Source organism: Artibeus jamaicensis, unplaced genomic scaffold (assembly GCF_021234435.1).
Source record: "Artibeus jamaicensis isolate MK-2021 breed Jamaican fruit bat unplaced genomic scaffold, CSHL_Jam_final contig_233, whole genome shotgun sequence".
NCBI lineage: Eukaryota > Metazoa > Chordata > Mammalia > Chiroptera > Phyllostomidae > Artibeus > Artibeus jamaicensis.
Genome location: NW_026521486.1, coordinates 54,734,673 through 54,803,830, shown reverse-complemented (window position 1 = coordinate 54,803,830; position 69,158 = coordinate 54,734,673). Strand labels below are relative to the sequence as shown.

Below are 69,158 nucleotides of genomic sequence, written 5' to 3'. Positions count from 1 at the left end.
ATCCTACCTAAGTGCTAAAAGGCATTTTCTGGCAACTGGGATGCTAGATGATGGGCAGCAACAGCAGCTCAGTCTCAAAATTCTTCCTATGCTATCTCTTGCATCAATGGCATCAAGATACAGGTTCTTTCTGCTTCTTTGTTATGCCATCTACAGTTTTGGCTGTAACCTAAATCCAATTATCTTTATTGTTGGTATCTTTACTGTTACTATGACTGCCAGTGGCAATGGGAAATCTGTGCTTCCTCATTCACAACTTACAGGAGAAGAGAAGTGCCTGCCGTTCGTTCAGGGCATCAGAGACTGAGGCAGTTTCTGTCCCACAGCCCTTACCAAGACTCTCCTTAAATTTCATTAACCCAAATTAACTTCAGTTTGTTTATCCCTGAACCCATCACTGACAAGGGGGTAAATTACCCTGAATTGTTTAGATTAAGCATGGAACAGAATGAAAATATTGGGGAGTAAGTCACAGTGCATACTGCCCCGGAAAATTAAAAACTTGAATTCTATGCTATTAAGAGAGTTGAATCTATGTCAAAAATACACTTTCCTAGCCCTGGCTGGTGTAGCTCAGTGGATTGAGCACGGGCCTGCGAACCAGACAATCGCGGTTCGATTCCCAGTCAGGGCACATGCCTGGGTTGCAGACCAGTTCCTTGCAGGCCAATTCCCAGCAGGGGATGCATGAAAGGCAACCATACATTGATGTTTCTCTCCCTCTCTCCTTCCCTTCCCCTCTAAAGATAAATAAATAAAATCTTAAAAAAAAATACACTTTCCTATTTGAAGGCACAAAAATTTGCTGTGGAAGACTATAGCTAGTTAATACGTTGAGATGTTTACACATTTTCATTGCTTCTTAGTTTCCTATTTCCTCTTCCCCCTCTTAAGTAGGGAGCCAATTTGATACTTCTCTACCTCGGGTGAGATATTTGACAGAATGGAACAAGTACATTCCCTGCACTTTCTCTAGCTTTAGTTTCCTTGACCCTAATATCTTTAAAGAAATCACAGAATTTGGGGGAGTAAAAGAGAATTTGACTTGTGGGTACACATAATGTCTCAGAGAAGCAGAGCCCTTTTTCCCCTGAGACGAGGAGATTCGCTTGGCTGGTGAGAGAAGAGGGTGAAGTTTAGAGCTTCCAGAGCAGGAGGAAACAGGGGTCACTTTCTGGAAGTTTGCTGGGAAGGTGGCTGAACTCCAGAGAGTCTAGCTGCATCATGTTCAGACAGATGACTCAGGGTGACCTCACAGAAAAACCATCTGTCCCACCACGGCAGGAATGCAATAGAGATATAAAAGGCGTGCAGGCCAGGACAGCAGACATTTAAGAGATAACCTACACAGATAGAAAAAAATATTTTGCTCTGAGGCTATCCTGCCACCACATCCTTTTTTTTAAAAAATTTATTTATTTTTTTGAATTGATTATGCTGTTACAGTTGTTCTATTCCCCCCTTCATTCCCCTCCACCCTGCCCCCCCAACCCCACCATTACCCCCCTTTAATTTATGTCCATGTGTCTCAAGTCCTTTAGGTTCTATATTTCCCATACTATTCTCGCCCCCCCCCATCTATTTTCTATCTACTGTCTATGCTACTTGTTTTCTGTACCTTCTCCCCCCATCTCCTCCTCCCACTCCCCTGTTGCTAACCCTCCTTGAGATCTTCATTTCTATGCTTCCACTCCTGCTCTAGCTGTCCTTTTAGTTTGCTTTCGTTTTAGGTGTGGTTGTTAATAACTGTGAGCTTGTTGTCCTTTCACTGTTCATGTTTCTTTAACTTCTTTTTCTTAGATAAGTCCCTTTAACATTTCATATAATAAGGGCTTGGTGATGATGAACTCCTTGAATTTGGTCTTATCTGAGAAGCACCTTATCTGTCCTTCCATTCTAAATGAAAGTTTTGCTGGATAGAGCAATCTTGGTTGTAGGTCTTTGGATTTCATGACTTGGAATACCTCTTTCCAGCCCCTTCTTGCCTGGAAGGTCTCTTTTGAGAAATCCGCTGACAGCCTGATGGGGACTCCTTTGTAGGTGATTGTCCCCTTAGCTCTTGCTGCTTCCAGGATTCTTTCCTTCATTTTAATTTTGGCTAATGTAATTATGATATGCCTTGGTGTGTTTCTTCTTGAGTCCAATTTTTTTGGTACTCTCTGGGCTTCTTGGATTTCTTGGAAGTCTATTTCTTTTGCCAGATTGGGGAAATTTTCTTTTATTATTTGTTCAAATAGTTTTTCCACTGGTGGTTGTGTCTTTCCCCCTTCTGGTACCCCTATAATTCGGATATTGGAGCGTTTAAAGATGTCCTGGAGGTTCCTAAGCTTCTCCTCATTTTTCTGAATTCTTATTTCTTCATTCCTTTCTGTTTGTTCATTTTTTTCTTCCTTCTGGTCCACTTCATTGATTTGAGTCCCAGTTTCCTTTTCATCTCTATGGGTTTCCTGTGGAATTCCATTCATTTCCCTTAATTTAGCCTTCATATGTTTCTCTAATTTGTGGCTATAATCCACCAGATCTGTGAGGAAGGTGATGACCAGTGTTTTAAACTGTGCGTCTGAGAGTTTTGCTATTTCTTCGTCATTTAGATTTATCTCTGGGGCTTTGAGTTCTGCCTGCGACATTTTTGGTCTGTTCTGTCCCTTTAAGTGGGAAAAGCGGCGCCTTGGAGTCCTAGGTCGCTGGGTTGTGACGCTGTATGTGGGGGCGTGGTCAGAGCGGGGAAATGGCCCGCCGCCTGCCGCCGCCGCCGCCACCCGCGCTGCGCCGGTCCAACCGCTCACTCCCTCACTCGCACGCAACCAGGCAACCACAGTCAACACGCTGCCACCGCCTCCCCACTGTGTCTTCTGTAGTCGCTCACCCGGTGGGCTGCTCGGTCGCTCACTAGGTCCAATCCTGGGTTTGGAACCCGCGCGACTGGATTCACGCGTCTGGATTCGCGCGCCCGGGTCGATGGAGCCCTCCTTTGTAAGTCCTCACCCAACGCCGGTTTCGCCCCTTACCGGTCGGGCTGAAGAATTTGTTGTTAGCGGACTTCCAAAAAGTTCAGTTTTCCGTGTTCTGGTTGTGTTTTCTGATGCTAATATTTAGTTGTCCCTAAACTTGGTTGTGTGAGGAGGCACGGCATATCCAGCTAAACCTCCATCTTGGCGGAAGTCCACATCCTTAATAGTTGAGATAGTTTTAGATTTTTGAGATCCATATCTTCTCTATTATTGCATTTTAGTACATTTAATATTAAGATCATAATTTGTCTTGTATACATATCTTTTATGTTTTCCTAAAATTTTAATTGCCTTTACCTTTCTTAATCTCTTATCCATCCTCCTAATGAAATTATTTCCACATTTTTTAAAGCAGAGAAGTAATGTGATCTGATTTCTATTTTATTTTTTAATTATATGTTATTGATTATGCTGATTTAAATCAGGAATACTTGTCCTGATTCTTCCTCCCCCCCCCCCCATCCAGCAACCCGACTCCCTCAGGCAATCCCCATACCATTATTCATGTCCAGGGGTCATGCATTTAAGTTCTTTTGAGGCAGGAGATAGTCAGGAAGGAGGAAACTCTGGAGATAGCCCAGGGCTAGGATAAAGGACATGGACACAAGACAGATACCCTGTTCTAAGATGGGTTGTTCTCACTTTCTGGAAAAGCACTGAATCATGGCGAATCATGAATGCACCTGCACAGAAAATGCTAATGAGCCCTGCTTAATTATAATAGCATTATAGTAAGTTAACATTGTTTGACCCTCTTCCCTGGTTGCCAGTCAAGGAAAATCATGGGAGGCCACATGTTCAGTAGCTTTAAAGTAATATAATAACTTGTACATGTGCAATAAAAGCCCACCAAAACTAGCCAGGAAATATCCATGCTATAAGAATAGAACCCCTGCAGCCCATGAGGTCAGTCTCTGCTTGGAATTGGCCTGTTCCCATGTTTCTTGGAGTGTACTATCGTTTAATAAATCTACTCTCTCTCTTTCTGCTATAAACTCTTTGTTTGGTTCGATTCTTTGTCTATGATCATCAAGAACCTGATTGCCTGTGCCCACCTGTGACAATTTCTTTAATCCTGTAGTTGTCAGACTTACATTCAACTCAATTGCCCAGTTGTCAGACTTCCATTCAACTCAATTTCTAATGGCTCTGAGTGATGGTTGTTTTATGTTTTAGTTGTAATTTTGATGTGGTTGTCCAAGGAGACAAGCCATGTCTGACTATGCAGCCATCTTGACTGGAAGTCTGATTTCAATTTTTATTTTTATTGTTTTTTAAGTTATATATATATTTTTTAATTTTAGTTACTTGAGGGAGGAAGAAAGAAAGGGAGAGAAGCATCAATGTGTGATTGATTCTCACGTGGCCCACACTAGGGACCTGGCCTGCAACCCAGGCATGTGCCCTGACTGGGACTCAAACCACCAACCCTTTGGTTCACAGCCCATGCTCAATCCACTGAGCTACACCTTCAAGGACTGATTTCGAATTTTAAAAGATCACTCTGTGGAGACCAAAATGAAGAGCATTGATGAAAGCAAAGAGACTCACAAGGAAATCATTGCATAATCCAGGCAAGAAATGATGGTACCTTAAGTGGTGGGAGTAGGGATGATGAGACTGAATGAAATCAGTGTATAAATTGGAGATAGAAGCATTGGAGAATTTTAATCAGTTAGTCTGTAAAAAGAATTTACTGTGCTATTACTAGGTGCCAGACATAGTTCTAGATACTGGAGTTACAGTAGTGGACAAGAAGTTTATATTCTGATGGGTAAAGGAGTTGGGAAATAGACATAAAGGAATGAATGAAATAATTTTGTATACTGATTAATGCCATGGAGAAGAAAAATGCAATAATGAAATAGATGACCGGGGAGGCTGCTTACTTTTTTAAAAAAGTCATTAAAGTGAAATATACATAAAACAAAACATACCTTATTAACTGTAAAGTTTGATGAGTTTTGACATATGGATACATCTATCCAATCACTACCAATGAAGACATAGATCATTTCTCTCATCCCAGAAAGTCCCCTTGTACCCTTTTGTAGTTCATTCTTCTTCTCTTCACCCTGGCTCCAGACGTCCCCTGATGTGCTTATTGTCCTATAGATTTGTTTGGAGGCTACTTAATTTAAAGATCACTTTTGCTGATTTTGGGGAATGAGTTGGGATGAACTGGATCGGAGAAGTACTAGAAAAGCAAGTCTAGAGATGATGAGAAGAATGTAACAATAAAGTAATAGAAATAATAATTGTTAGCACTTATTGGACATTTACTCAGTCCTAAGCACTGTACTTAGTATTTTCCATGTCAAGCCTGTCTAGGGCCTCTCTTCCAGTACTTTCCCTGTGAAGACAGAGGAGCCTCTGTCCTCCAGGGGCCTCCTTTTCTCCTGTGGGACGTGTCTCCCTTTCCCCTGAGCCTCAGCAAACTTTCTGATTGCCAATGAACTTCAAACCAAAGTGAGGGAAGTGGGGAGGAGACAGCACCATCCAGAGTGGTGAGACTGGTCACTGAACTATTGCCTGGCCGGACTGTTTGAGACATTCTTGAACAATAGATTAATCAATGGGGGCTGAGAGTGGGTGGGATCTTTAAGATAATGACATATTCCATTTAAACTATGTAATAAAAGCATTTCCTAGAAAGGGAAATAGATAGGTACATGGACGCTATTTTATTTTTTATTTATTTAAAAAATATTTTATTTATTTATTTTTAGAGAGAGGGGAAGGGAAGGAGAAAGAGTAGGAGAGAAACATCAGTGGGTGGTTGCCTCTCATGTGTCCCCTATTGGGGACCTGGTCTGCAACCCAGGCATGTGCCCTGACTGGGAATCGAACCAGCGACCATTTTGCTTCACAGGCCTGTGCTCAATCCACTGAGCTACACCAGCCAGGGCTATTTTTTATTTTTTAAAGGATTTTATTTATTGATTTTTAGAAAGAAGGGGAGAAAGGGAAAAAGAGAGGGAGAGAAACATCAATGTGTGGTTGCCTCTCCCACACTCCCAAGCAGGGACCTGGCCTGCAACCCAGGCATGTGTCCTGACTAGGAACTGAACCAGTGAGCTTTTGCTCAATTCACTAAGCCACATTTGAGCAATTCACAGGCTATTGCTCAATTCACTAAGCCACATGAGCCAGGGCTATATTAGTATATTTTTTAATAAATGAAGAAGGTAGCATTTCATGCTCATCAAAGTTGTGGGCCTCTCGAAGTCTGAGGCTCTTTAAATTCTTGAAAGCAGAGATTGTTTTCTATAGAATCCAACTTTGTAGCAGTCGCATGCCTTTCCAGCCCAGATGTCTGCTCAAGCAAGAGTAGAGTTTTCTTCTCTTTTGCTATTAACAGCATTTAGAGCAGGCCTCTTTGATCAGTGTCTTCATCTTTGACTTATGACACTTTTTGGTGGCTTAGTTGGCGATCTTTGTGTTAGAATATTGATAGGTTCTGCTGGATCCTTGTTCCTGGTGAATAGTGTCTTTCTGCCTGTTTGGTTCTCGCAGATGGCCCCTCTTGCAAGCCTGAGGGAATGGATGGTTTCTTATCCTTCCATTTCCAAGCCCTCCAATCTTTCACTGTCCTCATAGGGCAGAAGTTTGTCTGAGACCCATGGGCCACTCACCACAATCTGTGTCTATTCATTTGATTGTGTCCATCTGTTTACACCCTTCCTCCTCCAGCTTTGGCATAGTTTGGGACAAAATAATTTCAAAATGATTTCCTGTGCTTTGCAATCTTTCTTCTCTAAAAAAAATTTCTTCCTCTTTTCCTCCCCAGCCAGCTTCAGATGGTTGTCCTTCAACTCCCCAATGCCCTGCCCTGTAATTGTCCACAGCCTCTTCATCAGGGCTTTTCATGACCTCTGGGCTCAGACCTGGAACCAGGAGCCCAAAAGAGCCTCCCTTCTCAAGCTTAATGGCTTCAGTACTTTCTAAATTTCTCATATTGGCTTCTGTTCTCCTTTACATGAAGAGAGGTTTGCCAATCACAGTGACGTGTCCAAGCGTACATACAGGTCTTGCTGCTCAGCAGGAAAATGTTCCAGATATCAGAGCTGGATTCTCTCTCTCTCTCTCCCCACCTACTCATCCTTCCCTTCTATGGTATATTTCCTCCCCCCACTATTCCCCTCCCTCCTTCCTTCCTGACTGGTTAATGGATACATTTGGAAATAACTGCCCATGCTCTGCAGCCTCTGGATTATACACAACAGATTCTTATTGTAGGATACAATTTCAGCTACATGTCACAGGCATCAAAATTAACAGTAGATTACACAAGACAGATGTTTCTTTGTGGAGAAACCTAGAATGGTATAATCTCTCCCTTCTATTAATTTGTAACAGACTAATATAGAAAAATTGTCATTTCTAATAGGCCCATCCTTCCTTGTCCCATTCCATTTACAGTAATGTAAATACTGATGTTATTAGACTTATAGCTGTCATTTTGCTACTTATTTTCTTTAGGGTCTTATGTCATTTTTGTTCTCATTTACTTCCATCTTTTGTGTTAAAAATTTTAGAGTACCATTTCAATTTCTCTCCTGATTTTTTAAAACTTCTCAAAAATGTTATTTTCTACATAGTTGCCCTAGAGCAGCAGTTCCCAACCAGGTGCCATATCACACCCCCACTCCCACCAGGGGACACTTGGAAATGTCTGGAGACATTTTCACTTTGTGACAGCCTGGGTGGATGGCATTCAGAATTCAGCTAGGTCTCAAATCAGCTTTGGTTTTCGCTTCTAGCTTGGCTCCTGTGCAGGTAAGCGGTGCCCAGTCAGGGGCTATGTATGGAGAGCTTATTCCAGCACTTGGATGGCTCTCTCATTCCCAGGACCTCACTGGTAAGTTTGTAATTGGTCTGCTGCTGGCCCCAACCAGGGCCACCACTCAGACTAAAGGAGTAGTGGGTTTTCCCTGTTAGTGTCCTAGCAAGTTTGCTGCTTTTACTGATAATGCTGCGATGTTTTCACCTTCTGCCTGAAGTCCAGTGTACCTCCTCTGGTGCAAGGCTGCTGATTTCCTGGCCAGCTCTGCCATTCTTGCCTACTGAGCTCAAGAGGAGATGGGGGAATGGCTGCAGGCAAGCAGATCACAGATTCCTGCTGAAGAGCTAGAGGTCTTTTATGAGTAAATGATTCTCAATTTATTATTTACCTTTGGTTGACTTCCAGAGACCTTAAACCATGGTTTTAAACAGTTCTGTCCATTTTTATACTTGTTTTTGGAGGAGAGGATTTGCCAGCCTCTTTACTCCACAGTTGGAAGTCCTCCTGCTACTTTGGAGTTAAAGTTAGGACCATAAAACTGGGCAACTTTAAGACAGTCATTTTTGCCTCTGAAAGGATAAACAGCAGCAGCCTTGAAGAAATCTGGGTCCATGTTTGCCTGTTAACCAAAGAAAACTAAAGGTAGAAGTTATTTGAAAACTGTTGGCCCTCTTGTACCCACAGTCAAGCAAGTATTTTTGCCCTTTAGTTAGTTCACAACAACTGATTCTGAGACCCAAACAGAGCTCTGGCCCATGAGGGACAAGCCCCTCAAAGCCAGGCAGCTTAATCCCAAGAAACTAGCTTCCTAAGGCCTTACACTGTGGTATTTGTTCTCCTCGGCACGTTAGTCTCTCCCATTCTTTCACCTCTCGTACTGCGCATGTGAGCACACTCATGCGTGCAGAGAGCACACGCCTGCAAGTGTACATAGATAGAGTAGCAGTTAACTCTCTAGAGCAATTTAACCCTGGTTTCAGTGAGACCAGTGACCTATATCTGAGGTGCCCCAATGTAGGCCCTGGATGAGGCAGCTGAATACTTTCTTCTAATGTCAAAAATATGAGGCCACACCTTCTTTATTCATTCAATTAATTTGTGTAGGTACCTCCTATGAAACCCAGCACTGTGCTGGGGGCTGGTGATATGGTGGTGAACATGCCACAGTTCCCACCCTGGAGGAACGTTCAGTACCAGGAGCAGACACAAATGAGTAAGCATCTATAATAAAGTGTGATGAGCATAATGGAAAGAGAGGTCTCCACAGGAGTTCCAGCAGTTCCACAGGAACTGCTGATGGAAACTCATATAAAGCAGAGGAATGTTGTCTCAAGACTTGGGAGGTCAAAGGCGATTTCTTGGAAGAAGTAGTGTCTTAACTAAGACTAAGGAATGAGGGAGAGTTGAGCAAGCAGCTAGTTTACATTGTGTATTATTCAAAAATGTTCAAAGCAACACAAGTTCACCTCAACCTCCCACCCTCTCATTTTACTTCTAGAGCACTCTGTCTAGTTTGCATCCTGGCCTCATTCTTCCTATGTGATTTGGTTTGTCATCTTCCAGGAATTCCAGCTTATTTTAATAGTCATTTGAGCCAGATAGATTTAGAAAGATAAGTATGCAGCAATAAAATTAATCCTTGACCTGAGGTTTGAAAAACAAAGTCGTATTTCCTGGTAGCTTCTGAGTCTGATATGACAGGACAGCTCTAGAAGAGAGTATGACCCCACTGGGAGTTGAATCAGATAACTCAGCAATTCTAGTCTTGGTCTACTATTGAGTAACTGGGTGGTGCTGGGCAATTTTCTTAACACTATATGTGAGTTCTCTTATTTATTTATCTTTGTATTAAAAAGAGAGCATTAAGTCTCTAGTTGCTCTCCTCTAATATGGCATGAGTCAAGTGATTTTGCAAAGCTAAATAGAAACAATCTAGAATGGGTGGTCTCATGGAGAGCAAACTGAGGTCTCTAATAGAATGAGAAAGGTTCAGCTCCAGCTGGAAAGCTCATTTGGTTAGAGCATCCTCCCAATACGTCAAGGTTGCAGATTTGAACCCTGGTCAAGGCACATATAAGAATCAACCAATGAATACATGATGTTCCTCTCTCTAAAATCAATAAATATAAAACGTAAAAAGAAAAAGATTCTACCTGCAGTGCCAGGGTAGAGTTCAGGAATAGAACTAGAGGGCTCACAATCTACCACAGCAGCTCTCTCAGGCTTACCCTGCCCTTCTCTCAAAGCTCCCTTTCCTACCTGTGGTTAAAGAAAGTTTCCATCGTGTTCTTATAGATTGTACCTATTTATAAATGTTATTGACTGAAGCACATTGATCTATCTCTATGGACAGTCAGCAAGGGGCACACATTGACTGTTTCATATCCCCGCATTTCCTACTCTGCCAAGTTACATTACATTCCTCAATCTCACTATCTTTCCTGGAAGAACCCCTGGTACTAAGTCAAAACCTGTAAGTTTTTTTAGTAGGTGAGGTTGACCTACTCTTGGGCCCTGTACAGGAGTCTAGGTGCTATGGAATTTAAACCAACCACACTGATGACCACAAATTCCAATACAGGGTGCGGCAAAAGTAGGTTAACATTTGTTCATATGGAAAATAATACAATAATTAATAAATAATTATGCAAGAATAAACTCTGTAAACTCAAAACTGTAAACCTACTTTTGCCCCACCCTGTATAATAACAATTCCTGATAAATCCCATAACAAATATGATTCAGAAGACTTGGCCAGATATGAAGTTCTTAAGAACACTTAAAGAGTCAACTCAACATTTCAGGTTTCTGATTTTCCAGTTTTAAAATAAATGACTTCCCTTTTAACACTATAGCTGGGAGTGGAAAATGGTAGACAACATTTTCATTCAATGTAAGCCCAAGGTTCTTGCTGGGGCAGCCCAAGGGTCTGAGACATCCACAGCCAGTAGTGTGTTGGGGAGGGCACAGAGGATATCAGCTTGGTTTTCATAGCATTTGCAGAAAATTAAATGTAAAGGACTGAGCTGTCATAAGTGACAAAGGTGTAAGGGAAATGTTTACAGAGCCGCTCTAACCTGCAAATGAAAGGTAGCGTCTTTTTGATTCTCCAGTAAAAGAGGAGGATACCTTGAAGCAAGTGTTAGGTCACTAGCTCTTTCAAAGTAGGAGTTTCCCTCTGTCCTGGGTTTGAAAGCCTGCAAATGAGATAGGAGAAAAAAGTAAAATAATACTAGCAGCCAACATTTATTGAGCCCTTTCTATGTACCAAGCCCTGGATTAAGCATTTACACACATGTATTTATATACATGAATGCCTTTAAAATTTATAAAGTGCTCTTTCTCTTGTTTTATAAAAGAGGAAATAGACTCAGAGAGAGTCAATAACTTGTTCAAGGTCACACAGCCAATAGCCCTGCTCTGTGCCAAATTTGCCTGAAGCAGGTCATGCAATTTTTGACTTCAAATGGCATTCTGTGCTTTGATCATGAACAAATTAATATCAGGGGGCCACTGCCCTCGGTCTAGGAGGGCTGTTCCCTCCACATTGGACACTCCCCTGCATGTGCCACCACTCACACCATTTCATGAGAGCTCATGATTACTCCTCAGATTGTCACCCAGATACCACTGTGTGTGATGGGAAGATGAGGATAATTACACCTTGCCTTTCAGAGTCATTCTGAGGATTGAGAGATGATGTCAGTGAAGAGCTTTCCGCAGAGTAGGACATCATGATAAGCTTAGGGCAAGTGGCAGCTTTAAACCTGATTAGTCCTATTACTGAATCACTGTGTCCTCCACTATTTATACTTCTATCTCTACTTCTTTTCTCTAAGCCAATTCCCCATCAAAATTGTAATCCCATATATTTTTTTAAATTGGTACTTGGATTATACTTTTAAAGCTCCAGGTAATTTTATTTACTCGATTACTACATGTGCACATTGTCTAACCACCGCACTGCTGTTATTCCAGTTAAACAAGGGTGGTTTGCACATCCATGAACATGATTTGATCTTCCTGGCCCTTGTATTTGTTTTTTTTTTAAAGGTTGCAAATGAGACCCTGGGGCACTGGAGTCCTATTTCCATCACAGGGAAATGAAATCGACCTCACCTTTCAGTCTCCATTCTATCCTAGACATTTCTAGAAGGGGAAAGAAAAACCTGGAATACCCTCCCCATTTTCTCCCCACAAGCAATTCCTACCAGTTATTCAAGGCTGTCTCTACATATCATCCATCTCCTCCAGGAAGCCTTTCCTGAATCCCTCCCATAGGAGGTGACTGTCCTCTCAACTCCCACAACCTTCGTGCTTACCATCCTTTAATGTCTTAGTGCCCAATGATCTTTATCTCCATCGACTGTGCTCCTTGAAGGCAGGGACACTGTTTTCGTTTCTGTACCCCACCCATCTTACCATGCCCTGCTCACAGGAAGTGTTCAGTGTTTGTGGGACGAACGTCACATAGCTATTTGTTTCCTACAGGAAAGGTCCATTTGTCAGACATATTTGCCCCTTACAGCAATGTTGTTTATGCTGTTCCTGTGTGGATGTCAAAGGGAGTGCTGTATTGTACATTTAGTGAACCTCACCAGCTAGGTGAGATCCTGGGGTCTCGTCCTGTTTTCCTAGTTTGCCTTGGGTTTGCTCATGTCTTAAAACAAATGAACAAATAAGCAAAACACACACATGTACAAGCACATGAGTGTGCCCTTTTATTGTTTTTTTTATAATTCTTTTAATTTATTTTTTATTGATTATGCCATTACAGTTGTTCTATTCCCCCCTTCATTCCCCTCCACCCTATCCCCCCGTCCCCACCATTACCCCCCCTTTAGTTTATGACCATGTGTCTCAAGTCCTTTAGATTCTATATTTCCCATACTATTCTTGCCCCCCCATCTATTTTCTATCTACTATCTATGCTACTTATTTTCTGTACCTTCTCCCCCCTTCTCCTCCTCCCACTCCCCTGTTGCTAACCCTCCTTGAGATCTTCATTTCTATGTTTCCACTCCTGATCTAGCTGTCCTTTTAGTTTGCTTTCCTTTTAGGTGTGGTTGTTAATAACTGTGAGTTTGCTGTCCTTTCACTGTTCATGTTTTTTTTTTTTTTAAACTTATTTTCCTTAGATAAGTTCCTTTAACGTTTCATATAATAAGGGCTTGGTGATGACCAACTCCTTGAATTTGATCTTATCTGAGAAGCACTTTATCTGCCCTCCCATTCTAAATGAAAGTTTTGCTAGATAGAGCAATCTTGGTTGTAGGTCTTTGGATTTCATGACTTGGAATACCTCTTTCCAGCCCCTTCTTGCCTGTAAGGTCTCTTTTGAGAAATCCCCTGACAGTCTGATGGGAACTCCTTTGTAGGTAACTACCTTTTTTTCTCTTGCTGCTTCTAGGATTCTCTCCTTCATTTTAATCTTGGCTAATGTAATTATGATGTGCCTTGGTGTGTTTCTTCTTGGGACCAACTTTTTTGGGACTCTCTGAGCTTCCTGGATTTCCTGGAAGTCTATTTCCTTTGCCAGATTGGGGAAATTCTCCTTTATTATTTGTTCAAATAAGTTTTCCACTGGTGGCTGTTCCTTTCCCCCTTCTGGTACCCCTATAATTCAGATGTTGGAGCATTTAAAGATGTCCTGGAAGTTCCTAAGACTTTCCTCATTTTTTTGAATTCTTGCTTCTTTACTCTTTTCTGTTTGGCCATTATTTGCTTTCTTCTGGTCCACTCCATTGATTTGAGTCCCAGTTTCCTTTTCATCGCTATTGGTTTCCTGTGCAATTCCATTCATTTCAATTAGTTTCGCCTTCATATGTTTCTCTAATTTGTGGCTATAATCAACCAGATCTGTGAGCATCCTGATCACCAGTGTTTTGCACTGTGCGTCTGAGAGTTTTGCTATTTCTTCATCACTTAGATTTATAGGCTCCGGGGCTTTGAGATCTTCTTGAGCCATTTTTGTTCTGTTCGCACCCTCCCTTTAAGTATGAGGAGCGGAGCCTTGGACTTCCAGGTCGCTGGGTTGTGACGTTGTATGTGGGGGCGTGGTCAGAGTGGGGAAATGGTGACCCCTCTGCTGCCGCTCGCTGCTGGGGCCTGCTGGGTCCCATCTAATCGCCCACTCCCTTGTTTGTCTATCTGTGCACGAAGGGTTGACAGTCAACCCGCAGCCCTGCTCCCTCGCTGTTTCCCTGCGGTCGTTCACTGGGTCGCTCACTAGGTCCATCCCTGCGGCTGGGTTCCGCATGCCTGAGTCCGTCTGACTGAGTTTTCCTGTGCAACCCCGCTCCGCCAGCTGCTGGTTTTGCCCTTCTTACAGGTCAGGCTGAAGAATTTGTTGTTATCAGACTTCCAAAAAGTTCAATTTTCTGTGTTCTGGCTGTGTTTTCTGTTGCTAATTTTAGTTGTCTCTAAACTTGGTTGTGTGAGAAAGCATGGCATTTCCACCTATGCGTCCATCTTGGCAGAAGTCCCCTATTGTTTTTTATTATATAAGCAAAATATGCTCATTGTAAAAGACATCAGAACACATAAATAACAAAAAGGAGGAAATAATAATAAGCATAATTCTACCAACTCAAAGAGAAACCTTTATATTAATATTTTTCTGACCATACACACAGACTTTTCTTCATGCATGTATATATTTTTTAAATGGGTCACAGTGTTTATATCATACTGTTTTCTCTTTGTATATATTTAAGTACTAAATATCTTTTATGTCATATTTAGATCACATAGATCACATAGGTTTTATTGTATTGATATGCCACATTTTATTCATTCTTGGATGGTTGCATTCTTTCCAAATTTTTTCAATTATTCACAGCAATGCAAGGTGGTTAACTGCTTAAGCTTTTTAAAAAATATTTTTTATTGATTATGCTATTACAGTTTTCCCAATTTTTTTCTCCCTTATCCACCCTCTACCCTGCCCCCACAACACTCCAGCATCCCCCCCTTAGTTCATGTCCATGGGTTGTACATATAAGTTCTCTGAGTCCTGTTTCTTATACCATTTTTTTATCTCTCTCCATCTATTTTATGCCTACTAATTATGCTTCGTCTTCCCTGTCCCTTTCCCCCTATTCTTCCCTTCACCTTCCTCACTGAAATCCCTCCATGTGATCTCCATTTCTCTGATTCTGTTCCTGTTCTAGTTGTTTGCTTAGTTTTTGTTTTCATTGTTTTTCTTTTCTTTTAGGTTCATTTGTTGATAGCTGTGAGTCTGTTGTCATTTTACTGTTCATATTTTTTATCTTCTTTTTCTTAGATAAGTCCCTTTAACATTTCATATAATTATGGGTTGGTGATGAACTCCTCTAACTTGACCTTCTCTGGGAAGCACTTTATCTGCCCTCCCATTCTAAGTGATAGCTTTGATGGATAGAGCAATCTTGGATGTAAGTCCTTGCCTTTTATGACTTTGAATACTTCTTGCCAGCCCCTTCTTGCCTGCAAGGTTTCTTTTGAGAAATCAGCTGATAGCCTAATGGGCACTCCTTTGTAGGTGCTGTCTCCTTTTCCCTTGCTTCTTTTAGAATTTTCTCTTTATATTTAATCTTGGGTAACTTAATGATGACATGCCTTGGCGTGTTCCTCTTTGGGCCCAACTTGTTTGGGACTCTCTGGGCTTCCTGGACTTCCTGGAAGTCTATTTCCATAACCAGATTAGGGAAGTTTTCCTTCATTATTTGTTCAAATAAGTTTTCAATTTCTTGTTGTTGCTCTTCTCCTTCTGGCATCCCTATAATTCAGACATTGGAGTGTTTCAGGTTGTCCCAGAGGTTTGTAAGACTCTCTTCACTTTCTTGAATTCTCATTTCTTCATTCTGTTCCCCTTGGATGTTTAATTTTTCCTTTTGTTCCAAACCGGTTTTTTGTTGTTTTTTTTTTGGGTGGGGGGGTTGAGTCCTGGTTTCCTTCCTATCACAGTTGGTTCCCTGAGTATTTTGCTTTATTTCTTTTTGGGTACCTTTCATTTGTTTTTTCATCTTTTGACCCAACTCAATCAGATCTGTGAGTATTTTGAATACCAGGGCTTTACCTTTTCTATCAGATAGATTGTCTATGTCCTCATTGTTTAATTCTGTTTCTGAGGTTATGCTCTGTTCTTTCAGAGCATATTTGGGCCATATTTCTTTGTTTTGGCACACCGGTCTGGTTGTTCTGATTGATTTTTTCTTTAATTCCTTCATTGTCAGAGTTTCATGCAGTTTGCTTTTCTGGAGTTTCTGATTATTTATTGATTTTAGATTGGTTGTTATCCTCCTTTTGGTTGTGTGAGGAAGCAAAGGGTTTCTACCTACACCTCCATCTTGGCTGGAACTCCTAACTGCTTAAGTTGTTATTATTACCTTATGAAAAAAATTGAGAATAATAATGCTAGTCCAGTGGGTATGCATAATTTATGTGGGTTTTTAATACTTTTTATAAGCTACCAAATTCCCTTTATTCCCCACTGTCAGTGTGTGAGTCTTGTTAACCGTGGACACTTGCATTAAAACAAAACCAAGAAGTTCTAACTGGTGTGGCTCAGTGGGTTGGGTGTTGTCCTGCAAACTGAAGGGTCATAAGTTCAATTCCCATTCAGGGCACATGCCTGGGTTGCAGACCAGGTCCCCAATTGGTATTTCTTTCCCTCTCTTTCTCCCTCCCATCCCCTATCTCTAAAAATAAATAGATAAAACCTTTTAAAAAGACAAGCAAACAAAACACTTGATCATTGCAAGGTCATTTTTGTTTTACTTGGCATTTATTTAACCACAGAAAGGTTAAAGTCTTTGCATATGTTTATTGATGCTTTTTCTTTTTGTAAAGTTAAGTACTCTCATCTTTTGCTTATTTTTTACTCATTAATTCGAATGCTTTGTTTCACATGGGAGTTAGATCAGTACCCAGTTACCCTAAACTTTCTAATATAGTTTGTAAATTAGCAATGTTTTCTTCTTCTTTCTTTCTTTTTTTAAAAAATATTTTATTGATTTATTTTTTTAGAGAGAGAGGAAGGGAAGGAGAATGAGTGGGAGAGAAACATTAATGTGTGGTTGCCTCTCATGTGTCCCCTACTGGGGACCTGGCCTGCAACCCAGGCATGTGCCCTGACTGAGAGTTGAACCAGTGACCTTTTGGTTCACAGGCCAGCACTCAATCCACTGAGCTACACCAGCTGGAGCCAGGTCGTTTTTTTAGGAACCTCCTAAGCCTGTGACCCAGTTCCTTCTCCCTGTGGTTGCCGGATCAGAGGGCATTATTCATGTCCAGGCTCCCTTTCAATGTCCAGACTTCTCCCAAATTGAGGTCAGCCTTGGCAGTTTTACAGCAAACCCAGCTAAGTTTACAAAGGAATTGAATATCTCACTCTCTCCTATGACCTCTCCTGGAGAGATATTGATATTATCTTTTCTATGTGTACCAATTTGGGCGAGAGAGGCCATATTTGGGCTAAGGCACAGGAGTATGGGGATGACCAAATTGGAGGCAGCTGAATACTTATGCCCTCCATGCCACGGCGGTCCCTGACCAGAATCCTGATTGGGATGACCAAACTAAGTCCCCTGACCACTGTAAACGAGATCACATGCTCTCCTGTCTCATAGAGGGAATGAAGTAGGCCAGTATGAAGCCTGCTGACTACTACAAAGTTAAGGAAGTCACTCAAGGGACAGATGAGAATGCTGCTATTTTCCTCTTTAGGCTCTGGAAGGCCTTTCACCTCTACAGTAATGGAGACCCGGATTCTAGGGAGAGCCAGTCAATCTTAGCAATGTACTTCATCTCCCAGTCAGCCCTGGACATTTGGAGCAAACTCCAAAAGCTAGAAAAGAGCCCTCACACCCCACAATCAAAGCTAGTTTATCTGGCTTTCAAAGTCTTTAAGAATCATGATAAGACCCTGGCTAGTGTAGCTCAGTGGATTGAGCATGGGCCTGCAAACCAGAGAATTGCGGTTCAATTCCCAGTCAGGGCACGTGCCTGGGTTGCAGGCCAGTTCCCAGCAGAGGACACACCAGAGGCAACCATACATTGATATTTCTCTCCCTCTCTCCTTCCCTTCCCCTCTAAAGATAAATAAATAAAATCTTTAAAAAAAATCATGATAAGGATAAACGAAAGAAGAAATAGGAGCAGGATCAACAACAATCCCAGGAGCAAAAAGAGATTTTCCAAACGGTAGCCTCAGCATTTGAGGGGGCTGTACAGGGAGGGAGTCACCCAAGGCCCCTGTCACGGCAGCAAGGATAGCCATCAGTGGCATAGGGCCCCCGAACCTGTTTCAACTGTGAATAAAAGGGTCACTGGAGCAATGTCCTAAGAAAAAGTGGCAGCCGTGCCCATGTTGCAAAAAGTCGAGGCACTAGAAGAAGGACTGCCCCCTCCTCAAGGGAGGAGATGGAACTCCCCTTCCAGAACTGGCAGGTACTCCTAGGGGTACCTCGGACAGCCCGTGGACCTCCTTGGCCTCCTCCAGGCATTGGACTGACAGGGCCCGAGTTGGACCAGGCTCCACTACCATCAAATTGGCCCCGAGCCTCGGATAACTTGTTCCAGGTAAACTGCTTAGCTTAATCAGATTAATTTCTTAATCCATTCCGGAGCCACCTACTCTGCTTTTCCTGAGTTTTGGGGCCCTTTGTCTCCCTCTCCTATCTCCATCGTAGGGGTGGAGGGAAGGCTTCAGGCTGCCCTGCAAACCCCCAGCCTCCTCCCCCATCTGGGAGATAGGTCTTCGCCCACTCATTCTCAGTAGTTGCTAATTGTCCCACCCCTCTCTTCGGAAGAAATTTAATGACTAAACTAGATGTTCAGATCCTTCTGCACCCTCAGGCTCCTTTCCTAGGACTGTTGGGGACTTCCTCAACCCCAGCTTCCCTCCCCACCTCCATTCCTTCTGAGGTTGAAAACAGAGCCCCACCTCAGGTCTGGACCACCACTCCTGGGAGGGCACATCACACACAGCTCATCACTATCCTCATGAAAGATTCCCTACATTTCCCTTGCCACTCACAATACTCAATTAAGCTAGAGGCCTGCAAGGGACTCAAACCCTTTATTACCAGGTTTCTCAAATCAGGCTTACTAAGACCCACTGACCTGAGTAAGAGCTCTCCACAGGAGAAACTGCCCAAGGATTCCACTCTTTCCTCTTACACGTGCCAGCCAATTTAGGATACCAAGCGCCAACTCACCAAAGCCCAGCCAGCAGACACATGAGCCCCAGAAAGTAGCTGACATCATCTGGTATTACTGAGTAAGTCCCCTTTTACAACTCCAAGCCAGTCCCACTAAGAGGTCTCCTGTGTCCTTGCTGGGAGCCCTAGTTTTACTCCTAATTATTTTTCCTTCAGGAAACACTCTCTTGCAACAACACCCTTAGTCCTGGACTACCTATAGTCCAGGAAGCCCTTAGTTTTTTAAACAGTATGGTTACTCAGCCCCACAAGAACTGCTGAATCTGTGCCAACCCCTCCTCTAAAGTGGGACTAGTAGTGATTCCTATCCTTCCTTCAGAATGGAGCCAATTAGAGACCTGCCTGGTCCCCTCGTATTTCAGTCCACCTAAATGGGCTGTTAATGAAAAGGTCAAGCCCACTGTAGACCACATACTTCTCATTTACCTACACTAACAGACCCATTATAATATCCAAGGACCAATATTCTCCTCCACAGATCTCTTTAGCCAAGCACCCCTTTGCTTAATAGCTGAAACTGGACCTGGACCATCAGTAGGATCTTTTTCTAACATATATGAAAGCTACAGTCACTCCTTTACATGGATCTCCTTAGATACTACTTCCTCAACTAGCCCTAACTACTACTCTGCCTCTCCCTTTTACAGAATCTATACCCCCAAACCCACCAGTATAATTACCATATGGAGATAAGCCAGTTATTTGGGGACTTCTATTTGCCCAGGGTCCCCAAAACAACTGCCCCTACAAATACCATAACTGCTGGTTCCAGCCACATAACAAAGGATGAACCGATAACTGTAAAAAGTTGTTCAATCCCCCAAATTATGATATTGGCTGGGACTCCACTAGTCTTTCCTTCAACCGGGCCTTCAACTTCCCTTCTGTCCCAGCTCATGCTGAATGCCTCCTCCACTGGCAGGAATGGCTCTGGCCACCACCTATGAGGGCACTGAGGCATCCAGGAAAGGATTATCCAAGCCTTACTTCAATATCACAATTGGTACTTGCCTAAACTCAAAAAATCGCACCTATTTCTTCTGCAGGGACAAGGCCCATCTCTGTGTAGATGCTAATTAGACAGGCACTTGTACTTTTGCTTATTATTCCCAAACTCACCATTGTTAATGACAGCATACCTCTCCCCTTATGCTTCCAACCCACAAGAGTCAAAAGGGGTACTTAGTTGTAATCATCATAATGGTCATTCTAGCTGCACTAGGAACTGGCACCAGAGGACTTTTAAACTCCATTTTTATAGCTCAATGACTATCCTTAGAAGTAACTCAATAGAGAATTGACATAGTCAACCAAATTAATACCCTACAAGAACAAGTCACTTCCCTAGCAGGAGTAGTCCTACAGAATAGGCGAGCTCAAGACTTCCTAACAGCTAACCAGGGAGGGACCTGTGCTATGCTTAATGATGATTGTCTTTTTTTGTTAAACAATCTGGAAAAATACAAAATAATCTAAGAAATATCATTGACAAAGCTAATACATTCTATAAAAAAAAGGGGCCATGGGAAAATTTGACTGGTAGGATTTTAAAACAAATATCTGGTCCTGGTTTTCTTGGATGATTCCTTTCCTAGGTCTTTTTGTGGCTCTTCTCTTCATTGTTGCTATCGGGTGATGTCTCTTAAGATATCTTATATCCAAACTCTAGAAGACTCCTTTCACAAACGACCCCCAGCTACAGCTCTCACCTTTTAGGCTGTCTGGTTCCACCCTCTACTCCTTAATGACCAATACCTACATAGAGGGGCAACTCCATGTAGGAGGTTGTAACACCGGTGTTACAGAAGAGGAGAACTTCATCCCTACTCCCCCAGACCAGAACCAGAACCAGAACCAGAACCAGACCAGGTCATTAAGAATATATCCATTTTAAAACCGGGGGTGGGTTTGGGTAGGAGGAATGAAAAGACAAAACCAGCCTCATTTGCTATTGTGGCACCATTTGCCTAGCAGGCCCACGACCTTGTTAAATGAGACTGCCATTTTATTCTTCTGAGCTTGTCCCAGGACTGGAAATTACTGGAAGAAAGAACAGAACTAACCACTCCCTACAGCCACAGGCAGAAGATAACAGTGGAATTAACTGCTGCCTGTTACAATGCTCAGGGGCCACACAAAAGCAACCTCCCACCCTTCTTAAATCCAATTATAATCCAAGAAAAGATCAAAGTGCCACCCCTCAGGCTAGTATATCTCTCCACACCATGCCCCTCTCCTTTCTTGGAGAGTGAATAAAAACTTCATTCTCTACCCAAAAAAAAGAATGGAAGAAATGGTTGGCTAACTCTTAAGTCTGTAAATCTTTTGTGAGTAATAAAGGGCACAAATTTTTATTTAAGTCCATGCAGACAGGATTTATTTAATCAGGAAATGCTTACATAGCACCTATTAGTTACCAGACACTGGTTCATATACATTACAAATACCACTTCATTTAATCTTTCTTAACAATACTTTGCTGTTGTGAACATACCCATTCTACAGAGGAGGAACTGAGTGAGAAGTGAACTGAGGCTGGAACCCCAGAGCCACGTGCTAAACCACTGTGGAAGGCTTCAGACCATCTCTTGGCTTCAGACAGGATTGCAAGTGCAGAGTGACTAGACTAAAGACGCTGAAGTCCAACAACAACAAACAGCTCTGGCACAAAACATTTTCTTACCTGTTTGCCTTAATTTTTCCTTCATCAAATTGTTTTAAGAGAAGAAGTTATAGCTTTCTTGACTCAAATTAGTTTGAAGCGTGCACAATTAAATTTTCTTATTAGGATAATAAACCTGGAAGAAATAAACCATCTGGGGTCACCAAGCCACTGCACTTGCCCAGTTTTATACTGATGTCACACTGAGGATGACAAGGTCACCCTTTGTTATGTCAGCCAAAGTAAGGTCTGGAAGCATTTACTATACTTGACATTTTTTTGCTGGTAGCATGTATATAGTAAGAATTAAATTTGGTAAATTCTTGATTTGCTTATAGTGTGTTTCATTATGAATGTGTGTTACTGGCCTTGGCAAAGTTTCTTCTCTTTCTAGAATTTGTGGAGCTGCAAAAATTAAGTTTCATAACCGCAATGTTGGTTTGTTAATAAGAAATGAAGGAGGGGGACTTCTCCAGGCAATTAAAATTCTGTGTTGCTTTATCTCTATTAGAGTAAGTCTAACCTGGAACAGAATTAAAGAAACAGAAACTGAGTTTTTGTCTATGTTCTTAGCACCTAAGACATTAATTACTTGGCACATGGAAGGCATGAGCTCGTGCTTGTTCCATTCAACTGATTTTGGGGTGCAGCCAAAATGATTAGGTTAAATGCCAAGCTGGGAGGAAATACAGAATCCTAACAGCTGAACAAAAATCTTTTTAATTTTATTTATTTTTAGAGAGAGGGGAAGAGTGGAAGAAAGAGAGGGAGAGAAACAACTCACACACCCCGAAATGGGGGACCTGGCCCACAACCCATGGCTGTGCACTGACTGGGAATTGAGCCAGCGGCCTTTTGGTTTGCAGGCCGGCGCTCAATTCACTGAACAGCTGTAATCTTAATAGCAATTATCTTTGGGTAGTATGATTCTTGTGCCTTTTATTTCCTGCTTTATATTTTGATATGTCCCCCAAACCACAGCTTTATTCTTTGCAACAGATGATGGCTTATAAAAATAAAAGAACCCTTCTCTCTCATTCTTTTTTAATTCTGTTTTTTTACTTTTACAAAATTGTCATTTAAAAACTGTATGGGCACACTGACAATACATTTGTAGTTGCTATGAAAACCAATAGGACGCCCTTCCCTCTCTCCTTCCATTTCCCAGTCCACTGAGGACACCACTTTGGATTCATTTGGTGATTATTTTGGTATTTACCTCCCTGAGTATAAATAAAACACTTAACGTTGTTTGAGTTTGATTTGGGTACTTTTTGTTTATTCTCACTATAGGGGTGAGGGTGAGACTTTAACCTGTTTTGCCGCCACTCCCATCCCACCCCAAGTATATTCAAATTATTTAAATTTTTGCCACCCCTCTTCCAGCTTAATTATGAAGACAGTCAGCCAGATTGATGCTCAATGCTTATATTTTACTATGTAAATAATTACTTTGGGTTCCCTGCAGAACATGTTATTTTCTCTAGAGTTAATTATTATTATTTTTTAACTGCTCAGTTTTTCGTGTTCTTAACACTAAATTGACTATCCCCTCCTCTCTCCCCAGTTTTACAAATCACCTCTCAACATGTGTAAACACCTTAGGTATTCTATAATTTCATCTTCTAGAATAGTGACTTTCATCCTTTTTCATCTTGTGGTACACAAAAGCTAATTACTAAAATTCTGCAGCATGCCCAAAAGTAAAATAAAGTTTTTGCTGATCTGACAAAAGATAGGTATAATTTTGATTCATTCACACAGAACAGCTACTGTTGTGTTGGCTGTTGCCATTTTTTTTTTTACAAACTAAGGGAAAAGAGGTCAGTGCCCCTGACTAAGTAGGGGTCATCATCCTAGAGATTCCTTTTGTCTTTTCCCTGTGTTGGATCCACTGTTGCCTGAGTCCTCATGTCTTCCTCTTTTTTTTTTTGTTAATTCACTCATTTTGGAATAGCTTCCTAACAAAGGGTGCATGGGAGACAATATTTTTGAGATTTCCACATCTGAAAATGTCTTTATTTTATGTTCATATTTAATTGATATTGACTGAAGGTAGAACCCAAGGATGGAAAATCCTTTCATTTTGAAATTGTAAGGCAGAGCTCCTTCCTCTTCTAGCTTCTCTCATTGCTGTCAAGAAATCTGATCCATTCTGACTCTTGACCATTTGCAAGAATCATGTCTTCCTCTCTGAAAGTCTGCAGAACCTTCTCTTTGTCCCTGCTATTCTCTACTTTCACTCTGATGTGCCCCAGTACCACAGTGAGGGTCTGCTTTCACCCATTGTGCTGGTGCTCCATGAGGCCATCAATCTGGAAATTCATCTTCTTCATTTTTGAAAAATTTTGCTGAACTCTTTTTTGATGATCTTATCCCCTCACTATTTTTAGGCCCTTTTTCTAGAATTCTTATTATTTGGAGGTTATGCTTCTTGTATATATGTTTCTCTTCTGCATTTTATTTCTTTGCTTTAAGAGAGACTTCCTGCCCTGCCAGGTTACCCAGTTGGTTGGAGCGTCATCTGCACACCCAAAAGTTGTGGGTTTGATTCCTGGTCAAGGCACATACCTAGGTTGTGGTTCAATCCTATATGGGGCATGTATGTGAGGTAGCCAATTGATGTCTCTCTCTCTCTTTCTCTTTCTTCTCTCTCAAGTGAGGATAAAAAAAAACTTAGTGAGGCAGGGGATCATCACTCCCCTTATTTCATTTAATCCTCACAATAACCCTGGGAGGTGAAAGTTACTTTTTTTTAAAAAGGGGGAAGAGAGAGATTTCCTCTCAGTGAATATTCTAGCCCTTCCATTAAGTTTCACTCCTACTGTCTGAATGTCCAAGAGCTCCTTTTTTGAAGCATCTGCTTCTTGTTTCATGTGTGCTGTATTTTCTCTTATTTCTCTGAAGATACTGAGAGTATTTGTGTCTGTTTCCCCCTTGTATTTTCTGCTTTGTACAGCTGGCTTTATTCTGTCAGCTCATTTTGGTCTTTGAATTTCATACTTGAGGTTTTCTTCTAATTTCTGTTGATCTTTTGCTATTTGTTCACCCATAGCAGTGAGGAACTAAAAAACTGCAAGTTGTTGTTGCATTTATGGTCTTTACCATTTTGCTCTGACTGGCCTGTTTCATTCAGTGGACCCCTGATATCAGTGTCCTTGGCCTTTTATTTCTCTTTCTCTCTTGGATTTGTCAGCTTCCCCAGAGAAGCTTTCTGGTCTCCTACCTGGGGAGTATTTGTCTGCCACTATCCTGGTTGCCAATATAAGCAGAAGGCTGGACCCAGGCTTTCAGCACTCATGTACATTTTCATTCCATCTCATTTCCAGTACAATGCCCATGCCCTCGATTCCACCAAATGCTGCCTCCGCCCCCATCTAGTTAACATTGTTTTACCACCTGCCTCTTCCCAGGTGTGAGGGACAAGTTGCTGTACATATTTGGGAGGAAGTCTCATGGTCTATTTCTTTCTTTTTTTTTTTTTTTAGGTTAATTATTTTTTTAAATTTATTTATTTTTTTAAATTGATTATGCTGTTACAGTTGTTCTATTCCCCCCTTCATTCCCCTCCACCCTGGCCCCCAACCCCACCATTACCCCCCTTTAGTTTATGTCCATGTGTCTCAAGTCCTTTAGGTTCTATATTTCCCATGCTATTCTTGCCCCCCCCATCTATTTTCTATCTACTGTCTATGCTACTTATTTTCTGTACCTTCTCCCCCCTTCTCCTCCTCCCACTCCCCTGTTGCTAACCCTCCTTGAGATCTTCATTTCTATATTTCCACTCCTGATCTAGCTGTTCTTTTAGTTTGCTTTCGTTTTAGGTGTGGTTGTTAATAACTGTGAGCTTGTTGTTCTTTCACTGTTCATGTTTCTTTAACTTCTTTTTCTTAGATAAGTCCCTTTAACATTTCATATAATAAGGGCTTGGTGATGATGAACTCCTTGAATTTGGTCTTATCTGAGAAGCACCTTATCTGTCCTTCCATTCTAAATGAAAGTTTTGCTGGATAGAGCAATCTTGGTTGTAGTTCTTTAGATTTCATGACTTGGAATATTTCTTTCCAGCCCCTTCTTGCCTGTAAGGTCTCTTTTGAGAAATCTGCTGACAGTCTGATGGGGACTCCTTTGTAGGTGATTGTCCCCTTAGCTCTTGCTGCTTCTAGGATTCTCTCCTTCGTTTTAATTTTGGCTAATGTAATTATGATGTGCCTTGGTGTGTTTCTTCTTGAGTCCAACTTTTTTGGTACTCTCTGGGCTTCTTGGATTTCTTGGAAGTCTATTTCCTTTGCCAGATTGGGGAAATTTTCTTTTATTATTTGTTCAAATAGTTTTTCCACTGGTGGTTGTGTCTTTCCCCCTTCTGGTACCCCTATAATTCGGATATTGGAGCGTTTAAAGATGTCCTGGAGGTTCCTAAGACTCTCCTCATTTCTTTGAATTCTTGCTCCTTGACTCTTTTCTGTTTGGCCATTATTTGCTTTCTTCTGGTCCACTCCATTGATTTGAGTCCCAGTTTCCTTTTCATCTCTATGGGTTTCCTGTGGAATTCCATTCATTTCCCTTAATTTAGCCTTCATATGTTTCTCTAATTTGTGGCTATAATCAACCAGATCTGTGAGGAAGCTGATGACCAGTGTTTTAAACTGTGCGTCTGAGAGTTTTGCTATTTCTTCGTCGCTTAGATTTATCTCTGGGGCTTTGAGGTCTTCCTGCGACATTTTTGGTCTGTTCTGGCCCTTTAAATGTGAGAAACTGCGCCTTGGACTCCCAGGTCGCTGGGTTGTGACGCTGTATGTGGGGGCGTGGTCAGAGCGGGGAAATGGCGGCACCCTCTATCGCCACCGAGGCCGGTCCAACCGCCCACTCCCTCGCTCGCGCGCAATTAGGCAACCGCAGTCAACTCGCTGCACCGCCTCCCCACTGTGTCTTCTGTAGTCGCTCACCCGGTGGGTTGCTCGGTCGCTCACTAGGTCCAATCCTGGGTTTGGAACCCGTGCGTCTGGATTCGCGCGTCTGGATTCCGCGCCCGGTCCGACCGAGCCCTCCTTTGCAACTCCTCACCAGATGCCGGTTTTGCCCCTTACCAGTCGGGCTGAAGAATTTGTTGTTAGCGGACTTCTGAAAAGTTCAGTTTTCCGTGTTCTGGTTGTGTTTTCTGATGCTAATATTTAGTTGTCCCTAAACTTGGTTGTGTGAGGAGGCACAGCACATCCACCTAAACCTCCATCTTGGCGGAAGTCCTCTCATGGTCTATTTCTTAAGAGGCTTTCAAATAATTCTCCTTTTCTCAGTCTCTCCTTTTACCCCCATTTCCAGAGATAACTAGTGTACCAACTCTTGAGTCTTTTGGGAGTTCTTCAACTAAATTGAGTTGGCTCTTAGGTTTCCTACCGATGGCTTGTTATTCAATACTTCCAATTATGCTAAATCATTTACCACTTGTCCATTTGCTTGCTAGCTCCTAAAATTTCATTGTTGCGAGTCTTCTCTTTTTTCCCTGGGGATTATTGTTTTATTTTAAACATTATTTACTATCATATTTGTGGATTTCAGTAGAGAGTAGACAAAAATTATATGCTAAATTTGCCATTATTTATTACTTTTCTTATTAGCCAGGCTCAAAAGTCACAACATGTGCACAGTCAGGTTCTGGAAATCTGCCTTTAAAAGTGTTCATGACACCTACCCTGAGCTAGCTGAAAAGTATGAAGATGCTACTTATACAGTCTAGAAACTTGCTATTGAAAATATATTCTGTAGACTAGTATTGCTGGCATTAGCTGGGAATTTATTTTAAAATCTGAAGAATCTCTGGCTCTGTACCAGACTTGCTGAATCAGAGTCCACATTTTAACAAGACCCTCAGCTAATTCACAGCCAAATGCAAAGTTGAGAAGCACTGGTTCATAACAGTAGACCTAACTTTCTATTCATTAGTATTAAATTTTATATGTAAACCAATTGACCAGGATCTTTCATCTTAAATGCACACAACTGTCCCTAGGGATACGACCTGGGGGAAACAATAGTTAGTCACACAAGTTGAGTGATTCAGAACAGGTCCTGGGACTCAAGCTCTGTATATAATTATGCCAATTTTCAGGGTAAAGACTTTCTGTGTGATTCAGTGGAATGACAAATACAGACACAATTTACTCTGGTGGAAAGAGTGTACATGATGCATGTCTTACCATTTTTGGGAACCAAATTTTAAAAAGCAAGTATTGGTGCTTGTATAAATGATATGGACAAAGATTAGAACAGTCAATTCACCCTTGCCTTTGTCAACACTTTGACTTCAAAGAATTAGAAAAAAGCACCTGCTGCCTTGAAAATAAGGTCATTTATTCTCTCAAATCCAAGTCCTTCTAGATCCAAAATATTAAACCTCAGAAGAAAAGCTCACAGATTAAAACTTGGTCATTGGGTAGGATGGAGTGTGTTCCAAAAAATCTCCTAGCCTGGAAGGAAGAAGCTATTACTTTTATGCCATGTAGGATTAAGGGATTATAGCTACCAATTCTGTGAATTGCCCTTAAATGAACAAGCCTGGCACCAGTGGGCCAAAAGTTAGTAAGATTAGCCAACTGGCTGGAATAAAGGAGTTTGTCAGGTTTTCAAAACAAGTGAATGCCCCAGAGACAGAATTCATAAGATAGTCAAGAAGCTCAGGAGAATTACTGCAAATCATGGCTGTAATAGAGAGCAGAGTCAGCCTGGAAAATACAAGCAGGGAGAGTGTGTGAGCAGAGGTGTCACTGCACAACTACACACGGACATTGTCAGTGCCCAATCCTGCTGGGTCAGCTGGATGAGTCCTGGGCAGAGTCTGCATAAACAGAAAAAGAACCATGTCATTTGTAGAAGAGTTCTAAAGCTGGTGCTAGTGCCAGGTGTAAAGTCAAAAAATAATGCAAGGGTGTAACTGAGTCAATGAGGCAACGATGAGAAGAAAAATGCAGTGTTCTAGGAGTGTCAGAAGACTGTTGGATCAGGTGTGAGGAGCAGATTGAGGAGAGGTGTAAGAACAAAGACCAGGAATGATTTCCTTTGATTCCTGTATACCCTGCAGTAGCTGCTTGGAAGAGCTACATGGGGTCCAATAGTTAGCTGATGGGGATTTGGAGCAGACAAGTTCCAGGGAAGGCAGGAACACTCTCTTAGACAGGGTATCTAATTGGAATAAACAGAAGTCTGATAACTGGCTATATAGCTTTTATACTGCCATAGTAATCAATAATGCTAACCCAGATATCGGAAGGAATTGGCAGCCTTGTGACTGTAGAAATAATAATGAGAACTAACAATTGCTAACAGCATGGATTCAGTGTTCCAGGGAACTAGCCGTTTTCAGTTCCTGTCCCAGCTAAGAACAGAACAGACTAAGCAGAGTAAGTGGGTTGACTCAGATTGACCTCCACCTGGTGACTCTGATTAATATGTAATGTGTATAGATACATAGCATTTTGTATAAGAATTCTAGTAACTAATTCAAAAGGACCATGACCTTCAGACATTTCAGCTTTGGGAGGTTTGCTAACCTTCTACTGTAAAACTGGGATAATGCAAAACCGGGGGGGATGCACACCAGACCATCCCTCGACCGGTTTCAAGATCCTTATCATAATGGACTGTGCTGGTCTGCAGATAAAAAACTTTTCAATCCTGTCCCCTTGGTCTCTCTGTTCTGCTTTCCCTCTCCCTCCTTTTAAAAACCTCTGCTGTACTGAGATGTTAAGATGGTCTTTAGGACAAGGGCCTCCCATCTTCTCAGGCTGCCGGCTCTTGATAAACCATTTTCCCTTACACCAGCACCTGTCTCTGGAGTACTGGCTCTTGAAGCAGCAGGCAACCGAAAGTGGGTTCAGTAGCAGTAGCATTATGAGTAGAATAATCACTCTGAAGTAGCACCTGAAGCTTAATGAAGCTATTTTTCAGAGATACAAACCTGTTCAAAATGGACTCCTTTCTCTCCTGGAAAATGAAAAATGTGTTGAGTCCTCATTCTAATGAGACATAGAATAGGGTGAAAGGGTGCTTGTTTTGTTTTTTGTTTGTTTGTTTGTTTATTGCCAGCTATACACCTATCTTCCAGAGAAGGATACTGTGCTTATTACCCAGAGACGGATACAATGAATGTTAGGACTGTGTGTCTGCTCATTATGGGGAGAGCAGGAGAATGTCTTTACTTGTACAAAGGAAAGTTGCATCTTGTCATCAAAGACATAAAGTTGTTTTGTTCTTTTGTGGAAGTTATGTATATATATAAAATAATTCAGCAGGTGATGAATGGCCAAAGGGATAAAATGTGATAGTTATGAAGCTATTTTCTCTTAAGTATCTACCCTTCTTTGCTCTCTTTTAGGCTGCTGTGCCTGGGACTCTGAAAATCATATTTCTCTTATGTCAGCTCTTCCCGTCAGGGTCGTCTAACTGGCTGTACAGAGGAACTAGGACACTAAAGAGGTAAGGGACCTAGTCCTCCTGTTTGCTGTCTGTTCCTGTCAGGGTCCCTATAGCAGTCGTTCTTCATTCTGTCATCAACACTTGTTAGCAGCAACACTTGACTGCAAGTCGCAGGTCGTTTCTACTCTCCAAACATTATGCCCCTTCAGAGATACCACCACCCACCAGCAGGCACCTCTTCCCTACAGGCCTGACTCCCAGCTCTGCAGAGATACCTCTGAGCTCCTGTGGCACCAGCAGCATTCAGCCAGTGCCCCACGCTCAGGGATCCACGTTCTAGCCCCTTGGGAGAAGGGGGGGGGGTCTCGTCTTAGAGCGGCATGACTCAAATAATCCCCACATCTTTTCTTTCCCAGCTGCATGAGTGGCAGTTGCTTCCTGCAGTCCTACTTCCACAAAACTTCAGTCCTTCTTGTCTTTCAGTCATCTCAATCACTGGTTCACAATTCTTTGTGTGAAATCCTCTCTCTTAAAATAGCTGCTATTATTTTTGTTTTTCTACTTAGGCCTAACTGATACTTATTGCTCTGGCTATTCTGACATACACTCTTTCAGAGATTAAGCCCTTTCCCCTATTTGAAAACCACTGCTGTAATTGTGGTGCCATATGTCCCAGTTTCCCTGGAACAATGCTGACTTATGCCTGCTGCCCTGGCATAAATTGTTAAGAGTGTAATGAAATACAGAGTTCCCTCAGACATAAGGGGCTACTGTCACTCAAGGGAATGTTTTCTACCTCTCAGGTATATTGTGGAGCAAGAAAATCAGAACCACTGCTATAAAGTAATCAAAACAATATACTACTGGCATAAAAATAGGCACATAGACCAATAGGATGGCACTGAGAATCCAGAAATAAATCGCACATATATGGTTAACTAGTATTTGACAAGGGAGCCAAAAATACTCAATGGAAAGGAGTCTCTTCAATAAATGGCCTTGGGAAAACTAGATATTCATATTCAAAGGAATGAAATTGGACCCCTATCTTACAGCAGTCACAGAAATTAACTTAAAAAGGATCACAGACTTAAATTTAAGACCCTATATTGAAGTCTTAAAGCTCCTACACAAAGACATGAGGAAAAAGCTTCCTTGACATTGGTCTTGGCAACAATGTTTTGGATATGACACCAAAAGAAACAAAAGCAAAAATAAACAAACTGGAACACCAAACTAAAAAGCTTCTACACAGCAAAAGAAACCATCAACAAAATGAAAACACGACCTACAAAATGGGAGAAAAATCTTTGCAAGCTATATATCTAATAAGGGGTTAATATCCAAAACATATAAGGAATTCATACAACCAAGTAGCAGGAAAAAATCCAATTTAAAAGTGGGCAGAAGATCGAATAAACATTCTTCCAAAAAGGATATACAAATGAAAAGATGTTTAATATCACTAGTCAACAGGGAAATGCAAATCAAAACCACAATGAGGTATCACATTACAACTCTTAAAATGGCTATTCTCAGAAAGACAAGAACAAGTATTAGTGAACATATGGAGAAAATGGAACACTTGTACATTGGTGGTGAGAATGTAAATTGGTACAGCGACTATAGAAAACAGTATGGAACTTCCTCAAGAAATTAAAAATAAAACTATCATATGATTTAACAATACCACTCCTGGGTTTATACCTGAAGAAAATGAAATCTCTGTCTTGTAGAGATATATGTATGCTCACATTCAGTGCCACATTATTCACAGTGACCAATACATGGAAACAACCTAAGTGTCCATCAATGAATGAAAGGATAAAGAAAATGTGAGAGTATATATATTTAATATACATGATATATTAAATATATAATATCTAGATGATACAGGGTGCAGCCGGGGGGGGGGGGCCCAAAAAACAGATTTGGAATGGTGTCCAGAATTCAAAGTGTATAGGAATATTGGAGAGACATGTAAGATGTCCTCACCCCCCCTCCCCAGGGGGAAGAAACGAATGGAGCCAGGCCATTGAGAGCTGTTTTGCATAGCAACAGTTTTGCAGCTAACCTCTGGAATGGTTATTTAACATATCTATAATCTTTAACTGGTTTCATAGATATGTTAAATAGGAGTGGCCAAGTTTGGAGGACTCAGGAGGATGTAACTAAGGTCTGCACTCCTGAGTGAGAAGGGCTTGAGGACTCAAGATGAAACTAGGGGGCTGCGCTCCTGAGTGAGAGATCCTGTGTGGGAGCTTGGAAAAGATGGGCTCCAGGACATGAGGGGATAACTGCCCAGGTGAAAGGGAAAACCAGGCAGCTCTGCCAGAATGGAGATCCCTGCAGCCAGGTGAAGAAGAAAGCCACATGCTTTTGGTGGAGTGTGAACTCCAGCTTTGGTAGAAGAGGCCCACGTGGCTTTGGGATGCCTCCTTTGGCCACGTGGCCTGAAAAAGCAAGAGAGACTTTGACTGGAACTGGGTACAAAGGACTCTTGCCAGTGGACCATGAGAGGGTACCACAGTACTTTGGATTAACTCGAGATCCTGCACAGTGACACAGCTGACGGTGCCAGCAGCCTGCAATACAGACGTGTGCTCTTTTCCTGATTTACAGTACCCGGAGTTGGGACAGTGGGAGAAGGGAGCGCTGTGTGGGTGAAGGTGTATACCCTAAAGGACTTTGATATTTTAGTGGTGGCATTAGGCCTGAATAGCATTAAATAAACATTTTGTTTCCTTTTCACAAATCTCTGGCATTAAGAGATGTCTTTCCAATTGGCGGCGGACAGAAGGGCCCAGTAGATTTTAGTATTTTATTTTTGGGAGGGGCCCCTGTTGTATAGCAGTTTTGGGCATCCCTAGGTGGGCTAAATATTGTACTGCCCCTCCCTCGGACCTCTTGTTCAGTAACATAGAGACATACACATACATATACAACATGGAATGTTAAGAAGCCCTAGCTACAGTGTGGCTCAGTTAGCTAGAGCATTGTACCATGGACCGAAAGGTAGCAGGTTTGATTCCGGTCAGGACACATACCCAGGTTGCGGGTTTGATCCCTGGTCGGGGCACCTGCGAGAAGACAGCCAAGTCGACATTTCTTTCTCACATTGATGTTTCTCTCCCCGCCCCCTCTCTAAAAGCAATGAAAAACATGTCTTTGGTGAAGATTTTTTAAAAAGGAGGAAATCCTGCCATTTATGACAACATGGATGGACTTTTCAGGGCATGATGCTAAGTGAAATAAGACAAAGACAAATGCTACATGATCTCATTTCTATGTGGAGTCTGAGAGAGCCAAACTCACAACAGAGAGTAGGATGGTGGCTGCCAGAAGACAGGGGAGACAGGGTGACAGTGGTCAAAGGATGCAAACTCAACCTTACTCACCTTTCCTTCATATCATAGGTAAGTATCACATCATCACACCACACTCCTTAAACATACACAATGCTGTGTGTCAGTTGTATCTCAATAAAGCTGGGGAAATATTTAAAAACCAGAATTACTGCTTAACAATAAATAATAGAATTAATTACAGATAAAAGATTGCTTAACACCAACAGCTAAAAGATTAAGAAAGTATAAAATTTATAAAGTAAATCAAAGAGTCAAAAATTAAAATAGCAAATACCCTGAAAAATAAAGATGAAAGAAAGTAAAATTGAAAGATAATTAAAATGATAAAATTAGTCCTGGCTGGTGTGGCCTAGTTGATTAAGTGCCAAGGGTCACCAGTGTGATTCCTGGTCAGGGCACATGCCTGGGTTGCAGGCCAGATCCCTAGTTGGGGGTGTGCGAGAGGCAACCAATCAATGTGTCTCTCATATATTGATGATTCTCTCCCTCTTTCTCTTTCCCTTCCCTTATCTCTAAAAATAAATAAAATCTTTTTTTAATGATAAGTTATTTTTAAAATTAAAGGGAAAATATAATGTAAAGATTAGATAAAAGTCAAAGATTAGCCCTGGCTGGTTAGCTCAGTTGGTTAGAGCATCATCCCAATATGCCAATGTTGTGGGTTGGATCCCCAGTCAGGCCACAGACAAGAATCACCTAATGAATGCATAAATAAGTGGAACAGCAAATTAATGTTTCTCTCTCTCTCCCTTCTTTCTCTCTGAAATCAACTGATACTTTTTTTTTTAATTTCAGTGGTTTTTTTTTTAAAGATTTTATTTATTTATCTTTAGAGGACAAGGGAAGGAGAGAGGGAGAGAAATATCAATGTATGGTCGCCTTTCATGCGTCCCCTGCTGGGAACTGGCCTGCAACCCAGGCATGTGCCCTGACTGGGAATCAAACCGCAATATTCTGGTTTGCAGGCCCGTGCTCAATCCACTGAGCTACACCAGCCAGGGCCCAATCAATTAATTTTTTTTTAAGTCAAAGTTTAACATGTAATACAGTTTCAATAAATACAATAAAAAGATAAACATAATATTAAATTCAGACAACAAAAGATTTTAAATAGGAGAATAAAAGTTAAATGATGCGTAATAAGAAGGAAATTCCAGCAGATTAGACATAAAAATGCAATACACTCAGAAATGTAAAAATTGAGTAGACAAAAATCAAAATATCTTTAAACAATGCAAAAAACATGAACAATTTTAGAGTCTAAGAAATGTAAAATGTCTTTGAATTAAAAGGGATAGCGGCTTAAGAGCTTTAAGGTTAACACCTTGTTTCAGGGGAAGACAAGCTCCCTGGTTGGGGCTGAGCGAAGCAGTCTTGGCCATCCTGCCCTCAAGAGTGGCTCACAACGCCAGTACCTGAAAAATGTTAAAACACCTGCCAGACAGGGCTGAGTATTCCCTGTCAAAGCTGCTGGCAGAGAGGCTACAACTAGACGTTAACCTGCCTGAGGAGTCTAAACACAGTATTCCAGGCTGTAATGTGACAGGTAAGGAGCCAGGTTGGCTGGGTGACCAGTTGCAGAAATATCTCTGCCCTTAATCACCTCCAGAAATAGCTTCAAAGGTTGCTTAGCTAAGAAGTTGCAGAAAAAATATTATGATTATTATTTTAAGTGTTTGATCCTGCCATGGAAAAAATATGTGGTTTAGACAATTTTATAATCATGCTAAAAGAAAAATGAGTTGTAAGTCCTCTATAGAAACTGCATAACTAAATGGAGACAGCAAACACCCATTAAAATGGAGGGCAGTAGAAATATCTCTCAAATAGAGCATTAAATGCAAATGTATTAACTCTCATGTAGAAAAAGTTGCCAGGGATATTTGCTGGCAACAAGACAGTTAAAAAGACATTAAAAATAACTAGGAGATCTAAGATCTATCACATCAGTATAATTTAGGAAAGTCAAGTATTATTACCACAATATAAAATTTTAGAGCAAAATCATTAAGGAGAAAAACAGGATCACTCAATAATGATAAAAATAACTTAACAAAAGTTAATGATCCTGAACAACTAGATGCAAAATACAACTTATAAAGAGGAGAAGAATGAGAAGAAAGCAGGGATAGGTAAAATACAATGAAAGATTTCAGTGTTTGACTATCAAAACATGTTATTGAGTATGCAAAAATTTTAATGAAGAATCTATTATACACTATATGGTCCTTTTTTATTACTTTATTATTATTCAATTACAGTTATCTGTATTTTCTCCCCACCAATCCCCTCCACCCCAGCAAAACCCACCTCCCTCCCTTGCTTCCACCCTCCCCCTTGGTTTTGTCCATGTGTCCTTTACAGTAGTTCCTGAAAACCCTTCTCTCCACTGTCCCCTGCCACCGCCTCCCCTCTTGCTATTGTTAGATTGTTCTTAATTTCAATGTCTCTGGTTATATTTTGTTTGCTTTTTTCTTTTGTTGGTTATATTCCAGTTGGTTATACTAAAGGTGAGATCATACAGTATTTGTCCCTTACTGCCTGGCTTATTTCACTTAGCATAATGCTTTCCAGTTCTATCCATGCTGTCACAAAGGGTAGGAGCTCCTTCTTTCTTTCTGCTGCATAGAATTCCATTGTGTAAATGTACCATAGTTTTTTGATCCACTCATTTACTGATGGGGATGTAGGTTGCTTCCAGCATTTAGCTGTTGTAAATTGTGCTGCTATGAACATTGAGGTGCATAGGTTCTTTGGATTGGTGTTTCAGGGCTCTTAGGGTATAATCCCAGCAGTGGAATTGCTGGGTCAAAAGGCAGTTCCAGTTTTAGTTTCCTAAGGAAATTCCATACTGTTTTCCACAGTCGCTGCACCAGTCTACATTCCCACCAACAGTACACTAGGGTTTCCTTTTCTCCACATCCTCTCCAACACTTGTTTGTTGATTTGTTTATGATGGCCATTATGACCCATGTGAGGTGGTATCTCATTGTGGTTTTAATTTGCATCTCTGTGATGGCTAGTGGTGCTGAGCACCTTTTCATATGTCTCTGGGCCCTCTGTATGTCCTCTTTGGAGAAGTGTCTGTTCAAGTCTTTTGACCATTTTTTTCTTTTTATTAATTATGCCATTACACTTGTCTCATTCCCCCCCCTTCATTCCCCTCCACCCTGCATACCCCCTCCCCCACCATTCCCCCCTTTAGTTTATGTCCATGTGTCACAAGTCTTTAGATTCTATATTTCCCCTACTATTCTTGCCCTCCCCCTTATCTATTTTCTACCTACCATCTATGCTACTTATTTTCTGTACCTTCTCCCCCCATCTCCTCCTCCCACTCCCCTGTTGCTAACCCTCCTTGAGATCTTCATTTCTATATTTCCACTCCTGATCTAGCTGTTCTTTTAGTTTGCTTTCGTTTTAGGTGTGGTTGTTAATAACTGTGAGCTTGTTGTTCTTTCACTGTTCATGTTTCTTTAACTTCTTTTTCTTAGATAAGTCCCTTTAACATTTCATATAATAAGGGCTTGGTGATGATGAACTCCTTGAATGTGACCTTATCTGAGAAGCACTTTATCTGTCCTTCCATTCTAAATGAAAGCTTTGCTGGATAGAGCAATCTTGGATGTAGGTCTTTGGATTTCATGACTTGGAATACTTCTCTCCAGCTCCTTCTTGCCTGTAAGGTCTCTTTTGAGAAATCCGCTGACAGTCTGATGGGCCTCCTTTGTATGTGACTGTTCTCTTATCTCTTGCTGCTTCTAGGATTCTCTCCTTCATTTTAATCTTGGCTAATGTAATTATGATGTGCCTTGGTGTGTTCCTTCTTGGGTCCAACTTCTTTGGGATTCTCTGAGCTTCCTGGATTTCCTGGAAGTCTATTTCCTTTGCCAGATTGGGGAAGTTCTCCTTTATTAGTTGTTCAAATAAGTGTTCCACTCGTGGCTGTTCCTCTTCCCCTTCTGGTACCCCTATAATTCAGATGTTGGAGCATTTAAAGATGTCCTAGAGGTTCCCAAGCCTCTCCTCATTTTTTGAATTCTTGTTTCTTCATCCTTTTCTGTTTGGTCATTTTTTTCCTCTTTCTGGTCCACTCCTTTGATTTGAGTCTCAGTTTCCTTTCCGTTACTATTGGTTTCCTGTGCATTTCCCTTCATGTCAATCAGTTTAGCCTTCATATGTTCCTCTAATTTGTGACTAAAATCAACCAGTTCTGTGAGCATCCTGATCACCAGTGTTTTGAACTATGCATCTGATAGGTTGGCTACCTCTTTGTCGCTTAGAAATATTGGCTCTGGGGCTTTGAGCTCTTTTTCTGCTTGAGCCATAATGTTTTGGTCTGTTCTTGCCTGTTAGGTATGAGGGGCGGAGCCTCAGGTGTTTACCAGGGTGGGGCGACCCAGTTGCAGGTTGTGATGCTGTATGTGGGGGAAGGGTCAGAGAGGGGTAATGGTGTTTGTTCCACTGTCTCTTGGATTTCGGCCCCCTCTGCTGCTTCCTGCAAGCCAACCGGGCTCCCCTGGTGCCGGCTGCTGGGTGTGTGGGCCTATGCACCCTCCTGGACCCTATGGGTCTCTCCAACAAACTCTCTGTGAGCCTAGGAGCTTCTCCCAGCACCTCAACCCCAAAAGTTTTTCCAATTGGTGCTTTTAGGATTTAATTCCTGTCACTGGGGCCCTAGCCTGCACGGTCTGTCTCACTGATCGCTCCTTCACCTGGTTTATCTGAGTGTGAATGTGTGACCGCGGTCAGCCAGCCACCTTGCGCCCCCACTGGGTCCACCTGTTGCCACCCCACACCTGGGATCTGCCAACCACTGCCTGCGTGCCTGGGACGGTCCAGCAGCCACCGATTTTTCCTGCCAGGACCCCTCTCTGCCAGCCGCTGACTCCACCCTTCCTACCTGTCTGGCTGAGTGGTTCATTGTCGAACTTCTGTACAGTTCAACTTTCTGTGTTTTGGTTGTGTTTTTGTTACTAAAACTTTGTTGTCTTTAAATTTGGTTGTGCAAGGAGGCACAGTGTTTCCATCTACACCTCCACCTTAGCCGGAAGTCTTTTGCCCATTTTTAATTTTTTTTTTTTTTTGTCTTTCTGTAGTGGAGTTGTGTGAGTTCTTTATAATTTTGGAGCTCAAACTCTTGTCCGAGGTAACACTGGCAAATACATTTTTCTATATAGTTGGTTCTCCTTTCATTTTAATGCTGTTTTCTTTAACCATGCAGAAGCTTTTTAATTTGATGAGGTCCCATTTGTTTATTCTTTCCTTTATGTCCCTCGCCTTAGGGAACATATCAGTGAAGATGTTGCTTTATGGAATGTCTGAGATTTTCCTGCCAGTGTTTTCCTCTAGGACTTTTATGGTGTCAACTTATACTTAAGTCTTTTATCCACCTTGAATTTATTTTTGTGTATGATGTAAGTTGGTGATCAAGTTTCATTTTTTTGCATATAGATGGTTCTTTTTTATGTCCACAAGTTATACATTATAATAAATAACTGGTAAATAGGGCAAAGAAATGCCATTTGTTTTCAAGAAGATATGAATGTCACAAATTTGGTCACATACTGGAGCACAGAGATGTACTCCCAAACATCTAAAGGCAGTGTATTTTACTTGTACAATGTGTTCAAGTGAATAACATTGTTACCAAGCAAGGGCCCACTGCCCGATGCTCACAGAAGCCAAAACTAAGACATGAGCTTTTGAGAAAAGAAAAAGCTTTATTTGCGAGTCTACAGGCAGGAAGACAAGAGGCAGGCTCAAAAATCTCTCTCTCTGATCTAGGTAGGGTTCAAGGTGGGATTTTAAGTAGTTTTGCACCAGACCTTCCTGCAATGGACTCTTTGCTTCTGAAAGGGTTCTGGCACTCAGGTCCTTGTCATGTCCCAGTCCTTTGGTTCTATGGTGGGGAGTAGTTAAGGGTTCACACCTTACTCATAAAGTGATGTAAACTTTGGTTCTGAGTTTTGTTAAAAATAGGATAGGACCCATGTGAGCTGGTTCTGTGATTGTAAGAGCAGAATAGGAAAATGTCCAACCACAGAATATATATTAAAATATTCTTTCTTAAAAAAAATCCTCAGCTGAGGACATGCTTATTGATATTAAAGAGAGAAGGGAGGGAGAGAAGGAGAGAAACACAAATGTGAGAAAGAAACATCCATTGTAAGTACCCTGACTGGGGGGACCAAACCTGCAACCTAGGTGTGTGCCCTGACTGGGGATCAGACTTGGACCTTCCAGTTTACAGAATGATGCTCCAACCAACTGAGCCACACTGGCCAGGGCTAAAATATATATATTTTAAAGAGGCAGTAACTCTTTTTAAATTTATTGATTGATTGATTTTAGAATGAGAGGAAGAAAGAGAAAGAGAGACATCGAATTGTTCCACTTAGTTATGCATTCATTAGTTAAATCTTGTATGTGCCCTGACGAGGGACTGAACCCACAATCCTGGTGTATTGGGATGATGCTCCAACCAACTGAGCTACCTAGCCAGGACTAAAATATCCCCTTAACTATTATCTAGATGCAGGATGAAATACAAAGCCAAATAATGCTTAACTGACAAGAAAATTAAATACTACAAACATATGTAAATTTAGATTACACCAAATGGTGAAACTGCTTTATAAATTAGTTGGGCAGTTCCTCCCAAAATTAAACATACAGTTAGCATATGACCCAGCATTTCTACTTTTAAGTATATATCCAAGAGAGCTGAAATAATGTTCACACAAAGACTTGCACACAAATGTTTGTATCAGCATTATTCATAACAGCTAAAAAGTTGTAAACAACCCCAAAATCCATTAACTGATGTATGGAATTTTAAAATGTGGTATAGCTATACAATCAAATAGTATTCAATGGTAAAAGAATGAAGTACTGATATATGTTACAACATGGATGAACCTTGAAAACACGTTAAGTCAAAGAAGCCAGACACTAAATGTCACATACCATATGATCCCATTTACATGAAATGTTCACAGTGGGCAAATCCATAGTGAAAGAAAAATTAGTGATTGCCAGGGGCTGATAGAAGGGGAGAACGAGGAGTGTCCACTGATGGGTACAGAGTTTCTTTTTGGAGTGATAAAACGTTCTGGATTAGATAGTGGTGATGGTTGCATAACCTAAAAATCACTGAATTGTTCACTTTAAAAGAGCAAATTTTATGGTATGTGAATTAAATCTCAACAACAAAAAAGTTAGTTTTATGAAATAGCTACTTTAGAAATAAAAACAGAAAAATAATGAGCAAAGAATTGAAAATCTGCGCCTATCAGAGAATCCAAAATTGCAAGTGGAAGCTGCAGGCGGAAGCCTTCTCAACCGCACAAATAACTTGGATGATCAAATAGAGAGGGTCAATTATCTACTCTACCCAGTACTTAAGTTGCATAGTTCAGGCATAAACTGGGTTCCAAAATGGGCATCTAAGGTATCAGTTTGTAGTTTAATTAAGATCATTATTTCTCTCTGCAGTGGACTGAGCATGAACAGTCCAGGGTGGTACAGCAGCTCTAAGTTATCAGGAATCCTGGCTCCTCAGACCTCATTGCTTTACCATGTCTCAGTGTAGCCCTTGTTCGCAGGGTCCAACGCAACTCATCATCAAGTCTTCATTTCAATCAATAGAAAGGGAAAAAGATGGGGAGAAAGAGGGCAAAGTCCTTTCTTTTAGGGCTGTGAATTGTAAGTTGCATCAATTACTTCAGCTAACATACCATTACCCAGAATTTAGCCATAAAGCCACATATAGATTGAAGGGAGTCTGAAAAAGGATTCCTTTAGCAAAGCAATACTATACCTAACACTGAAAAGTATTTTCACTATGAAAAAATGAGAAATGGATATTAATTTTTACCCCTTGTTCACATGATTTGTACAGAGATGGGCTTATGACCAATGAGAATCAATCCTGGGACCTGTGTTGAAACTATTAGAAAACTTGCAATGCTGGTAAAATGTAGGCATAATTATTGACCATCCTGCCCATCTCAAGGGGAGACCTCGACTGAGAATGATGATTCATAGAGAGTAGAACCAAAAGATGGAGAATGACAGTGTCCTGATGACACGGGTTTAGGTCCTGAATCTATCTGGGCATTTTCTTCCTTAAACGTTTTCTCTTTGAACAGAACATTATCTGCCAAGATATAAAATCTTAGAGTTTCATTCATGGTTTCTCCATTCTATTTGCACTGGAATGTTCCACCTAGAACTGCATAATGTGGTAGCCTTACTCAGCAAACCAAAAACTTGTTCTGTCGGACACTAGCTAGAATATGCAAAATCTCTTCTTGGTAGATGGTTACCACATCCTCCTTTCGTGTGATTGTATATTCCCAGTACGTGGATATCCTGGTACTACTGCTGTTTTTACTCCCACTTCTCTGGGTGGAGTTGCACTACTGCTGGCCTAGATGTACGCAATTACATGTTTTGTGTCCTTGCTGAATGCCCAATGTCCCTTTACCTTGAATTTCCCAATTATGTGAGCCAATACATTTTCCTTTTGCCTAAGGCACTTTGAGTTGGATTTCTGTCACTGGCAAACTTGAGTCCTGACTAATGCTTCCAGTAAGCGTCATTCAAGGAAGAGGAGACATTTCACCAAGCTATGAGTATTCTTGTCTCAGTGGCTTTTCTTAAAGTGGAGAGTAAAATTTAAAACACTAATGTGCCAGTATATTTTTTTTGAGGAACATATGTATGAATGTAAAATTACTTTTTTTAACTTTAGAAGGATATACAGCAAACTAGGAACAGTTGGTTACTTCTGGAGATGGTGTAAACAGAGTAGAATTGGGAATAACAATCAAAAGTGCCTTTCATTTTATCTGTTTTGTTTCACTCTTAGAAATAAGAATGTATACATCATTGTGATTTTAAAATTAGTAACAAAATAACAATTTTTAAAACAAGGTTCACCTTTCCTCTTTTCTACCGGCCCATTCTTGAATATTCAGTCTTTTTAAAAATATTTTATTTATTTTTTATTTATTGACTTTTAGAGAGAGGAAGGGAGAAAGTGAGAGAAACATCAATTTGTTGTTTCCTTATTTATATATTCATTGGCTGACTCCTGTACATATCCTGACTGAGGATTGAACTTGCAATTTTGGCATATCAGGATGATGCTCTAACCAATGGAGCTACCCTGCCAGGACATATTTCTTTATTTTTAGACAGAGGAAAAGGGAGAGAGAGGGAGGGAAAGAAACGTCACTGTGTAGTTGCCACTCATGTACCCCTACTAAGGACTTGGCCCGCAGCCCAGGCATGTGTCCTGACTGGGAATCGAACCAAGGACTCTTTGGTTTGCAGGCCAGTGCTCAATCCATTGAGCCACACCAGCCAGGACAAATATTCAATCTTTGTTGTTGTTGTTTGTTTTTTAAATATATTTTATTGATTATGCCATTACAGTTGTTCTATTTCCCTCCCTTCATTCCCCTTCACCCTGCATACCCCCTCCCTCACAATCCCCCCTTTAGTTTATGATCACGTGTCACAAGTTCTTTAGATTCTATATTTCCCATACTATTCTTGCCCTCCCCCCTATCTATTTTCTACCTACCATCTATGCTACTTATTTTCTGTACCTTCTCCCCCCTTCTCCTCCTCCCACTCCCCTGTTGCTAACCCTCCATGTCATCTTCATTTCTATGGTTCTACTCCTGATCTAGCTGTCCTTTTACTTTGCTTTTGTTTTAGGTGTGGTTGTTAATAACTGTGAGTTTGCTGTCCTTTCACTGTTCATATTTTTATCTTCTTTTTCTTAGATAAGTCCCTTTAACATTTCCTATTATAAGGGCTTGGTGATGATGAACTCCTTGAATTTGATCTTATCTGAAAAGCATTTTATCTGCCCTTCCATTTTAAATGAAAGCTTTGCTGGATAGAGCAATCTTGGATGTAGGTCTTTGGATTTCACGACTTGGAATACCTCTTTCCAGCCCCTTCTTGCCTGTAAGGTCTCTTTTGAGAAATCCCCTGACAGTCTGATGGGAACTCCTTTGTATGTGACTGTCCTCTTATCTCTTGCTGCTTCTAGGATTCTCTCCTTCATTTTAATCTTGGCTAATGTAATGATGATGTGCCTTGGTGTGTTCCTTCTTGGGTCCAACTTCTTTGGGATTCTCTGAGCTTCCTGGATTTCCTGGAAGTCTATTTCCTTTGCCAGATTGGGGAAGTTCTCCTTTATTAGTTGTTCAAATAAGTGTTCCACTTGTGGCTGTTCCTCTTCCCCTTCTGGTACCCCTATAATTTTGATGTTGGAGCATTTAAAGATGTCCTGGAGGTTCCCAAGCCTCTCCTCATTTTTTGAATTCCTGTTTCTTCATCCTTTTCTGTTTGGTCATTTTTTTCCTCTTTCTGGTCCACTCCTTTGAGTCTCAGTTTCCTTTCCATTACTATTGGTTTCCTGTGTATTTCCCTTCATTTCAATTAGTTTAGCTTTCATATGTTCCTCTAATTTGTGACTAAAATCAACCAGTTCTGTGAGCATCCTGATCACCAGTGTTTTGAACTATGCATCTGATAGGTTGGCTACCTCTTTGTCACTTAGAAATATTGGCTCTGGGGCTTTGAGCTCTTTTTCTGCTTGAGCCATAATGTTTTGGTCTGTTCTTGCCTGTTAGGTATGAGGAGAGGAACCCTAGGTGATCACCAGGGTGGGGCAACTCAGTCACTGGGTTGTGATGCGGTATGTGGGAGCAGGGTCAAAGGGGGGCAATAGCGGTCCCCTCTGCTACTTCCTGCCACTGGGGCCTGCACAGTCTGTCTCACTGCTCGCTCCTTCGCTGGTTTATCTGCATGCAAATGTGTGACCGCAATCAGCCTGCCGCCTTGTTCCCTCACTGGGTCTGCCCATTGCTACCCCACACCTGGGATCTGCCCATGGCTGCCTGAGCGCCTGGGTCCGGGGATCTTTCCTGCCTGACTCCCCTCCACTGCTGGCTCCACCCTGCTCCGCTGCTGGGTCCACCCCTCTTACCAGTCTGGCAGAATGTTTCTGTGTTGTTGGACTTCCGTATAGTTCAATTTTCTGTGTTTTAGCTGCATTTTTTGTTACTAAAACTTTGTTGTCTTTAAACTTGGTTGTGCGAGAAGGCACAATGTTTCCACCTATGCCTCCATCTTGGCAGAAGTCCAAATATGCAGTCTTAAAGCAAGGTAGGCATGCATGCTAGGTAGAAGTAGTAGTGTGTGGCAAGATACACAATGTCCAGAAAGAAATGTTAGAACCTAACAAGGTTTAAGAGGGAGTCCATGAAAGAGGGCTGCCTGCTGTGGAGTGTTAGAGCTCACGTGGGGTGTGACAGGGATATACACAGAAAAATAGGAAAGGGGAAATTTGTTATATACAGGCATTTTTTTCAACTCAGTAAATCTACAGAAAGTGGAAACAAGAGTTGTCATTGAGAAGGAAATAAGAAATAGGAAACAGGAAAAATCTAGAATGAACCCTGAGATATTGAATTAGAACAGAAGATAGCTGTGGGAAGTTAAAGTTTTCAATAGATAGATGATAGGTGATTGATAGATAGATAATAGGGATTTAAAAGCAAACATTTGTGTGTATATGTGAAATAAAAATATATTCCCTAACATTCACACTAAAAAGGTCTGGGAGTAGCAACATCCCAATAATAATGAGAACACCTGTCCCCTAGATCTTGGCTTCTAAATACCATTCTCCACTAAAAAGAAACAAGATACTGATTTCAGAGCTGATGCAGGGAAAGTACAGGATGAGCTTGGGATACATTATTTTTTGTGACAGAAAATAAGGAAATGATGGGGACATGACAATTGGGCACAAAGCTGGTTTGAAATGGGTTCCACTGGTTAAACAGGGGAGAAATTGAGCATCAGAAATAAATACTAATATTAATAGAAAATAATCAATTGAATAAAATAGGAAATAATGAATCCATATTGGTATTAATGAACTAATAGAATATTTACATAGTTACATATTTCCCCCACAAAATACTAATAATTACCAAAGGAAGTAAAGTGACTTCACAGTGGAGAAGCTTGGAAAACAGCACCTGAATCAAATGAAGAAGATGAACCTTGTCAGTGATAGGACAAATTGAAATCATGCACCACTTCAGAGGATGCAATGAGAAGAACATAGCCTCATCTGATTGATATTCCTACCAGAGATAGCCTGAATCCAACCATGAGGAAATAGCAGACACACCCATATTGAGGAATATGCTACCACGTAAGTAGTCTGTAACGTTCAAAAATATCCGGGTCATGAAAGTCAAGGAAAGACTAAGGAACTGTTCCAGATCAATGGAGATTAAGAAACATGACAACTAAATACAACATGTGCTTCTGAACTTGATCTTTTCCTACAAAGAACAAGGTGGGACAATTGTCACAACTTAAATAGAACCCTGGCTGGGTAGCTCAGTTGGTTAGACCATTGTTCCCAGTCAGGACGCATATAAGCAACCAACGAGTGCATAAATAAGTGGAACAACAAATTGATGTCTCTCTCTCAAAAATCATTCAATAAATTTTTTAAAAGATTCTCTATGTTTAACCTTAAAAAAAACTTAGAGTCTTGATAACAGTAATGTGACAGTGTTAATTTCCTGATACTGATGGCTGTCTTGTGGTTAGGTAGAGTGGTCTTATTGGTTAAGACCACTTAAAGTATCCAAGAGTGATGTGGCATCATATTAGCATCTTGCTCTCAAATAATTCAGGAAAAATAGTTTTTATACTTTATTTGCAGCTTTTCTGTATGTTTGAGACTGTTTTAATATTAAAAAGGTACATAACATAATGTACGTAAAACTAGTATGTTATCCAAGACACTGCAATAGTGATTTCTTCTAGGAAAGAGAACTGGAGAACTAAGGTATGGTTATGAGGGAAAGACTTACTCTTCACTGCACACCTCTCTTCCTGTATTTTTCTTACCACGTGCATGTACTTTCTATTAAATTTTTTAATCAAAATTTTAAAAAAATAAATAAGAAATATGTGGCAAAAAATGTGCCCAGAAGTTCCATTTCTAAGTATGCACTAGAGAAGCATTTGTACACATGTACAATAAGGCATATAGAAGGATGTTCACTGTAGAATTGTTCATAGTAATGGAAAATAGAAAACAAAGGTTCACTGACTTAAAAAATGGCATATCAATTTAATAGAACACTATGCATAAGTTAAAAGTACAAAGTAGGTCTACATGCATTAATATGGATAGATTGATATAAAAGCATCATACTGCAGAATGTGAACAATATAATACTTTTTATATAAAAAATCAACTGTACATATTCTGAGTGTATGTGTATTTGTGAGCATGTGTAAATGAAGAGGAAAGGTTTGGAAGGATGCACATCAAACTGGCAATGGTGTTTATCTGACAAAGGGATGAGTAACCAAGGGGCCAAGTTTTAGCCTTGTTATTTATTTATTTTATTGTCAAATTGTTTTACAGGAACATCAAGTCAATCTATTACCACAATAAGGTATAAATATTCCTGCAACTGGGGCAGAGAAGGACACAGGCCTGCCAAGTAAAAGAAGGAGAATAAATTATTGGAAAAAACATAAAGCAGCCATTTTCAACCAGTGTTCTTCAAGAGTTTCTAAAACATGCAAAACCTAACTAACTAGTCAGGGGCACTGACCTCTTTTCTCTTAGACTGTCAAATAAAAAATGACAGCAGCCAACACAACAATAGCCACCTGGTGTGAATCAAAATTATACCTATTTTTGTCAAATTGGCAAAAACTATATATATATATTTTTAAGATTTTATTTATTTATTTTTAGAGGGGAAGGAAAGGAGAGAGGGAAAGAATATCAATGTATGGTTGCCTCTCGTGGGTCCCTCACTGGGAACTGGCCTGCAACCCAGGCATGCGCCACGACTGGGAATCGAACCGCGATGGTGTGGTTCGCAGGCCTGTGCTCAATCCACTGAGCCACACCAGCCAGGGCCAAAAACTATATTTTTTGTGTGCCCCAGAATTTTAGTCATTAGTTTATGTGTGCCATGAGATTTTTTTAAAGGCTGAATATTGCTAGCATAAAGCAATCTATATACTGACGACCTTGGGGTGGAAAGTAGGGATGGGGAAAGGCTGGGAGTAGAGGAGGGTTTTGGAAATAGGGGATGAGAATACAGGGAGTGTCAATGAGGCAAAACATTTACATACTAACACTACAAAATATTACTGAAAAAATTAGAGAAGACACAAATAAATAGGAAGACATTCTGTGATCATGGATTAGAAAATTTAACTTAGATGTTAATACTACCCAAAGAGATCTACAGTGTCAATGCATCCCTATCAAAATCCCAATTATATTTTTGTACATAAATTTAAAACATTTTTTCATCCTAAAATTCATTTGGAATTTCAAGGGAGCCTGAATAGCCAAAACAATCTTAACAAAAAAGAATAAAGTTGGCAATCTTACGCTTTCTGATTTCAAAACTTATTACACAAAGCTATGGTAAAACAGTGTGGTACTAAAGACAAACATATAGACCAACAGAATAGAATAAAGAGTCCAGAAATTAACCCTGACATATACAATCAAAACATTTTCGATAAACATGTCAAGATCATTCAATGGGGAAAGGAGAGTCTTCTCAAAAACTAAATAATCACATGTGAAAGAATGAAGTTAGACTTTTACCTTATAGGTACCATGTACAAAAATTAACTCAAAGTGAATCAAAGACTTAAAGAGCTAAAACTTTAAACTCTTAGAAGAAAATATAGGGGGAAGCTTCACAATATTAAATTTGGCAATTATTTCTTGGATATGACACCAACAGTATAGGCAACAAAAGAAAAAATAGATACACTGGACTCTATCAACATTAAAAGCTTTTATGCACTCCTGACTTTTTTTATTATATATTGTGCTGTCAAAGTAAAGGATCTGAAGGTTTAGTGTATCTTTTGATGGTGGGGTCATGTTGGCAGCTGCTAAATCTATTGCAAACATATGCCATCCTCTGCAAAAGAAGAAGTCAGCCAAATTATCCACAAATGACTTGAACTTCTTCAACATCTCCCCCTCAGATTTTCAGGGAAGCTTTTGATTAGCTTCTTTAATAATAACCCAAGCTTATAATTAACATAATGACAAAAGGCAAATACCTTAAACCAGTACTGCAATATGTCAGACAAACTGCATTTGCTCAAAAGCATAAATAGAAGCTGATGATCAAAAAGCCTTCGTGTGGGGAAATCATGTGTTTTTTTTCCAGAGATTATCCAGTGGTCGAAACAAAATTCTGTTTTCCAAAGAAGCAGTCAACTTTTAAGATGTATTTAAAATGGTGATGATCAATATTACATTGTTCCTAATACATTTCCCAATGTTCAGATACAGAGCTCCATGTTCTCCCAGTTCACTCTCATCCTCCCCAGCCTCCCCCATCTCATTTAAACAAGAAAAAGGGTATGATTTTGTTTTTGCCATCTAGGTTATGCAAAATGTTCCCTGAGTTTCCATCAATTTTGATTTTTGTCAAAGAAACATAATCACAGTTCTCTTAAAAGCCTGTCCCAAGTTGTCATTTTCTATCTTGGATTTATTGACTATCCAGTCATTTTAGGGTTTAACCAGCACAAGCCTCTTGGACTCATCCTTATTTGCAATGTAATGAAAGGTCACGTTGTTCAGTTTCTGGAAATTGATATCAGCTGGGACCAGTCTTCACTGAAGGTCATGGATAGCAGAACTTGCTGGCCTTGGAAGATCTCTGAGCTTCAATAGGAAGGCAGATGGAAGCAGGCTCAAAGCTAACCCGGGAAAACAGCCTGTACTTTGGAGCAGGCAAGTCAATAGTTTGTGTGCAAATGGCTCTGTGCTAAAGTACAATTGCTTCCCCAAGGGAGATTTTTCTTCCTTTGACCCATTCAGTTTAGGTCCCAAAGCCTCAAATGGAATGTGAGATTTAATTAAACAAATAGGTCAACCAATCATCAAGTGGATTCAAAAACACAAGAAAGGACTTGAAAAACCCTAGGCAGAAACAGCTGAACAACCAAGGAGGACATGCAGATGGCCGACAGACATATGAAAAGTTGCTCAGTATCACAAATCATCAGGAAAATGCAAATCAAAACTACGGTGAAATACTATCTCAAACTGTCAGAATGGCTATCATAAAAAATTCAACATATAACAAGTGCTGGCGAGGATGTATAGAAGGGGAACCCTTTTGTATTGTTGCTGGGGTTGCAAATGGGTGCAGCCACTGTGGAAAACAGCATGGAGGTTCCTCAAAAAAATTAAGAATAGAACTATATGACCCAGCAATTTCACATTTAAGTATTTAGTTTAAAAAAATGAAAACAGCCCTAGCTGGTGTGGTTCAGTGGGTTGAGCGCAGGCAGTGAACCAAAGGGTTGCCAGTTCGATTCCCAGTCAGGGCACATGCCTGGGTTGTGGCTCAGGTTCCCCAGTGGGGGCCACCTGAGAAGCAACCACACATTGATGCTTCTCTCCCTCTTTTTCTCCCTTCCCCACTCTCTAAAAATAAATAAATAAAACCTTTAAAAAAATCTTCCTATTTCAGTGTCTTTGTTTTTTGTCTTTTTTTTTTTCCTGCTTGCTTGTTTGTTTTGTTGTTTAGCTTCCTGTTAAAGGTGAGATCATATGGTATTTGTCTTTCAGCACCTGGCCTATTTCACTCAGGATAATGCTTTCCAGTTCCATCCATGATGTTGCAAATGGTAGTAGCTCCTTCTTTCTCTCTGCAGCATAGATTCCATTGTGTATATGTACCATAATTTTTGGATCCATTCATTTACTGATGGGCACCTAGGTTGCTTCCAACTCTTGGCTATTGTAAATTGTGCTGCTATGAACATTGTGGTGCATAGGTTCTTTGATATTGATGTTTTAGGATTCTTAGGATATAATCCCAGCAGGAATTGCTGGGTCAAAAGGCAGGTCGATTTTTATTTTTCTGAGAAAATTCCATACTGTTTTCCATAATGGTTGTACCAGTCTGCACTCCCACCAATAGTGAACTAAGGACCCCTTTTCCCCACAACCCCTCCAACATTTGTTGTTTGTTGCTTTGTTTATGATATCCATCCTGACTGGTGTAAAGTGGTATCTCATTGTGGTTTTAATTTGCATCTCTCTGATAGCTAATGATATTGAGCATCTCTTCATGTGTCTCTGAATGTTCTGTATGTCCTCCTTGGAGAAGTGTTTGTTCAAGTCCTTTTCCCATTTTCTAATTGGGTTGGGTGTCTTCTTAGAGTGGAGTCGTGTAAGTTCTTTGTATATTTTAGAGATTAAACCTTTATCTGAGGTATCATTGGCAAATATGTTTTCCCATACAGTTGGTTGTCTTGCTAATTTAATACTGTTTTCTTTAGCCATGCAGAAGCTTTTTATTTTGATGAGATCCCATTTGTTTATTCTTTCCTTTACATTCCTTACTCTAGGGGACATATCAGTAAAGAAGTTGCGTGAAATATCTGAGATTTTCTTGCCAATGTTCTCCTCTAGGACTTTAATGGTGTTATGACTTACATTTAAGTCTTTTATCCACCTTGAATTTATTTTGGTGTATGGTGTAAGTCTGTGCTCAAGTTTCATTTTTTTGCATGTAGCTGTCCAGTTCTCCCAACACCATTTGTTGAAGAGGCTATCTTTACTCCATTTTATGTTACTGCCCCCTTTGTCGAATATTAATTGACTGTAGAGAGTTGGGTTGATTTCTGGGCTCTCTGTTCTGTTCCATTGGTCTATGTGCCTGTTTTTATGCCAGTACCAGGCTGTTTTGATTACAGTGGCCTTGTAATACAGTTTGATATCAGGTATTGTGATCCCCCCTACTTTGTTCTTCTTTCTCAAAAGAGCAGCTGCTATTCGGGCTCGTTTATGGTTCCATATAAATTTTCGAAGTGTTTGTTCTATGTCTGTGAAATATGCCATTGGTACTTTAATAGGTATTGCATTGAATCTGTATATTGCTTTGGGTAGTATGGACATTTTGATGATGTTAATTCTTCCAATCCATGAACAAGGTATAAAAAAATCTTCCTTTAAAAAATATAGCACATTAATTCAAAATATTAATTTTTAAAAATATATGCACCCCTATATTCAATGCAGCATTATTTACAATAGCCAGATATGGAAGCCACCCAGGTGGCCAATGATAGATGAATGAATAAAGAAGAGGTGGCACATATATGCAACATAATACAACTCGGCCATAAAAAATAATGAAAATTTATCATTTGTGACATTACGGATTAACCTAGAGGATATTATGCTAAGCGAAATAAGAGAGAGAAAGATAAATACTGTATGGCATCACTTATGTGTGGAGTCAAAAAAACCAACCAAATAAGCCAACAAAACAGAAACAGGCTCATAGATACAGAAAACAAACTGATGGTTGCAAGAAGGGACAGACGTGTGGGTGGATAAAAGCAGTGGAGGAAAATAAGAGGTACAGATCTGTTATAAAATAAGTCATGGTGATGTAACATGCAATACAGGGAAAATAGTTAATGATATTGTAATAACTTTGTATGGTGATAGATGGCTATTTGATTTATTGTAGAGATCATATCATAAGGTATATAGATCTTGAACCACTATGTTATACACTGGGAACTAATACAATAGTGTATGTCAACTATACTTCAATTTAAATAAACAAATAGATATTCTAATAAAATAAAGATGTCCCTAATTCTAATGATGCCTTGTGGTATCTCTGCCCAGAACAATGTGACCCATGACCAACTCTGTCAAAACCATCTATTTTAACACATTCATCAATACACCAAGTTTATAAAGACATTATGTTTTGTAAGTGTCATATAAGTTGAGCTGGATGTCTTCCTGGTTGGACTTGCTGAATTTTGTCAGAGAGTCAACAAAACAGCCTAACCTCAAAGAAATTGGTTTTCATGTATGCACAGTTAACAATTTACAAAAGGGCAGAATTCATACTTATAAGGTAAGAATCATGACACTGGCAAAGAGAAACACTTTTTCATCAAAAAGTATATAGTTGCTAAAGATAACTGTACTTGAGCTACCTTGAACCACTGATATCCTTCCTCACCACTTTTTATGATAAAATAAAACAGGCCCAAAATGGAGTCACTTGGGTTAGGCCCCACATTAGCAAACCAAGACTTAATACCTAAGCTAATTGGTTTCACCTTTTCCCAGAAATATAATTTTAACCAGGTAATCTGTACTTTCCTGGTCAGAACTAGGAAGTAATACGCTGATAGACCCTTTCTGTTCTCCCCAGGTGTGCAACTTTCACCGAAACAATGCATTCTTTGCTAATTATTTCCTTTTCCACTCACTTTATACTTTAGAAAATGTTCCTTTCTTATGTATGACTCAGGGCGCTCCTTACTATGTGCTCGATTGGATGCTGCCCAATTCCTAACTCACTGAATAAAGCCAATCACATCTTCAAATTTGCTCAGTTGAATTTTTGTTATTTAATAATACAATCAGTCAAGTCCCACTCATTCTTTCTTTGCAGTGCCTCTAGGATCCATTCTTTCACTCTATTTTAAAATGAAATAATAGATTTTATTAATCTATGAAATAACAGATTCTATAAACTGGAAAATAAAGTCAAAATGCAAGACATTATTATTTTCACTATGATCTTACTCCAGGCCACCAACATCATCTCTTCCTTTCCCTTTACCCTTCTGATCTCCCTTTCTCTGGTCTTACCCCTTCTTATTCCCAACACAGTAATTTAACATTAAAGACCATACTATCTTGTTCACAACTGTTATCTCCTCTTTGGGACGTAGAAGCCATGGGACAAGCAAATACTTAACAGCTATGTCATATAAATGTCCACACATGTTGACAGACAAAAACATTAAGACCTCATTAGATCAAAGAGCACAGAATTATGTACTATGAGACAGAAAAATAAATAAACCTATAGAGACCTCGGGCACCTTTGCTATAATTTAAAAATTGTTTTCTATCTTCAACTGCCTGTTGTGGAGCCATGAAAATGTTTGTGCTTCCTGACATCCTCCCTGAAAATAATACAAAAGATAGCAGACTATAGTCCCAGTGATGCTTCCTGAAGCATTATTTACGATCATAAATATTTTTAAATATCCAAACACTAGAAGTTACATCAATTATAATACAGCATTAAAGTGTACAAAGATTAGATAGAACAATACAATATTTGGTGAAAAAATATAATTGTTTTGACACTATAATTAAAACCTTAAAATTATGTTTACAGAGTAACAAGAACTAGAAGAACTGGGAAAAGAACTGGAAAAATCAGTCTGATTTTCTAGGTGACTGAGTTATTACTGGTTGGCTTCTCAACTTTCTTTTCATTTCCATAAATGCTATTCATGCAAGATTTTGCATTATTTTCTACAGAATCTAGCTATTGATGATTTGAAAACAAAGTTTTTTTAATCTTAGATCCAATTATCCTATCTGTAAAACAGAAATAATAATAATACACACTTCACAGGGATGTTGAGACTTAAAATTAGACAATGTTTTCACCAGCCTTTTGGAAACTGCTCAATATTAGGTAACTATAAAGTCATATAAAAAAGCTAGTGAGATGTGTTAAATCATCACAATGTACACTTTAAATACCTTACAATTTTAGACATCAATTACATCACAATAAAGCTGGAGAAAAGCTAGTGAGGTATAAATATGAGAGATTGAAACTAACATTCACTGAATACCTACTGCACGTCACTGTGCTAAGGTCTCTCTGTGTCCAGGTACATGGGAGCAAGCGGCTCACCTACAGTCTCGCTGAATCTTTATGCAGCTCCTGCTCTTTGCAGGGCCCACCTTTTTCATTCAACTTGATCTCCCACCAGAGCTCCCCATCATGAACATCCTGCCCACAAACACACTCACGTGGGCTTGCTCCTACACTTTGACTCACTGTCCAATTTAACAAGTACCAATTGAGCACCTACCATGAAAAATTGTACAAATAGCCCTGACTGGTGTGGATCAGTTGACTGAGCATCATTCTGAAAAGTGAAAGGTCATTGGTTCAATTCCTGGTCAGGGCACAGGCCTGGGCTGGGGGGTCCAGTCACCGGTCAGAGTGCATACGAGAGGCAACCAATCGATGCTTCTCTGGTACACAGATATTTCTCTCCCTCCTTCCTTCCCTCCCTTACCATCTCTCTAAAAATAAATAAATATATAGCTACAAATATATAGAACATTGGGTCCCTTATTTAAGAGAGCCATTGGTCTCATTTGAGAAACCAGGTAGAGTCTAAAGGAACTAGCTACTTAAGGGAGAAAAGTTATCCACCACTTAGAACATATAAATTATGGTCAAGCCCAATTCATTGAGAGTGCAAAATGAAGTATTAATAATTATGCTGAGGCAATAGGAGTAAACTGTGCAGAAACATGACATATGACCTCATGAGGAGATCGCATCTGGGTAACTGAAGGACCCTTTGTTTGCTGAGCAGCAAGAGGGACATGGGTTTGCACAGCTGGAACAGGAAATGGGCCGAGCTAAATCAATCTGCATGATGGAGAACTGGATGTTCCCAGAGGAAAATCGAGAGCAATGGAAAGTTGAGGCTGAGTGCACATAAAAGGACATCCAGGAGAGAAGCGCCTGTGACAGAGGGGGCAGAGAAGAGGTTTGGGAACCAACCAGCCAAATATGGATTTTAAATTCCTTGTTTTGAGGCGTGTTAACACCTTCTGGTTTCTCTCCCACAAAAAAAATAAAAGGTAAAAACTCAACACTACTGTCTTGCAAGTGGATTCTTTAGGGGATATTGGAGAGATTCTGAGTTCTGCTTTTGGGTTTATGTGGGGGCAAAATCAGACATGGCTATCAGAACTCATGCACAGGAGAGAACACTTCATATGGGTTATTCAACAGAGGCAACTCTTTTTGAGTATATCCTAGTATATCTCTAGTGTATGTTAAACACTAGGGACTTTGTATGCAGTTTCACTCATCTTTAAACAAACTTCAGTCTTTGCATAATGCAGAAGTATATGGTATAGACTGAGTACCACAGAAAGCAAACTAGGAAGGGAGGAGCTTGAGTCAGAAGAGTCAGGAAAGGCTTCAGGGAGGCCCATGTCAGGAAAGGGAAGGGAAGACATTGCAGAGGGAATCGCATGGACAAAGGTCAGTGGGAAGCATGAACTGGCATTTAGAGGGGAAGCAAGGAAAGAGGGTTGTACTGAGAAGTGGGGACCCATGTGAGGAAAGCTGGACAGAGGTGTCAGAATTTTCGGTCAGCAGGGTTAGAGAAAGAAAAAATACCTGCTGCAGCCTGTTCCCAAAAAGCCACAGTGCCTCACTTTATGGCCAGGACTCACCTCCTTGGTTCCCAAGTGGTCCAGAACTCCTGAGATTCCCTAGAGGTGGTCAGCACTTGTTTCCAACCTTGGTTTGACAGCTTTTTAAAAAAAATTAATTTATTTATTTGTTTATTTTTTAATTTTTCTATTGTTCAAGTACAGTTTTCTGCCTTTCCCACCAACCCTCCCCACCACCCCAGCCCTTCCCACCTCCCTCCCATTTCCACCCCCCTTGTTATTGTCCATGTATCCTCTATAGTTGTTCCTGCAAACCCTTCACCCTTTTCCCCGGACAGCTTGACTCTGTCTTCACCTCACCCTGGATCCCGTCGCATGCTCTGTAGCGTGGTGTTAGCACTCTTAACCCTCGACTCCCCCGGCTGCTCTTGGAGCTGCCTTGTCAGCTCAGAGCAAAGTCTCTGATGGGCAAAAGCAGCAGGTCAAAATCCTTCAAGCAATGTATTCCCTCATACTTATAATTATTTGCATACATGAAAAGTATGAATGGCATGATAGGTAAGTTATGAAGTAAAATAACAAAACAGCCATGATATCTCCACCAACCTGAGAACTAGAATATGACCAATATTGTTGATGTTCGTTGTGCGTCCTTCCCCTCACAAGCTCTCACCAGCCCCCAGGGGTGACCACCATCCTGAATTTTATCTTTTTCCCTTCCCTTTTTATTTATAACTTATTTGTGATTTACCACATACATGTATATATCCCTAAATAGCCTACTGCTTAGTTTTTCTTGTTTTTGAACTTTATAAAACCTCCTGCATACTACAGTCTTCTAAATGTGCTGTTGTCACTTAACCTTGTATTTCTAAGATTGGTCCATGTTGATGATAACGTAGTTCACTAATTTTCACTACTAAACAATTTTCCCTTATATGACTATACCACAATTTATTTCTCCACTCTTCTAATACAGGAGAGTTCTTAGTCTTTTAAAAATTTATTGTGGGATTTTTGAAAATGTAAAAGTAAGGATTTGACCTCCTGCCTTCTCTCTATCATCTATGACTCATCATTTTCTGTTCTTTTAAACGAAAACAGAAATTTCTCTTCCCACTCCCCTTTCTATGTAGAGATGCAATTCTCGCTTATTTTCTCCTGACTCTCTCAGAAAAAGACCAGCCTGAAGAACCTCTTGCCCCAGGGAGAGTGAATCAGCATAACTTTTACTAATTTCATATCCTTGAAAACAATCTTCAGCAACATCATGGTCGATTCATTGCTCACTTTATGCTACTTCTAATACCTGTCTCTCTAAAACTCATACACATAAACACACTAATTCTTTCACAGCAAATTTCTGCTTCATTTTCATGGCCTAGCTCATCTCTTACATTCTCTGAGAAATCTTCCCTCAAATTCTTTCCTTTCCTTCCACCCTCCAAGTAATGGCTCTTTTCTCTGAGCCCCACTGTCCCCAAACCAGCCATTGTCACACCACACAGGGCAGTAGTTGCTTGCTGTAGTATAATATAAACAAGTGCAGAGCAGAGATCCTGCCTCCTCACCTCTGTGGTCCAGTGCCTGGCTCAGAGGAGCTCAGCTTTGTTAAATGGGTGCCAATTTGAAAAAACAAAAGCAAAAGGAATATAAAAGTTTAGAGGACATCAAATTTTCTTGGGTCTAGACTACAGAGACCTCGGCTCCAGGTAACTTTGTGACATAATCATATCAGATTTTTTTCATAGCGTTATTTTCCATCCAGTTGCCTCTGTGCCTTGCATGTTCCGCATAAAACCACCATCTCATTACCACTCCCACCCACGCTGAAAACCTGCAGCACATCTCCACGAACAACTCCTCATTTCTGAAGACCTCAAGTGCCTGTCTCTGCTTTCTCACTCAATGAATATTTATTAAGCAACTATTGTGTTCAAGGAACAATCTCCTTTAACATTCCCTGCAGCCCCCTCGAGACCCACCACAAGAGATAAACAGAAGCACCATTATAAAATGCACAGCCAGACTCTGAGTAATCACAGGCGCGGGTGCATCCAGCTTTGCCTCTGCAACTAGCGCTTTCAAATTCATGACATTGTGTACTTCCTGTGTCCCAGCTTTCCCTGTGCCTTTTAAACTTTTATAACGTGGGCTGTCCGCATAATACAAGCCATCTAGAAACAGGTTTTAAAAGTAAGGCTATTAAAGTTTAGGAAAACTGTTGAACATAATATATTCTCATTTTGGCTCCTATGGTTAATGAGAACGGACAACAGTACATGAGAAATACAATGTGTCTGTCCTCAGACCAGCAGAACTGAAGAACTTTGTGTAACAAAATGCATCCCTCTTCCCCATGAGACTAAATTGCCTAAAAATAAAAGTTCTGTTTCTAACTTTATTAAGAAGTTTACAAATTTGGTTCTATGCACAGAACATGGCTGGTGTGAGGCAGGGGAGCCTGAGGACACACAGAGAAAGGAGCCCTCCTCAACAGTAACTTAGGAAGGCGGGGGGCACTGAGGAGAAGCCCGAGAAAGATGGATTCCTCAAGAGGCAAACACCATAGTGAGGTCAATTGAGATTAAAACTGACTAGCATCCTTGACTTTTTAAATCTTGGGGTTCCCAGAGCCGTTGCAGGGCCAACAAAGATAAGAACTAAATGGTACTAGGTTGAGGACAGCATGAGAGTAAAAAAGTAGAGAGTGCAAACTACTCTTTTTGAAGAATTTAAACTCAAAAGAGTAAAACAAGACCACATCATTTTCTGTAGAAGGAGATACTAGGGTACAAAGGGAGTCTTTTCAAGATGGAAGATGGAAGTGTGTATCTAGGCTTTAGTGCGAAAGCCAGCAGACGAGAGAGTTTAAGGACACAGGCTAGGGAAGGAATAATTGTTGGAGTATGGACACAGGAAGGGACTGGATTCAGAACACAGAGGGAGGAATTAGCTTTATGGAGGAAGAGGAACACTTCTTCCAAAAAACCGCAGGGGAGGAAATTATATCAGTCGGCGGGGAACACAGGAAATAAAGGAATTTGTCATTTGGCCCCTTGATATTCTCTCAGTACGACAAGCAGACTGTGGGATTAGGGCATTGAGAACAATGGTGAAAGTTTAAAATAACTCTTGGGAGGGATTTGAAAGATAAAATAACTTCTGGGGCAATGGGAGACAGCTGGTTACGGACACACAAGCTGCTGTAGGCTCAGGATTAGACTGTGAGTGCAATATCATAGTAGCAAGAGATTGACCGAGACGACAGACCACGTGTCTGTTCTCTCCTGGACAGAAAGCGAAGGCAGGAACAGGTTGATAAATCCCAGGAAATGGAGGAAAGGGTCAAGGGACCTGCAGCTATATGTGGCCAAAGAATAGGAATGCGGGAGGATGGAAGTGAGAGACCTGGAAAGACGAGAAAGTGGGTACTGGAGCTTAAGACTTCAGAGAAAAAAAAATGGTTCTGCGTGTTAAAAGTTCAGACTGAGGTTATGCATGACCTGCACATGCCTGGAAAAGAAAGGACCATTAAAGTTGGGGAGATCTGGTATGAAACTAAGATGTTATCTTCATAAGCACTGATGACAGAACTGTGATAGAAAAGACCACAAGTCAGATGAAAGAATATAATATGTTGGTAGGCATTTGGTTTTGACTGCCCAACTTCTATTTCTTCCTCTTTTAATATAGCACCTTGATTTCCTTTGGGAGCTACAGACTCCCTCATAGTCTGTAGGCCAGGTGGATGTATGTATCCCAGCACCTTAGCCAAGGGCTGGGCACAGTACCACAGTTACACCAACTGAAATTTTCCTTCTCCTCTTTCTTCCTCTATCTCTCCTCCTTCTCCTCCTCCTCCTTTCTTCTTCCTTCTTTTTCCTTCTTCCTCCTCCTCTCCACCCCTCCTCCTCATCATTCTTGCTCTTGTTCTCCTTCTTCTCCTCTTCCTCCTTCTTCCCCTCTCTCCCTCTCCCCCTCCCCCCCCCACACACCTTTCCCCCTTTGAGCAGTACAGGGCAGTACAAATGCAGAGGATGGCTGGGACACACTTCAGAGTGGTACCCTGACAAACCTGACAAGGAGTTCTTGCTACTGAGTATCTTTCTTCAAGCCTGGCTCTTCAGCCTTCAATTCTATACCCAACCCCTCAAGAAAAAAAAACTCCCCATAAATTGTCTTTTTGCATTAGTTAACGAGTTGGTTTCTGTTTGTTGCATATATCTAGAAAACCCTAATACCGTTGTAAGATGCTTATATGCCCTGATTTATCTGGGGCAGTCCTCGCTTATGCCTGTTGTTCCCATGCTACATCTGGTTTACCGTTTATTCTGGGTTTTTGCTTTCTTAATGGAGTTTTATGAATAATAATAATAATTATTTTTTAAAGATTTTATTTATTTATCTTTAGAGGGGAAAGGAAGGAGAGAGGGAGAGAAATATCAATGTATGGTTGCCTCTTGTGTGTCCCCTGCTGGGAACTGGCCTGCAACCAGGCATGTGCCCTGACTGGGAATCGAACCGTGGTTGCTTGGTTCCCAGGCCCGTGCTCAATCCACTGAGCTACACCAGCCAGGGCTATGAATATTTATTAAAATAACCAGGATTGGTTTGGGAGACTTTGACTTTGTATTTGTACCTTTTGCCATGCTTGTCTAGTAGCATGGAAGAGAATTCTCATTTTACCAAACAATTAAGTCTCCAAGAAAAACAGCATTAATGAATCTCTCTTGTCCCAGTCCTTTACGAGGTGCTCAAAGATAAAACAAAATGCAAAGGCCCTGGCTACTGTGGCTCAGTCAGTGGGAGCATTGTCCTGTAGACTGAAAGGTTGCGGGTTCCATCGCAGTCAGGGCACATAGGAGAAGGCAGCCAATCAATGTCTCTCTCTCTCACATCAATGTTTGTCTGTCTCTGTCGCCTTTCCTCTCTCTAAAAGCAAAGAAAAAAAAAATGTCCTTAGGTGAGGATAAAAAAAAAAAGCCAAGTGTTTTGATACTGGGTCAGGGAAAATGTGTTCCATACTGTCCCCTACTGGTCAATTGTGCCACAGTCTATGCCGGTGATTTTCAGCCTGTTTCATCTCGTGGCACACATAGACTAATTGCTAAAATTCTGCAGCACACCAAAAAACATATTATAGTTTTTGCTGACCTGACCAAAAAAGTAGGCATAATTTTGATCCAGTCACACTAAATGGCTATTGTTGTTGTCCGTCATCACTTTTTTATCTGACAAGCTAATGGAGAAGATGTCAGTACCCCTAACTAAGTAGTCAGGTAGCACATGTTTTAAAAAATCTCGTGGCACACTGATTGCAAATCGCTGGCCTGTGCTGTAGCCTGTGAGATGCACAAAACCCTGAACTAAAAGTCTATGGGGTCCATGAGAAATTACAGGTTATATTTACATGTACATGAAATACATACAGGACACAGACTACAGGAAACAGGCAGAATGTGGTACTGCCACATTCCGAATGCTCTTGCTCACGATAATTTTGTACGGTACAAATTAACAGCTATTTATTTATTCTATTGTTTCAGGATGCTTTTTATTATTTTGTAATAAATTCTTGGCAGCAAAGAGCTTTAAAAGTATGTATTTAATTTAAAATCAAGTAAAAAATTTTCATTTCTTTTGAAAGTTAATGTAACTTGCAAGTATTTGTTGACACCAGGGACCATACTAATACCACTGACCAACCCTAGGAAGGCTGAAGAAGCATCTACATCATTTCAAAAGTTGGTCGTTATTTTAAGAAGACTGTACCCAGAGACAAAGAATTAATACCAGCAATTGAAGATGACACGTTTACCTATCGCTCTGTGAAGAATCACTTTTCATCTTGAATAAACAACCATTTTGATTCCAAGTCTTCTTGTGCACATATAAATGAAGCCAGAGCTGTTGGTGCGTCCATTTCATTAGCAGACCTTCATGAACAGTTAAATAATTCCACTTAATGTCAGTGTTACTATGTGATTCAAGAGTTAATTCCAATAATGCTTTGGTTTTTTTCACCCAGTTATTAAAATGAAAGTTGTTGAAGTTAATTCTGGCAAAGATGAAAAATGTGTGACATTGTAAATGTAACTAAGTTCAGCTTAAAAGTTCAACATTAAAGATAAAGTTATTTAGTTTTGACAGCAATAATTACATGCACAAAAGCGGGTAGATTCCAGTATCATGATGAGAACAGTGTTCTCGCTGAATGAAAAATCTGTGAGGAGAATGTGCTCGGCCTTGGTTGTGCTGTCCATGTCATTAATGATTACTTCCAAGCCAGATACAATCTACCAATCCAGTCACAAGTTGTATCTGTCAAATTTTTAATTTATAAATTTTGATTTATATACAGAGCAAATGAACTACAAAATCATTGTTGCAAAACTGATATTAAAAACTTTGTATAAAAATTAATCATGTATTAGGCCATAAAGCAAGTCTCAACAACTATAAAAGTCCTCTGCTAAAGTTTTCTGATGCAAAAGATAATTATTCTACAAATCAATAACTAAACAGTTGCTAGAAAATCTTCATGTGTTGGAATACACAGTAATGAAAATGGATGAACTACTTCCGGATACAACAGTACAGGCAAATCTGGTAAGCAAAAAAGCTGACCAAAAGCAGAAAGATACAGCCCTGGCTGGTGTAGCTCAGTGGATTGGTGTGGGCCTGCAAACCAAACGATCACGGTTCGATTCCCAGTCAGGGCACAGGCCTGGGTTGCAGGCCAGTTCCCAGCAGGGGATGCACGAGAGGCAACCATACATTGATGTTTCTCTCCTTCTCTCCTTCCCTTCCCCTCTAAAGATAAATAAATAAATAAATTTTTTAATTTAAAAAAAGAAGATACAGAAGAATTGAAATAGGCAAGGCAAAACTACATTTTTTAGGAATACATTCATAGGTAGTTCCACATGACTTTACATACATGTGAAATCTTAAGAAATAAAAACAAAAACAAAAAGACCGAACTCGTAGATAAAGAGAATAGACTGGTGGTTGCCAGAGGTAGGGGACAGGGAGTGGGCAAGTGGGTGAAAGTGATCCAAAAGCACACACTTCCAGTTATAAAACAAGTAAGTCGTGGGGATATAATGTACAGCATGGTGACAGTAGTTAACAATGCTGTGTTGTATATTTTAAAGTCGCTAAGAGAGATCTGAAAACTTCTAGTGTCAGTGCCCCAGCATTGCAACTGAGCCCCAGCTGGTATGACTCTGGACTGAGTGCTGGCCTGTGAATCAAAGGGTCGCTGGTTCAATTTCCACTCAGGGCACATGCCTGGGTTGCAGGCCAGGCTCCAATTGGGGGCGCATGAGAGGCGACCATACACTGATGTTTCTCTCCCCCTCTCCCTACCTTCCTCTCTCTCTAAAAATAAATAAATAAAATCTTTTTTAAAGAAATTAACATTAGATTACACTACCCAGACTGTTTTGTGGTCTTTTTTCACTTTTGAATTATGTCATAAATATATTTATTCAACTACTATATTAAATATAAAATGTTGTTACCTTAATTTGATGTTAGTTTACATGCACATTATATAAATATAAATTTATTAAATATTCTTAAATCTGTGTGAAATACTGTCAAATATGTTGTGAATATATACATTAAATATTCTTCTATGACATAGCTGCTTAGTTTTTCTTATATCGTTTTCCCTGTTTTTAAAAATTCAAGTTATTTCTCATTTGTTCATTATTATATTTCTAACACTGCAGATGTAAACATACCTTGTACTGCGGTCAAGTCTTTGCTTCACTCATACCTTATTTCCATAGAATAAAGATTTAATTAAATTGATGGATCTAAGAGTATTCATAACATTATAATTTCTATGATGTGTAAACAAACTGGCCGCTAAGAGGTGAAATCAGTTCACACCCCCACAGGCAGTGGGTGAAAGTGCCCTGAGCCAGGACATTAGATTTTTTTTAGAGACTTGCTCCCTTCATTTGGAGGGTGGCAGTTGCTGCCAGTTGGGAGGGGAAGACAAACACTGGAAACCATTCCAGGACTTGGCTTCCTTCAGCTGGAATCGAAAGTACTGTCAACACTGTCAGGAGCTGCTTACTTGCTCCTCTTCCAATAAGAAGCTACACAGGTGGTAAGAAGGTCAACTTGGCTCTTAAATTACTACAGAAGCTTTAGGTGGTGGTCTGTCCAACTCCCATCCCATCAGCTACCCCAAGCGTCTCCCCCTACTCCCTAAGAACAAGAACCCTGCCACGGTGATTAACAGACTGATCTTCTGGACTGCCAGAAATTAGTTCAATATAAATATCCCCCATCAAAAACACAATATAAGTTATAAAAAAACTCAAAGATTATTAAAATGTAGAGTGCAGAAAGTGTAGATCCAACCCCATCCCACTTCTGGGACAAACACCAACATTTGGGATTATTTCACACACATGCACAACCCACATGGATACATGTATGTATATGTACATATATAAATTTGCTTTTACAAAGATTTGATACTATATATGCTACTGTCTATCTTTTTACTTAATAACTACACAGCTTTCCATGTAGATAAGAAGTTGATGACTTAGAGATTTTGTTGAAGTGATTCATTAACAGGAAGATCAATGTTTTGTTTATCCTGTCCAGCAGATCTAACTAAATAAATGTTTAGAGGCTTCCGGTGTTACACAATAGTGTAGTCAGTGGAGAAAACTCCTAAACATTCATCAAGAATTCTCACTCTTTTGAGTTCCAGTCGGCAATTTAAATTGATTCTTGTTCCTACTATGATAAAAAACCTCCCCCTAAAACATCAGGAAAACAGCCTTTACACTTCACATAATTTTTGTTTGTTTGTTTCTTTTTTTTTTTTTTTTAATTTTCAGCCTTCCTGCTTTTTTTTTTTAAGGTTTTATTTATTTATCTTTAGAGGGGAAGGGAAGGAGAGAGGGACAGAAACATCAATGTATGGTTGCCTTTCCTGCGTCCCCTGCTGGGAACTGGCCTGCAGGGAACCTGTCTGCAACCTGGGCATGTGCCCTGACTGGGAATCGAACCGCGACTATCTGGTTCGCAGGCCCGCACTCAATCCACTGAGCTACACCAGCCAGGCATATAGTTTTTTAAACATATAATTGTAATCATTAGTAGTAAGCAGTAAAAGTGAAATTATATGAAAAGCCCCATATTTTACATGTTTAAATTATTTTTTATTGTCTTTACTTTTAAGGTGTTGAAGGTGGGATCCACTCTTTCTAGGGGAAGAGTAAGGTACATATTGTCCTGGAGTATCACACACCTTGAAATTATGGTTCCTCCACATGGATTTATGAGCAGTAGATGGTTTTGTTGTTGGAGGATCATCAGGCACACAGTGAAGCCAACAATGCCACTCAGAGAGCACCAAGATTCCATCTACAACCCAGCATGTGTTTCTGACATTCATTTCCGTAGCATATACTACCTATCAGTGATGGCCCAAAAACTGCTTACTGTCTTCATAGTTATGTTTCCATATTTATCTTCCCCCACTAATGTACCAACACTCACGTCATCTGCCCTGAGGACAGTTCACAGGTAGCAGCCCTCAACGTGCTGCAGTCCACATTTCAGGACCTGCAGGAACTTCAAAAAGAGGTATACTCTAGGTGCTCCAGGGACAATAATGAGGGGTACTCCCTAGGCTAGAGATTCAGGCAGCCTTGCTGAAGCAGATAAAGCCCAAATTGATGCCAAGGAGAAATGTTTGAAATAATGGTACACAGGAAGGTAAATCACAAAGCATCATGACCCTCTAATATAGTGACTGGTTCTCAAAGTGTAGGTCCCAAATCACTAGCATCAACCAGCATCTGGGAACTTGTTACAAATGCAAATTATTGAGTCCCAGTCCAGACTTACCAAGTCAGAAACCCTGGGGGTTATGCCCAACAATCTGAACAAGCCATCCAGCTGGCTCTGGGGCACGCTAAATGCTAACTCTGTTCTAAAGGAAAATCCTACCTTATCAAAACCAAACCGAAAACTTTCTCAGTTAGAGCTTCACAAAAAGATGCTCCAATGCCTATGTCTATTCCAGAAGAGGGACTGTGCAAGCCAGAGGCAGCTCTGCCCTGTGAATTATACCAATACTTCCCTTCACGGCTTTCTCACCCTGACTTCCACCACTCCACATCATCTCCATTTCCCTTTATGTACTGATTTTTTTTTAGAAAGAGAGAGAGAAATTTGTTGTTCCACTTATTTATGCATTCATTGGTTGAGTATTGTACATGTCCTGACTGAGGATCAAACCCACAACCTTGGCTTATTAGGACCAGTCTCCGACCACCTGAGCAACCTGGTCAGGGCTCCATTCCCTTTTAAAATTCCAGTTCAAATGTGGGACAAAATTTCCATTCCCTGTTAATCCTTAGCACAATAAGGTAAACTGAAATTTTCTAAAGAAGTTAAATAGTGATTTGAATGTTGAAAGGACATTCAATGCTCAAATCACTATTTTGTGACTTGGTCTGGGGATGAGTCAAGGAATCTAAGAGAACAGTTGTGAAATTAGCAGGCAGCAGCCCCATGGAGGGAGACATGACACCGTGTAGGCAGGAAGCCAGGAGAGGCACCTGCTCATGGTAACAACTCCAGTAATCTTCTCAATTATTTCCCTAGTACCTTCCTAGACAGGTAATATAACAGGCACACTATAATAGATATACACCAGTCATGGCGTGTTCTAGGCTAAGTAATATTCGCCAAAGATATCAGGTCCTAATTCCTGGAAACTATAATTGTTATCTTATATGGCAAAGGCTTTGTAGGTGTAATTAAGTTAAAGATCTTGAGATAGGGAGATTGTACTAGATTATCTGGGTATGCTTTAAAAGAAATCACAACTATCCTTATAAGAGAGGCAGAGGCAGATTTGAATATCAACAGAGGAAGAGAAGGCATCTTCTGCCTTCTCTGCCCAGAATAGCTGACTCAGCTTCTACCCCATACTTGGAGCTGCAGTAGACTCCTCCATAGAAAGCAATTTTTCCCAGCATGCTGGAGACTTCAACAATCACTCCCCCCCCACTCTTATCGACAAGGGAGGCATGTTCAAGGTCACTACTATCAAACCAATGAGGATAACTTTGAGGACATTCACAAAAGGCCTCAGTCTTCTATCATTCACTGTAGCCAATTATGGGAAAGTGCGTGCATTGTGGACCAGGCCCCAGTGTCCTAAAACAGTAAGTCAGAGCACGAGTTGATTTGCAGAAAACAATGACAGGCTGCTTAGCTTCCTAATGAAAACGTCTAAAAATGCTAGACAAAATATATTTTTAATCTTCTTAACTGCATCTATTAATTAACAAAAGTAAAGAAAGTTCAGATCAAAAAACTAAGAGAAGACACAGAGAGAATAAACACAACACCAATGTTGGCTTTTGATTTGAGGGAATCTGCTAACCAATGTGCACTTGAACTTCAGTATTTATAGCCTGAAAAAACATATGCATTAGGAAGATATAGAGTCCTGGGCCCATATAATATAGAGAATCTAATAAAAGACACTTTCTTCATTAAGCTGAGATCCTAAATAGCTATACTACCAATTTAAGGGTGAAGGAGAAAATCCCTCCTCAAGACAAAGTAAAACTGTCTTGAACTTTGGTATGGAGGGAAGGGGGAAGAACCATCCCTGAAGAATTGTAACTACAAACCATCCATCTTTAAAGTTTGCAGCCAAATTCACACTGTCTAGATGGTCCAAAAAACCTTGAGCCAAGAATTAAGTTCAAGGTAGCCATGGATTCTGAGTGCCACCCGGCACCTGATAAAAGCAAACATACATCCTTTCTGGAGAAATATATTTTTTAATATGAAACACTTCACAAATTTGCAGGTCACTCTTATGCGGGAACCATGCTAATCTTCTCTGTATCATCCCAATTTTAGTATATGTACTGCCAAAGCAAGCACTGGAGAAATCTTTATGTCAGGCCTTACGGAATCACCAGAGTTACTACAAAAGCAGCAATGCATTGTCCCAAATCACTAAATACACACACAAAAAAGCATCATTTGCAATAACCAGTAGAAACAAAAAGGCAAAAAAAACTCACAAAGACTTTAGATATCATAATATAAAATATGTGTGCTAAATATAACTTTAAAATAAAAGAGATTGAGACTTCCAGCCAGGATGGAGGCGTGGGTGGAAATACTGTACCTCCTTGCACAACCAAATTTAAGGACAACAAAGATTTAGAAACAAAAACACAACCAAAAGAGACAGAAAATTGAACTGTAAGGAAGTCTGACAACAAACAATTCATCTAGACCTGTAAGAAGGGCAGAGTCTGTGGCAGGCGGAGAGGGGTCCCGGCAGGGAAAAGCAGTGGCTGCCAGACCAACCCAGGCGTGCAGGCTGTGGTTGGCAGATCCCAGGCATGGGGTGGCAACAGGCAAGACCCAGTGAGGGTGCAAGGTGGCTGGCTGACCTCGGTCACACATTCACACACAGATAAACCAGGTGAAAAAAGGGACAGTGAGACAGACCGTGCAATGCAGGGCCCCAGCACCAGGAAAGAAAGCCTAAAAGCACCGATTAAAAAAACTTTCAGGGGTTGAGATGTCAGGAGAGGCTCCCAGCCTCACAGGAGAGTTCGTTGGAGAGACCCACAGGATCCTACAATGTACACAAGCCCACCCACCCAGGAACCAGCACCAGAAGGGCCCAATTTGCTTGCGGGAAGTGGCAGAGGGAACCAAAATCCAAAAGAGAGTGGAACAAACACCATTTCTCCTTCTCTGACCCTGCCCCCAGTCACAACCCAGCGAATGGATTGACCTGCCCTGATAAACACCTAAGTTTTTGCCCCTCGTACCTAACAGGCGTGAATAGACCAAAACATTATGGCTCAAGCAGAAGAACAGCTCAAAGCCCCAGGGCCAATATTTCTAAGCGACAAAAGAGATAGCCAGCCTATCAGATGCACAGTTCAAAACACTGGTAATCAGGATGCTCACAGAACCGGTTGACTTTAGTCGCAAATTAGATGAAAAAATGAAAGCTACACTAAGTGAAATGAAGCAAAATGCAAAGGAAACTAATGGTGATGGGAAGGAAACTGGGATTCAAATCAATGGAGTGAACCAGAAGGAAGAAAGAAACATCCAACCAGAAAAGAATGAAGAAATAAGAATTTTAAAAAATGAGGAGAGGCTTAGGAACTTCCAGGACATCTTTCAATGTTCCAACATCCATATTATAGGGGTACCAGAGGGGAATAAGAACAGCAGTGAATGGAAAAGTTATTTGAACAAATCATATAGGAGAACTTCCCCAATCTGGCAAAGGAAATAGACTTCCAGGAAGTCCAGGAAACTCAGAGAGTCCCAAAGAA

The 69,158-nt window shown here is 40.5% G+C and overlaps 1 long non-coding RNA gene and 1 other non-coding gene across 4 annotated transcripts; one reads left to right on the top strand and one right to left on the bottom strand.

Moving 5' to 3' along the window:
- The first annotated feature begins 13,900 nt into the window (after positions 1 to 13,900).
- LOC128626870 (uncharacterized) lies at positions 13,901 to 61,688 on the top strand. 3 transcript variants are annotated; one of them, XR_008390962.1, is made up of 3 exons: positions 13,901 to 14,128; positions 30,032 to 30,132; positions 61,494 to 61,688. It is a non-coding gene; the product is annotated as an uncharacterized LOC128626870 (long non-coding RNA). The 3 variants fall into 3 exon arrangements; XR_008390963.1 differs by lacking the exon at positions 61,494 to 61,688 and adding an exon at positions 46,930 to 47,110; XR_008390961.1 differs by lacking the exon at positions 61,494 to 61,688 and adding an exon at positions 30,876 to 32,089.
- Positions 61,689 to 67,624: 5,936 nt separating this feature from the next.
- LOC119062543 (U6 spliceosomal RNA) lies at positions 67,625 to 67,731 on the bottom strand. Its single transcript, XR_005084998.1, has one exon. It is a non-coding gene; the product is annotated as a U6 spliceosomal RNA (small nuclear RNA).
- Between the last annotated feature and the right edge of the window lie 1,427 nt (positions 67,732 to 69,158).